Source organism: Tamandua tetradactyla, chromosome X, assembly GCF_023851605.1.
Source record: "Tamandua tetradactyla isolate mTamTet1 chromosome X, mTamTet1.pri, whole genome shotgun sequence".
NCBI classification, from domain to species: Eukaryota; Metazoa; Chordata; class Mammalia; order Pilosa; family Myrmecophagidae; genus Tamandua; species Tamandua tetradactyla.
The window spans coordinates 173,524,735-173,587,457 of NC_135353.1; the positions used below are offsets into that span (position 1 = coordinate 173,524,735).

The 62,723-nt window shown below is 48.5% G+C and overlaps 2 protein-coding genes across 6 annotated transcripts in view; both read right to left on the bottom strand.

Moving 5' to 3' along the window:
- Positions 1 to 1,040: 1,040 nt before the first annotated feature.
- Positions 1,041 to 28,920, bottom strand: LOC143671360 (granulocyte-macrophage colony-stimulating factor receptor subunit alpha-like). 4 transcript variants are annotated; one of them, XM_077146487.1, is made up of 13 exons: positions 28,589 to 28,690; positions 24,166 to 24,221; positions 21,162 to 21,262; positions 20,675 to 20,814; positions 12,222 to 12,348; positions 11,982 to 12,111; positions 11,717 to 11,901; positions 10,212 to 10,345; positions 8,036 to 8,053; positions 6,448 to 6,583; positions 3,641 to 3,740; positions 2,245 to 2,326; positions 1,041 to 1,600 (listed from the first exon to the last, which is right to left on the bottom strand). In XM_077146487.1, exons 3-13 carry the CDS (start codon positions 21,226 to 21,228, stop codon positions 1,526 to 1,528), a joined length of 1,194 nt encoding a protein of 397 aa, XP_077002602.1. In that variant the 5' UTR covers positions 21,229 to 21,262; positions 24,166 to 24,221; positions 28,589 to 28,690; the 3' UTR covers positions 1,041 to 1,525. The 4 variants fall into 4 exon arrangements, with proteins under 4 accessions (XP_077002602.1, XP_077002603.1, XP_077002604.1 ...); XM_077146488.1 differs by lacking the exon at positions 24,166 to 24,221; XM_077146489.1 differs by lacking the exon at positions 21,162 to 21,262.
- A 24,924-nt stretch (positions 28,921 to 53,844) lies between these two features.
- The window catches only part of CSF2RA (colony stimulating factor 2 receptor subunit alpha), a 28,572-nt gene continuing 19,693 nt past the window's right edge, over positions 53,845 to 62,723 (bottom strand). The window contains exons 7-12 of one of the 2 annotated variants that reach the window (XM_077146049.1): positions 61,303 to 61,436; positions 61,124 to 61,153; positions 59,218 to 59,353; positions 56,341 to 56,437; positions 55,459 to 55,540; positions 53,845 to 54,402 (exon numbers count right to left, since the gene is read on the bottom strand). In XM_077146049.1, coding sequence (XP_077002164.1) covers positions 54,325 to 54,402; positions 55,459 to 55,540; positions 56,341 to 56,437; positions 59,218 to 59,353; positions 61,124 to 61,153; positions 61,303 to 61,436 — 557 coding nt within the window. In that variant the 3' untranslated portion in view covers positions 53,845 to 54,324. Of the gene's footprint in view, positions 54,403 to 55,458; positions 55,541 to 56,340; positions 56,438 to 59,217; positions 59,363 to 61,123; positions 61,154 to 61,302; positions 61,437 to 62,723 lie in introns of both variants that reach the window. The other variant, XM_077146048.1, reaches the window with a different exon arrangement.

Here is a 62,723-nt window from a genome sequence, read left to right on the forward strand (position 1 = left end):
ATGTGTCCATACTGGAAATTAGGGTAAGTTATTTAAATTCTCTGTGCTCCACTATTACCTGCAAACTAAACATAACACTTAGCTCACACTGATATTGAAATGTAATAATAAAATACTAGCTTTAATAATGAATTGAATAAAGATGGAATATCCACATAATCTCATGAAACAGAGTGGGTGCCCAGCCAATGCAGCTCAACAATTGTCATGTTGTTGGGTTTTACAAAAGACTCACCTATGACTCAAACCTATGACTCCAGGCATGGGATCCTGTCTAAACTCCCCTCGTGGGCTGGAAGTGGGGCTGGACAACGGATGTGCCGGGCTTCCAGCCCAAGAAGGAGAGGGCAGTGGGACTTCAGTCTATGCTGGGTCCCCTTTGGTGGATCAGCTGCTGCAAGGGAGTAGCTGATAGCTGTGTGGGAGCATCAAGCACGGGGTGTGGCGTGGAGCGCCATCATGTACTGATATTTCTCATTGGGTTCTCCCACTTCCACAGGTTCTCTTTTTCCTTCTCCTTGCTTTAATATATATTTTTAAAGGCTGCTCCCTGTCATCCATTTCATTTTTCCCAAAATGTGCTGTTACAGTGGAAGCAGAGCCAACTTTTGCTCAGGTGTCGTTGCTCCCGTTTCTGACGATTTCCTGAGTCAAGGAGCAGGGCTCGACTTAGCTATGTAGTTGCAAAATGGTCTTCAAGAATCAAGGCTGCTGGAACACAGCTCACCTGTTTCAGGTACTTCCCTCCAGCCTCTCCAAAAACACCATAAACTAAAAAGGGAAATCTACAGAATGCGTAAGAGTCACCTCCAGGATAACCTCTCGACTCGGTTAGAAATTGTCGGGCGTTTTTGCTGCTCAGGGAAATGAACTGCTCCGAATCTCGCGGGCAGCCCAGGGGCATGTTGCATTGCTCTCTGCCACAGCGATCTGCAGATTCCCAATTAAATAATCAGAGACGCACATAGTTTCGCTGCACACTTCTGTGGGTATCTGCTGCGGGCGCAGGGGCGAGGCTGCATTTGAAGGGCAACGCGTAGCTTAACTTCTCCTTAATGCAATTTTATTGAGCTAGCATCGCACACGCTACAAACCGTCAGAATTATTCAAAGACATCACACGGATACTCACGATCCATTTTAGGACGTTTGCATGACTCCCAAGCAGAAACACAAAGAAAAAAAAAAACCCAATCCTCCCAGACCCCATGACTCATAACCTTGATTTGGTACATTTTTTACTGCTGATGAACGCGTATTAAGCAGTTACTGTGAATTCTAGACATACGTATGTGCAATACATACATTTTCTCCATACTCTCCTCTGCCGAGCTTAATTTTATGGTACCTGTTCCATCCCCGAGCACGCAAATAAGCCATTGGCCAGGTTTTGGGTGGCGGGTGTTACAAAGCAACTTAAAGCCGTTTCACAAATAGCCTGATGGAGAAAATCACCCCATTATATGACGGAGAGAAGTGATGTTTTCGAAAGTGGACGGGGTGCCAAACGCCGGCGTCCTACGAAATTACCCCGTATCTTGCACAACGAGCATGTCTCCTGATTCCTGGGCATCTGGAGGAGAGTTGCCGTACCAGGCCAGCTGAGAGAGAGAAGGAAATGCTCGGTGGAGAGAACGGACGGCTATTTCCTGGGTTCTGCTAGCGGGAAAACATCAGCGAATAGCAGCGTTCCTCTCTACGGACAAAAAGTTCAAAGAGCCCAAATGGGCTACGTGGATGTACAACGGAATATTGCTTAGCCGTGGAAAGGAAGGACCTTCTGATTCATGTAACAGCATGGATGAACCTCGGAGACAGGATGCTGAGTGAAAGAAGCCAGACCCAGATGGACAGATTGCATGCTTCCATTTCTACGAAATGTCCAGAAGAGGAAAATCCAAGGAGATAGAAAGCAGGTGAGCAGGTGCTCAGAAACAGAAAGAAAACGAAATGGGGGAGCAGTTGCCTCTTTGGATGATGAAAAGGTGGTAAAATCACTGGTGCTGAGGGATGCAAAACTTTGTGGCTATATGAAAAAACACTCAGTTGTACACCTGTCGCCTTTACCTGAGGGACCAGTCCTGGCAGGTTTGGGGCTGCAGTCGGGGAGGGGAGGAGACCCTGTGCCACACCCGTTTGCCCTGCAAAGCCACCCCCCCCCCCCCCGCAAGACCTCACCTCGCTAACCCTCTGAGCCCCTGCGGTTCAACATCAGGAGAAGGAGAGGGGAGAGCCGCTCACTCACCTCTGCATTTTGAATAAAGATGCCTGCTAGCTCCCCTTTCACCTGTGGGATGGGAGGGAACAGCTTCTGCCTCACAGAGTACCTGGAGACAAAGGGAAGACACAGGAAGGGAAGACGTGCTTTGCTTACCCAGGAGCCTCTGCCCAGCAAGGAGAATCCAAGGACAAGGAGCTCATCTTCGTCTAAAACTGCAGGTTTGCATTTGCACCTTTGGAGAGGTGCTGGGGGGGCCCCCTCCCAGGAACGAGTGGGAAGACAGTGGCTGCTGGCACAGAGCTCAGCCTCGGCCCCCTCTCACAGACCTACACTGGAGGAAGATCTGGGAGACGCGGAGTCCTCAGCTGCACACGCCATCCCCCCCCACCTCCCTAAGACCCCTCCCCACTGAGGCTCAGCAACCCCAGAGCAGGAAGGCAAACCAGGTTCCCTGCTGGTCCCATATCTGCCTGTGTTCAGGCACACTCGGGTACCCTAAACCTAACCCTAATCCTAACCCTAACCCTAAACCTAACCCTAACCTTAACCCTAACTCCAGGGCTCTCCAAGCACTCCAGAACCCTCTAAGACCCTCCAGCTCCCCTTCCCCAGAGATCTCCCATCACCCCCATTCCAGGTGACCCCAGGGTCTCCAAACATCCCCAGGGGCCTCCAGGCACCCCCAGGACTTTCCACGTGTCCCCAGGACCCTCCGGATGCTTTGATTTCTGGCCCTTCCTTAGCCAATGGCCCTTCTCCCAAGCCCCCACCTCCTCTATCCACAGGACACTGTGCCCAGCTCTGCCCCAGGGTCCCTTGAGGGATCCGACTCCACATGAGGACAGGAGGCTCGGGCACGGCTCTCGGACCTGGGACAGCTTGTTCACTCGTGCACCAGGCAGCCCAGTGAGAGCCTCGGGCCACCCGGACTTTGGACCCCAGGTCGACTGGATGCAGCCCCCAGCCCTGCGCTTGGGGCTGGGGACCCATATCCCGCAGTCCTCAGCGGTGGAATTAGGACCTGCTGCCAAGAGCAGAGCAGGCGACTGCCACATGCTTCAGTGCAGCTGGGGGTCTGCACGTGCCCCAGGGGCTCCCTCTCTGTGTGCTGGACTCCTGGGCACTGACTTTCAGGGGACCTCAGAGCCCCTTTGGGGACACCATAACCCCTTCGTTTAAATCCTCGATTAAAGTGCAATAGCCCTTGCAGACACACAATAATTAACGTGTGGTTGTAGAGAAAGTGTGGCCCTCACAAGCACACCCACACACAGCTAACATTCACATGACCCCACCGTTGGGGGAGAACCCTGAGAATCTCTGGGCACATTTCCTGGTAGAACAGGTAGGGCCAGGTAAAGCTCAGTGTCGCCCCCAGGTGTGGGGTGAGGAATTGGGGAGGGGTGTGGGTAAAGGTTACCTTTTAAAGAGGAACATCAGGGCCAACGTGAGCGCTGTTGCCACCCCGACAACCAGCACAATCACAGCCACGGTGCCATCGAAACCCTGCTTTTTGAAACCTGGAGGGAAAGAGGAGCAGAGGGTCAGAGTGACTTGGGGGGTCAGTTACCTGGCCGCCTGTTATCACACTGCTGGAAAGGGGGCATGGGAAGGGGAGGCAGGTTAGAGGAGAGAAGAGAACCTCAAGACTCAGGGACCAGAGAGAGATAGAAAGGGTAGAAGGAAAGACCAGTGGCCTCAGAGAATGTACGTTTCTCCTGTTGCATCCATCTCTACTCCCTCTGCCTTCTCCACACCTTGCTCTATGGAGAGAGCCCACTAAATACATATCCTCGAGGACACAGCTAATACTACATAACACATCTCTTCTCCAAGGAACATTTGCTTAAGATGCCACCCTAAGTGTTATAGCCAAAGGAATGAATAAGTAATAGTGAAAAGTCAAGAGTGGGTAAAGAAGCTTCTTTTATTGTACAGGAGGCTTTCTTTGCAGGACTCCAATTTGACTTGCATCAGTTGTTGCTTCTAAGCCAACTGCCTCAGCGGAGGGGCAGGGTGGGGAGTGGTCTTTTGCTTCAGGGGAGTGGGCCACCCTGTGTGGCTTTTAGCCATCCAATTCCATTCCCATCAACCAAGGAATGGATGTGGAGGGGTCCTTGGAGAGAGACACTGGGCTGTTCCAGAGCTTTCTTGGGAAAAAGGGACCCTCAGGGTCCCACAGAGTCACACTCACAGGTAGGTGGCTGACCCTGGGCATTTCCTGCTCCCAGCAGCCCTTTCTGGGGTAAAAGAATTGGCACATGCACAGGTCAATGCACCCCCTGTTTGGAGATAGACCCCAATAGCTTCAGACCTGGAGGGATGTGGGCTTTTCAAGTAACACCCTAACCTCCTCCCCAACCTGGCTTCAATACCCCAATTCTACCCTGACCCCATCCCTTCAGCTCTCACTGACCCCATCCCCCCAGCTGCAACCTGACCCCGTCCCCAGCTGCACCCTTACCCTTTTTCCCCAGCTCCACCCTGACCCCATCCCCCCAGCTGCACCCTGACCCCATCCCCCCAGCTGCACCCTGACCCCATCCCCAGCTCCACCCTGACCCCATCCCCCCAGCTCCACCCTGACCCCATCCCCCCAGCTGCACCCTGACCCCATCCCCCCAGCTGCACCCTGACCCCGTCCCCCGCTCCACCCTGACCCCATCCCCCCAGCTGCACCCTGACCCCATCCCCCCAGTTACACCCTGAACCCGTCCCCAGCTGCACCCTGGCCCCACCTCCCCTCTGTCTCTGCACCATGGTCATTTACAGTGCAATGCTGGGAGGTAAGACCCCTCCTGGGCATTCTGAAAAGTTCTCAGTGGATCCTGTGTCCAGCCAGCTGTGAACCCCTGAATCTGAGGGGTCTGCCCAGCATGAAGTAATCGGTCACATTGTCCTCCACTCGAAGCCTTTCCCAGGTGTGTTTCGCTCTTGAGTTAAAGTCCAGGACCTGAGTGCAGCCTCCAGGAATTGCAGTGTGGTGCGGGAACTGCTGGGCAGCTTCCTCTCTAGCCTCCTCACAGGTGAGCTTACACAGGTGACAGGTGACTCACACAGGTGACGGGTGTTCTCACACAGGTGAATGCATGCAGGTGACAGGTGCTCTCACACAGGCGAATGCACACAGGTGACCAGTGACCTCACACAGGCGAATGTACACAGGTAACCAGTGACCTCACACAGGTGAATACACACAGGTGGCAGGTGACTCACACAGGTGACAGTGCTCTCACACAGGTGAATGCACACAGGTGACCAGAGATCTCACACAGCTAAATACACACAGGTGACAGGTGACTCACACAGGTGATGGGTGTTCTCACACAGGTGAATGCACGCAGGTGACAGGTGCTCTCACACAGGTGAATGCACACAGGTGACCAGTGAGTTCACACAGGTGAATGCACACAGGTAACACGTGCTCTCACACAGGCGAATGCACACAGTGACAGGTGTTCTCACACAGGCGAATGCACACAGGTGACAGGTGTTCTCGCAAAGGTGAATGCACACAGGTGACCAGTGACCTCACATAGGTGAATACACACAAGTGACAGGTAACTTGCAAAGGTGAATTCACACAGATCACAGGTGACCTCACACAGGTGAATACACACCAGGTGACAGGTACTCACACCAGTGACAGTGACACACAGGTGAATGCACTCAGGTGACAGGTGACTCACACAGGTAACAGGTGTTCTCACATAGGTGAATGCACACAAGTGACAGGTGTTCTCACAAAGGTGAATGCACACAGGTGACCAATGACCTCGCACAGGTGAAAGCACACAGGTGACAGGTGACCTCACACAGGTGAATGCACACAGGTGACCAGTGACCTCACACAGATGATTTCACACAGGTGACAGGTGCTCTCACATTGGTGAAAGCACACAGGTGACCAGTGACCTCACACAGGTGAATGCACACAGGTGACAGGTGACCTCACACAGGAGAATGCACACACATGAGTATATACAAGTGATTTCACACAGGGGAACTACACAGGTGAATGCACACAGGTGAATGTACATAGGTCCCCCACACCGATGACATCCACAGGTGATTGTTCACAGGTGACCTGTCACAGACCTCCACCTGTGCTTGCCAAGGACAGAGTCTTCTGCCGTAAATCCCCAACCGCTCATGGTCAGGTGACAGGATCCAGGGGGAGGGGGCTGGGTGGGTCTCCACAGATCTCTCCTGGCACCGGGCACTCACCAAAGCACAGCGCCTCACTCCACTCGCTCCAGATGTGGCCACGCAGGTGCCTCACGCGCATTCTCAGGTAGTTTTCTCCCGCGGCGTCAGCACGTGGCACCAAGTACACGTTCGTGTCGGCTCCGGTTTGGAAAACCTGGAACAGAAACAAGTCTCTGCTGAAGCCCCACGGTGGGCGACAGGCTGGTTGCTGCCCAGTGGCAGCAGCAGCACACTCAGGGAAGAGGGGCAGGGGTCCGGGATGGAGAGACCCCGACCTCTGGCTGGGGGAGTCCCAACCCCTCGTCCCTTCTGCATGCACCCCCAAGTCTGCACGTCCCCAACGAAGGACAGGAAGTGCAGTGCCGTCTGCAGCGGACATCAGCTTTCTGTGCATTCGTCCTCATTTGGCATGTCCTCACTGATCTGGTCCGTCTGGTCATCACCCATGAACACGACCTTCTCCGTCCACAGTGGCACCATGCACCCCAGAGCCCTGGCCGGCATGAGTTGGGAGAGAAGGAAGCTGGGCTGGCGGCCAGCAAGAGAAAGGGGGTGCTTCCCGTTCAGGGGCACGTCTCTGTCCAAACACATCCCAGCACGGCCATGTCCAAGGAGCTGGGCTCTTTCCTGGGCATGAGCTGGAGCCACCGAGCCTCCCTCACGCATGAGGGCATGGAGGACATCTCCTCTCCTTCCCCCTCAGCCGTGTGGCCTCCTGGGGGGCAGGGGCAGGTCCGAGTCCTGGGGGACACACCAGGTCCCTGCCGTCCAGCTGTCGTGCTAGAGGCCACGGTGTCTCTTTTTAGCATGGACCGTGATTGCACACCTGGAATAACTTTGCACAGCTGAAGTGGTATGAACGCTTGCCTTTTCGATCTTCCTGACTCCCGGGGTAGGGTTTGTTTTCCCTGAGATTGCACACAGCTGCCCTGAATGTCTTTCCTTTCTCAGCCGTGCGTCTCTCCCTTACACTCAGCGGATCCCAGACTATGCTGACTGTCTGTCCCCACCAGAGGCAGCTACCTGTGGGGCAGGTGTGGACCTGGGACCAGCCCATCAAGATGGAAACTGAGGAAGATGGCAGAGAGTCCCAGCCGGCCGCCAGGGGAACGGCCTCTTCTGGGCAGCGGGATGTTCTAGGACGACATGCAAGGACATGTGAGCTGCAGGTGAGGCCGAGGTCGGAGAAATAACTCCCCAGAGCTGGTTTCCAAAGGCGCCTTCGGACGACTGCTAATCCTCTTTCCAGTCTCCTTGGCATTTGAAGGAGGGGAAAGCACACAGTGACCTCACCTGGCCCATTCACGCCCAGGAGCTCGTGCCCCCACCCCAGTGGTGGGACAGCTCGCATCTGCAAGGTGGAGGGGGTGTGGCCACATCTGGTAGCCGAGGGGAGGCCCATCTAGTAGCTGAAGAGCCATCCAAGGACGCCCCTGTCCACTGTGTGAGTTGTGACCAATGCACTGAGCTGAGTCCAGGACGAGTCAAGGAAAATATGAGTTCCCAGCAAAGTGCCTGATGACTGGGACCACAGCTGGGCAAACCTAGGTGTGGGGGTGGCCATTTGTCATGTCTTAGGGGCCAAAGGCAGGATGTCCATACTTACGGGGTCTCGAGAGCTGCCCTGGAAAGAGAGAGCAGAGGACACTGGTCAGGTAGTGTATCAGCAAGCCAAGGTCCCATCCTGCAGACTGGCCTCTGTGGGGCAGGATAATTATGACGGACGGCGAGGGGGAGAGCCTAGGACAGCGTCCAGTTCTGCGTCAAGTGACCTTGTGACCGTGTTGGAAGGAGATGCTGGCTCGGAAGCAATGCCCACCCACCCTGCAGCATGCACTTATATGAAGAGTGAGGAATCCCCCCTGGCAAAGAGGGACTGAGCCTCTTGGGGCACAGGAGACCCCCAGCACCTGGGAATGGTGGTGCCCTACAGGCTTGGTGCCCAGACATGCACACCTGGGGGGGTTGCAGTGAAGCCCGTTGGCCCACCTCAATGCTGGCCCTTGCCCTTTGGAGAAGAAAGGGGTATGTGTGTAAGCTGAGGTTCACTTAGCAGGGAGTGGGGCTGGAGTAAGACAGCACGGGCTGGATGAAGGTGGCTGAGTAGAGGAGTGGACCGATTGCCACCGGAGGAGGTCACCTGAGGGACATACCTGTATGAGGTCCTCTGTGAGAGTTCACCTGTGAGAGGTCACCTGAGAAAGGTCACCTGTGTGATGTCACCAGTGTGAGGTCACCTGAGAGACACACCTGTGTGAGATCACCTATGTGAGGCCTCCTGTGTGGCGATACCTGTGTGAGTTCACCTGTGAGAGGTCACCTGTGAAGCTACAAGGAGCTTAGGGAAGCAGGCAGGAGCTCCACGTTAGCATTCATCTCATGTGTGCTCGGGGGCAGTGGAGGTCCCATGGTCCCCTCCAATGTGGCTGTAGTGAAACGGACATGTTGGGTGGGTGGTGGGGTGTCACCCGTCCAGGTTTGGGGCTGCCCGATGCTCCCTTGCAGTGAGAAGCATGGGGGGCAGGGAGAGGGGTGCAGGAGGGGAACGCGTGGGCAGGTCAAGACCTTGGAGAAGCACCTAGTGGAGTTCTCATGAATGGACTTTCCCCAATGCACGTTCAGATTTTGCTTCAATTTTCTTAGGGATGAACAATCCAAAAAACAAAACTATGGAAACAATTCCATTTACAACAGCATCAAACAAAATTACCCAGGGACAAACGTAACAAAGAAGTGGATGACATGCACTGAAAACAACAAAACGTCGCTGAAGGAAATTGAGGCGTGAACGGAAAAGACATCTCATGTTCAGGGATTAGAACACTGAATCTTCTTGAGCTGACAACACTCTGTAATTGATCTACAGATTCAACGTGATCCCTGTCAAAATGTCAACTGCTTTTTTTTTTTTTTTTGCAGAATTGGAAAAGCTGATCCTAAAATTCACAGGGAAATACAAGGGACCCCTAAACGGCCAAAACAATGTTGAGAAAAAAGGACAAAGCTAGAAGACTTACATTTCTCAATTCCAAAACGTACTACACAGCTTCAGGCATCACGAGAGTGAGGAAAGGTAAACAACAGATAAATAGATCAACAGAATATAATGAAAAGTCCAGAAAGAAACCCTTGCATTTACGGTCAGTGGACTTTCAGCTAGGGTGCCAGGACAATCCAACGGGGAAAGAAAAGATTTTATTCAACAAATGGCGCTGGGACAACTGTCTATCCACAAGCAAAAGAATGAATTTGGACCCAACACCACATGCAAAAGTCAATTCCACATGGATCAGAAGCCTGAACGTAAGCACTATTATACTCTTAGGAGAAAAACAGGGGTCAACCATCACGACCTCAGATGAGACAGTGGTTTTTCGGTGATGACACTGAAAGCACAAACAAGAAAATGAAAAATAGGTACATGGCATTTCATCAAAAGGTGACAAATACTGAGAGACGAGACTATGCTTCAGCCGCTGTCCTTCACGGCGAGACAGAGTTCAAATCCGGTTGGGTTACTAGATCTACCAAAAACAAACACCAACATTCTTCAGAGGAATATAACAGAATCCAGTGACACAATATTCATCGCCTCTACCATGTCCAAGACACGGTAGAAAATGATGAAACCGACAAAAATAGTAGCAAATAGCACATACATGGCAAAGAGGGGGTAAAGGAACTGACACAGGATAAGAGATCACACTCTCCATTCCGAGGACTCAACGAGAAAGAGCAAGAAAGCAGCCTGGAGGGTTGTCCCGTAGGTTTGGGGTCATTACCTCTTTTTGGAGGTCCAGTTCGTAATATAACATATGACTGGAAACATCAAATCTTGTTTGAGGATTGTCCCACTGTATAATATGATTCGATCCATTGTAGTTGACCGTGATGTTTGATGGTGGGTTATATTTCTCTAAAATGAACGTACAATGAATTAATCATGCATCTATAATATGGATATGTCAGTGACAACGGAAGCCCTAGAGAAATGTATCTTAGCTGTCACTTGTGCTATTTTTTTCCTTTTTTTTATGCATGAGAGAGGGAAGGCCATTGGTTAGGGGCAGTGAGAGCTCAGGTAAGCTTAGAACACCGTAGGACAACCCCTCCGTGACTCAGGTATGCTTTCCTGGGCAGGATCCACCCACCCCTTCCATGTTGTAGAATTGCAAACACATGGCTGGGACCCCAGGCCATTCTGCCTGCAGGTGAGCGTGTCCACCTTCTTAGTTCTTCTGCTCCTGCAGGACACACTATGCCCCAGGGGTTCAGGTCAGCCACGGTCAACACGGAGCCAACAGAACTGGTTGTCCTGACAACCAAAGTCATCCAAGCTCCAGCTACGTATGGACATTGCCAACTGGTCCAAGGGATGTTTCATGAAGATCAAAAAGACTTCATCTTCTTGAGTGGACCACACTCTGGAACCTGAGGCCATGGGGGGACAGAGTGACAGCAGGGATGCAAAAGAAGGTCAAAGGAGCCATGGTCCGAGCTTGGGGTTGGAAGGCCCCCAAAGGAAGGAGTGGGCAGAGGTGTTTGCTACCTTGCTTGGGTCCCAGTGAATCCACCATGCACGGTGCATCTATCATCCCAAGAAGCCCCCGAGCCTTCCTTATGGCTGGGCAGAGGTTTGGGGGAAAAGTTGTCTTTGTTGCAAAGACCGTATCTGAGAGGCTTCCATATTTCTCAGTGGGCTTCCTGCTTCCCTCCCTGCACATTTCCCAGATTCTGACTTCCCGAGAGCTTGTCCAGGACCCTGCACCCCGTCACGGCGAGAAACTGAATATACAAATGGACAACGGTCAGACCATATATAAACAAAAATCTCACCATGACCTGCGCCAACCAGGAAGCCAAATTACAAACCCTATAACAATCACCCCCCAATAGCCAGGAGTTTATCAATAACTAACAGCTGGCCTAAACTGTGCCCCCATCCAACTCTGGACAGACCAGAGAAAACTATCTAAGCTTAGCCCTAACCCGTCACATTGGATGTCCTACTTTCATCTTCTTGGCATCAACAGTTTCTCATCGGGGAATATCAGATTTCTTCCCTTTTTCCAGTACAAAGCTCTCCCACTCTCCTGTATGCCTTGGAGACTCCACCCAAAACAAGGGATACTGGTCAACTCCTTTGTTAGGGCAAGCTCTGAAAGAGCCTTTGTCCTCCTCTGGGCTGTTTGCTCTCCCAACAGACCATCCCCGTACAGAAAGAAGGCCAACTAGGCAAGGGGCCCCCTCCCATCCAAGGAACACACAAGGTGAGAATCTGTCTTACCAATTCTAAGAGCTTCAAAGGGAGTGAAATCCAAAAACGGGATGGCGGTTTTGCAACTGGTTCCATTCAGTAAGAAGAAGTAGTTGTCCATCCGGTTTGGTTCAGAGAGTTTGTTGAAATGGCAACCCACGTGCATCCCCTTTGGGTCGCTGAGGTACTGGGAGCATTCTGCCTCCTCTCCGAACCTGCAACATCCCAAAAAGGCTCAACCAGAGGCCAGCATGTGCACCAGTCCCAGCCCCAGCTCTGGCACCATCCAGCTTACCAGGTGTCCCACTTGTAGAGGTGGTACTGGACATCCTGAGGGGCGGCCGGGCCAGCCGACCAGCTGCAGTTCATGAAGTGGATGTCATAAATGAGGCAGGAGAAGTTGACTGCCCCAGAGCCTTCCTTACCTGGGAAGGAAGGACCAAACATGCTCAGAGGCTACGCCACCCCCATCCCCAAAACCTTGCCGATGGTATTGGGGGCAGGTGAGTAGCCAGGCTCAGGTAAACCGCCTCACCTGAGTTATTAAAGGTCAGCACTTCCTGAAATGCATACCCATCAGAAATGATATCCACACTCAGGATGGCCCCTCTATGTAACACGGAGTTCGGAAATGTGCAGAAGTAGGTGTCATTCTCTCTGACCTGGAAGAGATACAAGGAAGGGCAGATGTCGCCTGAGGGTTTGGGTGCCCTTGGACCCATTTCCAGCTGCTGACAGTTCCAGGAGGGGAGCCCCAGACCTCGGACCAGAATCTACGGTCAGCTAGAGGTCAGACAATGTCTTCCCGCCCCAGGATTTGAGCTGGACACACGATCTCTTTTGGTGATTTCTGACCACACTGCAATAGCCATCAAAATACCGAAAAGAAGCAACGCTGCAAAGAGCACTACAGGGTACTGTAGTTTAAGTCCACAATTAGAGAGTCAGACAGACAGACAGACTTACAGGGCGGCTCTTCTGCCCCTCTGGGGAGCCCCACCCTCAACCCCCTCCGTGGCCTGGTTTGGACACTGGACAAACCCCTCTTCTAGAAGTTGCTCTGAAGTCCTAAAACAGAAGGAAAGAAAGGTTTTGTATCCAGAAATGAAGGCGTGATGAAAAAAGCAGAGGGAGCTGGCTGGAGAGCAGCCCATTCCGAAAGGAAAGCTCAGGAATGAACAGATAATGGAGAATTTCCTAAAGCATTCTTGGAGAACATTCAGCCACTTGCAGAGGAAGTAACAATCAGGCTGATTTCAGAGTTTATGACACCAAACACCAGCCCAACAACGGAGTGTTTTGTACTTTTTAGGGGAAACCTGTTTCCAAAGACGTTTAAATACAGCCAAAAGAGGGAGGTTCACATCAAGGTCGAAGAAAGGACATCCTTATATACGCAAGGACTCACAACCACCCTCCAGTTGGGTATTGCAAGGGCGAATCAGAAGCTGCAATGCCAAAAAGTGAAATTTAAAATTCTCTTGGGGCCAGGAAAAAAACAGAACATTCTTTTAGCAGCTGCTTTTAAAAACCTGAGATTATGAAAGAGCCCTGCTTCATTGAGATGTATGTAAATCTTTTGAGAAGTTGGATAAAAGCCTGTTGCCAAGTTTGCATCCCAGGAATGTCTTTTTTGGAGCCCTTGGGGACATTTCTTTGAAATGAAAACTTTAAAAAATGGAACATCTCCTCTCTCTGTGGGACCTTTGCCCCTGGATGTAACTTCCTACTTGGAAAAGATGCAACAAGTTTTCTTTTTCCTTTGAATACAAACAGTTAACATGTGGCATTCCATTGTATCTGCCTGGCTGTGGGAAAGGGTGAGATTTCTTTACTTATTTGCAATCTCACGAGTGGATGCCTGTGACGTGTCGCCGTCCGGTTTAACGCGCACTTAATCATAAAACTGTTTGCTTTCTTTCTTTTCTGGGAAGTGATGTCCAGCTGGCAACAGATTTTATTTTTAATGATATTTCCCCAACAGTATCTTAGTCAGAGCCCCAATTAAGAACTAATCAAAGGGGGCATGTCCAGGGTTCACAGCAATTAGACACACAGAGTTGGAAGAGAAATATCGATCGTCACCACGGCAATACTTTTGAAGACAAAGTTCAAAAGATACGAAAGAAAAAAAATATGTTGTGCAAAAAACCATCAGCTCAGGAACATCCTGTTTCCTGGGAAAAGAAATAAAACAACATAGAAGGACGGTAATTGAGAAGATAGGATTCAAAGGATGATTTTTTCTTTTTCTTTTTCTTTTTCATTTTTTCAAAGGATGCTTTTGATGACTGAATCATTATCTACAGATTCCTTTTGACTCTCTGGGATATTGGAGTAGACAGAAGGCAACCACTGGAATCTCTCTGATAATGATTGGATAGCCTCTATCTCATGCCCTTGTGATTATAAAAATCTTGTGACTGACCCTCATTTGTTCCCATTTTGTCCAATTTTTTGGCTTTGGAGTCTTGTGGTCACTGAAGACACCCCCTAAAGTTTATGAATGAAGGGTCTCCGGTCAGCCTGTTACTGGACAAAGGCCGTGGCTTCTTTTGCTGGACGCACTCAATGACCAATTCCCGAGACTCCAGCGTTTCAAAGAGAGAAAGCGTTTATTTCTAGGCACGTAGTAGGCAAACAGATGGCCGAGCAGCCCAAAATCTGTCCCCCTGAGTTTAGGGGGGTTCAAAGTTTTTGTGGATTTTAGCAAGGAGGGATGAGATCACCACAATTTAAAATTGCAAGCTCTAAGCAGAAAAGGAGACCATGTGATCGTTCTCATTTCAATACTAAAGCTGTAAGCCAAAAGGAAGGGAGACAAGTTAACTTCTCAACAGCAGGAGCTCGAACGAGTGAATGACTGAATTGAATGTTTTCATTAGCGTTAGAGCCCCCGATTTACAATTTACTCTCAGAAAGTGACACACCTCTCACAGCCACAGAGGCACAAGATAAGGGCTTTTACAATCAGTTCAGACATCAGGGCAGCTGTTTTTATGGTTTGGGGATTTCAGCTATGACCCTCTGTCCACTCCAAATCCCACAATGTCTGTACAAGCATCCAGTCACCAAAATCATCCCTGAAATTCTAATTTCTTAGTCCTAGAACTAACCCACCTCAATCCCAAAGCGATCTTGATGAAGGAACCTGAGTCCAAGCAAGATGAGCCTGTCTGGGATTCCCAGAAGCTTCGACTTTAATCTACAATTCACCTGTATTTCGTTCCACTGTTTTCTTACTCGCGTTTGGTGACTCGGCATGTCAGATGACCTCGAATTGTATCACCTGGAGCCGCTGGGCTCATTATCCTAAACCCTGCCCATCTTTTAATGCTGGAAAACTAGCAGAATGAGTGCAGTTTGGGGAGACAGATTCTGGGCCAAAAGGCTATCTCATCTCCTCCTGTGCACCCAGGAATAAATTCTTTCACTCTGGCATCTCAGGAATTGGTCATTCGAGCACCTCGGGCACAAAATCCACCACCTGCGCCAGGTAACATGACTGTGGTTAAGAGATTAAAGCGGAGTCAGGAGGTCAGTCTGGAGGGGACACTTGGGCAGGTCTCCGCCGGAGGTCACAAGCTGCCACAGCGTGTGCAGCCTCAAGCAACAGTTTCCTCAAACCCGAAGGGCACCAGGACACAAAAACAAACCACGCTAAAGAACTCAGTTAACTGTGGAGCCCGAGGGACAATTAGAGCACCCCAAATATCCACCAACCGCAAATGGCTTGCAAACTCTTACTTTTCCTTTGAAACCCCTTGCTTGGAAGTGCCAAGATGGGACACAATTCGGGTTGCCCCCTGAACCTCTGTTCCCACTCTGAGACCTCAAATCAACACCTTGTTGTCTGGCTTCGTTTGTTACTTTGTGGCACCCCCAAATCCCAGATAAGAGTGCCTGGTATGGGGGGAGTTAAGTGTGGACCCCCCAAAATCAGGGAGGTCAGGCATGACATGCTCTGGAATTCACAAATCAGAGCTAATATGAAATTTTTAATATAAAATGTAAGATACACGCCGGCAGTATTCAAAGGTAGAGGCACACAAAATCAATGGGAAAAAAAAATAAAAAGCAAATAATCCACCATGCAAGAGACAGAAGACAAAAGAGAGAGCGAGCCTGGGCTCATTTAAAAAATGAACACAGATGCTGTGTCAAACCACAGCACAGAAGAGAAAACTGAACTTGTCAGTTTTGCCAATAAGATCAAGGACTCCGCCTGTTAACAAGCCCTCCCACGCGTGGGTTAAAAGTGAAATCCGACAAGAAGTGTGAGTTACAGAAAGATAGGAGATGGGAAACCAAAGTTGGGGGAAGGATCCTAGGGGGCAGGAGGGGTAGGCATTAACTCCCAAGTGTCATAAAAATACAAATCTCCATTTAGGTTTAGGAGAGGCTTTACTCTATGGGATTATGGAAGGGCAAGTAATAGAAAGCTCAGTATTTAGGAAAAAAGGCTTTCCTTTTATAGCAGGGAGTGGACGAGGCTCGAAAGACAGAACTGAGTGCTGGGCAGCACGATGCGAGGGTGAAGTGATGGGACAGAAGTCAGCGGTTTTGCCCCCAGGCCTGCGTATTCCCCAGGAGGAGACTTCATTTTTATTTATTTTTTTTTGGGGGGGGTTTCAACTCGCTCAGCCTGGGGGCTACCAAAGTTTAGGGACATGGGGAAGGAGAGATGCTTCCCCCAAGTTTGGTCAACAAGCATTTTGTTCCCACGGATTGGTGGAGACAAACAGCTCAGATAAAGGCTGTTGAGGCCACTGATGGAAATGAGGTCTGTGCCCCGTGTCCCAGGAAAATGGGGGGCATCTGTGCACCCCCAAAATACATGGGAAGGCTGATTCCCGGGACACAAAGGATGGGGCAGGTGTTGGATGGGAGTGTGCTTTCTGGGTTGGTGACAGTTTAGGAAGTTCCACCTGCTGTGGGTTTTGGAAGCAGTGAAACAACTGAAGCACAGATGGCAGGAAATAGGGAGCAAAAGCGAGAAATGAAAGCTTGGGGATGTGCATGGCTATGCCCATTTGTACCCTAAAAGTCAGCATTAAAGAGATGATTTTTGTTCCTGGAATTCTCATATATTCCTCTGTGCTTTCTGGCATATCGGAGTAGACAGAGGGAAATTCCTAATGTCTCTGAATTGCATAGCCCTTATCTTCTGCCCCTGGGCTTGTAAAATCCTTGTGACTCACCTTCATTGGCACCCACTTCTCCAGTTTTCAACTTGAGAGTCTCGCCATCACTAAAGAGCCCCCAGTGTTTCTTCATGAAGGGTCCTAGATCAGCCCAGAGTCAACCCACCCCAAGTCCAAAGTCATCTGGATGACCGAGACTCGCTCCAACCGAAGTGGGTCCCTCCTGACATGGGCAGTAGCTTCGACTTCCACCTACAAGCCACCCAGACCTCATTAGACGACTAAAAATCACCCACCCTCCTATTAGGGCCGCCGTTTTCCTCCACATGTTCTGTGACTCAGCACGGAATCAATCTGCACGTGTGTCAGATCACCTCCAATCACATCAGCTGGGGCCGCGGGGCTCATCTCCTAAACCCACCCCGCTTTTCTCTACTTGAATGACTGCAGTTTGGGGAGACAGATTTTGGGCTTCTAGGCCATCTGCTCTCTTACTAGTAATAAACTCTTTTCCTCTTTGAAACTTGGGGTCTCAGGCATTGGTTATTGAGCATGCACACAGGTTTGTTCGGTAACTAACACCTTCACATTTTGACAGGAGGAGTGAATCAACATCCAAAGGCTGAATAAACCCAGATGTATTAGATTCACCCATACAAGCAGGCACAGACTTCTCTCCCAGTCATTAAATTTGCAAATTTTTATCTTCAACTAGGTGTTATAGAAAAGCCAAAACCCATATTCCATGCACAAATTGCATAGGCAATGTTTTCTGAGTCAAAAAAAAAAAAAAAAAAAAGCCAACAACAACATATTAAATAGAAAAAGAGGCCCAGAATTAAAAAAAAAAAACAAATGCAAGCTCATTTTCCCCTATTAATTCTTAGGAAAAGGAGGAAACCAGAAGCACAGATGATTTCAATAAAAACCGTGCAAGGTTGGTTTATCTTCTGCTTCTACAAGATTCTCATTCAATAAGTGTCTTCGTTACTCAACCAGAAAGAAGGGGCAATAAATGGAAAGAAGTTAGGATCTGTTACCAAAAAAGAAGGAGCATTTTTTTTTTCTGCAGAAAACTAACCGAAAAGCAAACCTGGGCTTATCAGGAGGAAGGAAATGAACACGAACCCAAGATTAAAAAAGCAGAAAATACAGGAAGCTTCACACGGGGCAGTTCTATTTACTGTACCATGGTGGTTATTCATAGCATGTAGCAAATATATAAATACAACTTAACCAATTTTATGTAGCTAGCAGAACTCAGATAGGAGATGAAAGCCTGTTACAAAAAAGGAGAAAGGAACAGTTTCACTTTTCAAAATGTAGGAACCCCCAAAAGGCTGCACTCACAAACTGAATTCAATGTTATTCAAGGAACGTTACTAAAATCTTTCAGAGTTTGTCTTAAGCGGGCAAGGATGGTATAATAAAATGGGTTAAAATAATAATACACCAGTGAGGTCCGTGAGAAAGGAAAATAATAATCCCAACAGACCCAAAAAAAAAAGAAAGAAAGAAAGAAAAAGACTTTCAGGAACATGCAAATTCGGTGCCTGAAAAAGAAAACACGGCATCCGGAATTTAAATGAACTTTAATGTCTTTTACATCAGCAGTGGAGAGCCTCTAAATCTATCGAACCTGGGGACAAAGCCCAATTGAATTCACAATATGAAACAAAACAGCGAGCAAAGGTACCGCTGCTGAAAAAAGAGGGAGCCAAATTAGCACGACTTCTAAATCATATAATATCCAGAAAACCGAGCTCTTTGATCAAATACATCAAATGTATAAATAGTTGAAGGAAATCACTGAACACGAGATGACTATGATGGAAGCAGTAGCTTTCCAATGTCGATGGGGAACAGCTGGAGGAAAATATTAAAAAGCAATTTCAAGCCCATTGCGAACAGCAACCTGTAAAATGTGCAGAAGTTACTGATCCGCAAAGGAAGCGACACAAAGTTTGTGGTGAGATGTAATGAGCCTAAATAAAGACAGAGAGGTACATTTTCCAGTGAGACTGAAGCCTAGAAGGGTTCAGGTGTTTCTAACTGATTTACAGATTTTACAAATTTCCAACAAAAGTGCGAGAGTCATTTATTTATGCAAAATTCCTGCAATGCACCAGGTAGATCAATAGGCTGGAAGTCGTGTCCTGTTAGCACTGATGTTTTGGCCACGGATGGCCAAGCAGGGGAGGGAAGGGGAAGCCATCTGTGAAGAAGACAATTCGCCACACTATTAAAAGATAATTATGACGCCACTACATTTGCACATCTGAACTTGGTTAAAGGGGGAAATTTAATGGTGTATATACAGTACTAAAAAATTTTTTTGAAAACATCTCTCAATTCAGAAAAAAAAGATCATTATAAGGCCAACTGATGAAGGAATACAGACTTAGATTTTCTATTAAAGCTGGATTTACTGAAATTGGTGCTGCACTTAAGGTGGTTATGCAAACGATAAATAGATCATTTGGATGGGTAGATAGAAGGACAGGCAGGTAGACATAGATGAGAGATATAATGAACGTCACAAAATGCTAAAATCTGGATGAAGGGGTATATTGGAGTTCTAAGATTGTTTTTACGTTATTTTTGCAACTTTCTTTTACATTTAAAGTTATTTTTTAAAAGAGTTAATAGAAAAGAGAGACAGTTAGTAAATCCCCCACCCTTTGTGTTCGGGCACAGGGCTCACCTTGAAGAAGGACCTCTGTTCCCCCTCTGACTTATAAAACCCAGGACAAAGCCAGATGCTTACCCTTCCACTCCCGTTCCTTGGCCCACAAATGGTTAGCTGATTAGCTCGTCTCCACTGACCAGTGGGAGAAAGTGCTGGTTACCCAAGAAGCAAGCGCTCTGTCCCCTGGTCTCCTGGTCTTGGCACCCCTTCTCCCTTTCTTTCTCTCTGCACTTTCCTCTGCCTGTTCTTTCCATGGCAGGGGTCCACTTTGACCCTCGAGGCGTCTTCCATCAGCTCCGTATCCAGGGCACCACTAACTCCTCAAACGCAGACAAAGAAGGACAGAAGGTCCCTTCCCCGGGGCATCCCTGGGTGGGGGACCCTTCATGCCCAGAGGATGGCAGGGGGCATAAACCTCCCCCATCTTAGCCTTTCTTTCTCACCAAGCTGCAGGACAGTTTTTCCATAATTTTTTGCAACATGTTATTGCTTTACTTCATTGTTTTTTTTTTACAAAGGGGGACCCTCCCTCCCCCTCCTACCCTCTGGTGCCACAAAATACCATTTCCTTCCTGTAGCTACTTACTGCCAAAGGCTTTCCAGCCATCTTAAAACTGGGAAAGCCAGACAAACCTTTTTCTAGGACACATGCCAACAGCACACGTTTTAATTCTGACCCATTGATTTTTTTTTCCCCAGGGAAGTTTAACCACACGCAAGCCTAATGGAACAACCCAAGGGGTCTCTCTGGGCTCCTGGCCCTGGGAGAGGTGAGAATCTGGTGCACTGGAAGCTTCCGGAGGGCGGAACTGTTTACCTGAGGTTTGCCTGGATGGTTCACCTGGTTCTAAGTGGGTGCTGGACAAACAGGTGAGGAATGCATGAATGAGGGTAGCCCAGAGGGGAAGGCTTAATCCCAGAGTGCAGTTTTAGGGTGGAAGAGGTGGAAACACATTATATTGCCCCCTCCTCTCCATTTTGGGGGAGAAAAAAAAAGGCAAGTGTGGGGAATACAGCAGTTCCACTCTTCCGCAGCCATGAAAACGGAGCGTGTAAATTTTACCCCAAGCAGCCAGACACAGAGAAAGGAGCGGGGAAGGAGGCAGCGAGGGGATCCCAGAGGCAAACCCAACTGCATCCGCAGGGGAGACTCACCTGAGGGCTTTGGCTGGTGGGGGAATCTGGAGTGTCGATTTTACAGGTGTGTTGAGTGAAGTTTCTCTGGTAATTCCAGGTTATCATTTTTTTCCTTGGATCTAGCTTCATGTTTATAATAGGAGACATGGCTCTCTTCTCTGTGATTTTAAAATAAACGAACATTCAGGGGAAGTCGGCACCCCCAGTGGATGTCCGAGGTCCAGGTGTGGGAGATTTTGCAGGGCATCCGATGAGGGTCCCGACCTCCATTACGGACCCTTCCCCCATGGAGGTGGGGACCCTTCCCTTTTGGAGGTCAGAACTCTTCTCCACTGGAATTAGGGACCCTTCTCCACTGCAGGTGGAGACCCTTCCCCTCTGGAGGTCAGGGCCCTTGCCCCTGGAGGTTAGGACCCTTCCCCACTTAGTTGCTGCTTCATAACCAGCAGCCATCTGCCTCTCCCGTGCCCACGTGCCCACCCTGGAGCACTGTGGCAGCACCTACCCTGCTGCCCCTCTCCTGGGCAGCCCACTGCAGCCAGAATCACCAAGAGCCAGCCGTAGTGCAGCATCGTCTCCCTGCCCAGCCCCAGCTCCTACCAGGACCTGAAATCACCAAAGAGGAGACCCCCTATCAGGGGTCAGACCCCGAGGCTGGAGAGCTGTCTGCTCCCAGCTCACTCCCTCGACGGCCAGCTGCTGGACGGCTGCCCAGCCCCTCAGAAAGCGAAAGGACTCTGCAAGGTCATATCAGAGCTGAGTGTGTGGTCTCTGCTCTGCTCCCACGCACAGCTCCCCTGACGAAACCAAATCCGCTTTGCTATCACCACCTTCCGTTGAGGTCCTCATGCCTGCCACGAGGACAAAGCTCTTTGCTGGACAGCTCTGCCCACCAAGACCAGGGGACGTTCCCTACAATGCGCCGATGCCCGCTGCTCCGTTATTCTTTTATTTTAAACTGAAAAAAAATATATCGTGGTAACGTCTGGACAGCATAAAATTTCCTGCTTTAGTCACTTTCAAGTAGAATTCGGTGACATTCATTATATTCTCATCTGCATCCGTGACCAAACTTTTTCATCACCCAAACAGAAATTCTGTACCTTGAAGCAACAACTCTCCCTTCTCTTTTCCCCCCAGTCCCAGGGGAGACTACTCTCTCTCTCTCTCTCTCTCTCTCTCTATGAACTTGTATATTCTGTGTATTTTATACAAGTGAAATTGTACAATATCTGCCCCTCTGTCTTCAGCCTCATTCACTGAACACATTTCTTTTGAGGCTCATCCACAGTTTAGCATAGTTCAGATCTTCACTCTTTTTTGTGACTGAATAATATTCCATTTTATGGGTGTGCCATATTCTGTTTACATAATTAGTCATTGATGGACAACTTGTCGCCTCCACCCTTAAGCTACCGTCAATTATGCTGCTATGAGCATCACCATACAGGTATCTGTTTTGGTCCCTGCTTTCAATTCTCTTGGGAATATTCATAGGAGCGGAATTGCTGGATCATATCATAACTCGATATTTAACTTTCTGGGTAATAGCCAAACCTTTTTTTTTCTCAGCAACCGCACAGTTTTCCCCTCTATTATTAAAGACATTTAAAGTTACGTCTGCAGAAATATGTATTTCTGGAATATGCTGAGAACATTAAAATCACCATCATGTTCTAATTTAGGTCATTTTTTTCTCTGTCGAATCACATGACCCTGAGAGTGTTTGGCCACCGGGTAATGGGGCCAGCTGTGCTTTGAGTATCTAACTCAGGGATTGAAATACCCCTTCTGCAGCTGGACGCTGAATTTTCTCACCACTGTAGTAAATTAGTTTAAAAAAAAATAAAGCATCTAACTAATAGCTGCTGATTTGTGTCTTAGAAACTCCTTTTAAAATTCCTATAAGGATGCAGGAATCACAATGAAAAGTAACTAAGAGAGAAAGAAGACACACATTGCCAACATCATAAAGGAAAACTGGGGCATTGTTACAGATTAATAGAAAATATAAAGATAGTAAGAGAATGCAATGGAAATATTATGCAAATAAATCCATCAACTTAGATGAGATGGGTGTCTTGAAACACAACACTACTAAACCTTATTCAACAGGAAAAAGATAGGTTTGCAGCTGACAGGCTCCCATATGTAGAAAGTCCAAAAAAATCTACAGCCAAACTACTAGAGCTAAAAAATGATTTCAGTAAAGTAGTGGGGTACAAGTTCAACATGAAAAAATCAGTAGTGTTTCTATACACAAAGAATGAACAATCCAAAGAGAATGTCAAGAAAAAAATTCCATCTGTGATAGCAAATAAAATATTCAAAAATGTAGGAATAAATTTAACCAAGGATGTAAAGGACTTAAATGTAAAAAACTACAAAACGTTGCTAAAAAAAATCACAGAAGACCTCAATAAATGCCATACTTATGGACTGGAAGACTAAACATTGTTAAGATGTCAATTCTACCCAAAACAATTTACAGATGCAATGCAATCTCAATCAAAATGCCAAGAGCCTTTTTTGCAGAGATGGAGAAGCCATTCACTGAATTTATTTGGAAAGGTAAGAGGTCCTGGATAGCCAAAGCCATCTTGAAAAAGAAAAGCAGAACTGGAGGACTTACACTTTCCAACTTTAAAACTTATTACAAAGCTACAGTGGTCAAAACAGCATGGCCCTGGCTCAAGGACCAAACATATAGACCGATGGAGAATCAAACTGAGAGATCACAAATAGACTTTCATATCCGTGGCAAATTGGTTTTTGACAAGGCTTCCAAATCCACTCCGTTGGGAAAGAAGAGTCTTTTCAACAAATGGTGCTAGGAGAGCTAACTGGATGTCCACATGCAAAAGAATGAAAGTGGACCCCTATCCCATACTGCACACAAAATTAACTTATTTGGATCAAAGATCCAAATATAAGAACTAGGACCATAAAAACCCTAGAAGATGTAGGGAAGCATATTCAAGATCCCGTGATAGGTGGTGGTTTCTTAGAATTTACACCCAAAGCACAAGCAACAAAAGAAAAAAAAAGATAAATGGGGCCTCACCAAAATTAAAATCTTTTGCACATTCAAGGACTTTATCAAGAAAATGAAAAGACAACCTACTCAATGACATAAAACATTTGGAAACCACATAACCGATAAAGGTTTAATATCTAGAATACATAAAGAAATCCTACTTCACAATAAAAAGACAAACAACCCACTTTAGGAAATGGACAAAAGACTTGTATAGTGCCTACAGCACTGGAGGTCTTGGTCTCTGGGGCAGTGCAGGGAATGGGGTACCCTGTTCTCAGGGAACTTGGCCACGGTGTTTGGTTCCAGGCAAAGCGAGCCCAAGAGGGCATGGCTGTATGTCATTTCTCTCTCGCTTAGAAATGTTGAATTTTCACATCTTTGCTGAACGTGTGATAAGGATGCCATTCCGTGAGTCTCTCCGGATATCAGGCGCCTCGACTATGACGACGAGTTTGGTGCCATCTCATACCTTTCTAATGTCCAAGGAACAGCTGGAGGCACTGGGGGTCCCCGATTCTGTGCCCACTGTAGAGGAAAAGGCAGGGTCAGAGCAGGGACTGGCGTGGAGGGGATGGTCACTGCAGGTCCAGATTTGGGGAACTGGAGCTTAATGAAATGCTTCTTGGGAGGATGCAGAGAAAGCAAGAAGGAGCAGACAAAGAAAGGGGCTGAGGGAAGAAACGAGGTCCCAGTGGGGTGGGCTATTGGGGCTCAGGGGGAAAGGGGAAAGCAAAGAGGAGGTGGCGGGAAGGGGGCAGCAGGTGAGTTGTGCTCTGAGGGTGCTTCATTTGGGGTGAAGCAGAGGCCGTGAGGGAGAATGGGGAGTTGCGGTGGGGAGGGGAGAGGACCCACATGGTAGGACGTGGGAATTGGGCTGGTACCAGCAGAGAGGGGCGGGCGGTGGGATTTCTCCAGTGGAAATCACAATTTCTTTGCATTTAAAACTAAAGTCTAGGGACAGGAAGCAGATAAGTGGTTACCTAAGACAGGGGGTGGGGTGGAGGCAATAGGGGGACAATTAGATGTGTGAATGCTCTAAAATTGCATGTGTGAAATGCTCTAAAAATTGATGGTGGCCGTACTTGCACAATTGTGTAAATCAACGACAATCCATTGAATTGCTATCTTCAAATGGGTGGATCGTCTGATCTGGGAAGGATCTCTTCGTGGGGTTGAGTACCGTCCCCCCAGATTCGCGTCCATCTGGGACTCGTGAACTTGACTTATTTGAAATAGGGTCTCTGCGGGTGGAATTAAGATGAGGGCACACTGTAGGGGGTGAGTCCTCATCCCCTAGGACTGGCGTTCTCATAAGAAGAGGGAAATTTGGGCAAAAGCACAGGGGAGAAGGGGGACGCAGAGCCTGGGGTGACGCCACCACAAGCCAAGGAGCCCCCAGGGTCCCCAGGAGCTGGGGGAGGTGGGAAGGCGCCTCCTCTGGGGCTGTGTAAGGACCCAACCCTGCCCATACCTTGATTTAATTTTTCTGGCCTCCAGAACCATGAGAGAAGACATTTCCGTTACTTTAAGCCATCTAGTTTGTGGCACTTTGGAAAGTAACACATATCTCAATAAAGTCTTCTCTTTTTAAGACTCGAGACAGCCTAATAAAACCCACCATGATCACTAATATTTACTATACTATTATTTTAACAATCGCAAAATGGACCCACCGTCCATGGGGACGCGTGCCATGTGATGCACGCGTTTGTTGAAAACGCACAAAATAAAGGAGGGAAGAAAACCACTTTCGGGGTTCCCAGAGGTCACCCCCTGGCACGTGCCCTTCCTGCTTCTGCCGCCATCTCTTCCTTCTAGGAATGGCTTTAAGGTGATTCAGAAGCTTTTTCTGGCTCTCGCCCTCCCCAACTTTATTTTTAGCCGGTCCTAGCAGAGACCTTTGCACCTGGGAAGAGCTCAGCTACCTTCCTGCTACCCTTTCTGACATCTCAGACCGCTGCCTCGAAGGCGTCCCTCGGTCTCTTTCTCCTGGGGAGACGTTGCAGGGGTGAGCACCTCCAACCAGCTCCCCGGGAGCATCGTCAATTTCCCTGAGTGCCAGACGTTCTTTCAGGAAGGTGAGGTCGGCGCATCAGCCCATTTTCCTGCTCCAAGGCATGTGGGGCGCTGTCCACCCAGAGAGCTCTTCTCCATCGCCTCGTCCCCCTGGCCCGTGTCCTGTCCCCCGTCAGCTTTGCCTGGTCCTAGCTGCTTAGACTCCACCTTCCAAGGGTCCGTGCCCCAAGCCTCCTTCTCTGTCCATTCTGTCCAGAATTCTGTCTGTCCTAGTAACAAGACAGTGAGCTGCAAGGACATCTCCTGGATGGACAGGAGGGGACAAGGGTTGGCTCTCCCAACTCCCAAGGGGACATGCCTCTGTGGACAGAAAAGGACAAGGGTGAGATGTCCTGAATCACAAGAGACATCCCCCAGGTGGACAGAAAGGGACAAGGTCAAATGACCTCCCCTCCAGGCAACAGGAGGACACAAGGATTGGATGCTCCCATCCTCAGATGCACAGATGGGACAATGGGCAGCTATGTCCAGCCCCAGGGGACATCCCCCACGGCGTCAGTTTTGGCGGCTCCCAGCCCTTGACACCAGGATCCCGAGAACTGCGCCGGGAAGTTGATACCGCCACGAGCTCCTGCCGTGATCAATTTAACCCTGGAGTCGCAAAGGGCACTTGGGGTGACTGGAGATTGTCTCCTAACACTGGACAGGCTGTGTCGGCCTTTTTTCTCCCTTCCAGGAAGCATCCCTGCTGAAGAACTCTCCGTGCCCTTGCGTTGATGTGTCTCTGGGAGAAGCACGTCCACGAGCAATTGCTTGGCGGCTGAGAAGGAAGAAGACGATTTGCAGATTTTCTCCTGCCTCCCGCAGGGTGGGCTTCGAAGGACAGCTCCGAGGGGGGTGGGTTCCGCCTTGTACCCAAACCTCAGACTCCCAGCCCTTCTTGGAGAACTATTCACTGGCACACACAGAATTTTGAAGGATTTGTTGCAGTGCAGAGAAGAGTCAAATTCCCGTGGAGACGAATTGCTTAATGGCATGGTGATTCCCTTCCATGGAAGCAACCACCAGCCAAATTCACCCCAAGGAGGAGAGAATGATCAGGGAATTACAGGACTCTGTGGTGTGTATGTGGGCGGGGCATTGCCAAGTAATTAAAAAAAACATGCCCCTCGGTTCAGAGCGCCCCTGAATAAAAATTGTCCACCCAAAGCAAATGCATAGGGTTGCCCTGAACAGTTAAAAGAAACCAAGTATCCTCCAAGTTCATTCCCTGGAGAAATGTCCCGAGGAGAATATTTGTTTCTTTTTGTTTTCATTGGATTGCAAAGGGGTAAAATCACTTTTTAACTCACCCCTACGGAATATTTCAAACCCTCCTTGAGGCAGACGGAATAGTATGTTATAGTGAAGCCCTGTGTTTCATCAGCCGGCTGCTGAAAGCAGCAAAACCCAAGAGCCCAGGACCAGCAGACACTGGCTGTGTGCATTTCCGTGTGACAGCAGAGCCCCAGATGCCCGGCGCCTGTCTTCAGAGCCCAGGTGCCATCCTGTGGATGCCTTGAGCTGGACATGTTCACGGTCTCAGAACTGTAAATTCTAAGCTAATAAATCTCCATTGCAAAAGCCAACCCATTTCTGGGATATTGCATTCCGGCCTTCGATACATCAGCCAAAGGATACGTGGGCACAACTGAGATACTGAAAATCATTAAGTGGGGTTACTTTTTTTCCCTTTCATTCTTACACCCGTCCTTGCTCTTTGCCCAGATACCGAAAGAAGCATCTCCAGATTTAGACGATGTCTTCCAGACGCTTACTGATCTCCGACCTTGTACTTTTCAGTGAAGGTCAAGATGTTATCCTGACTCCCCAGTGCAATTTCTCTCCTGGCATCTGCCACCCCTTTTCGGAGCAGCCTGCACCGTGGATCCCATGTGTTTCCTTCGTTAAACTGTTCAAGATCGCAGGCAGACTTAGATTCCACGTTCAAGTTTTCATGCACGATTCCCCGTTGCCAGTGACCACAATACACAGCTTAGCTCCACTCAGGCTGGAGCTACGGTCTTGGTAGCTCTGAACGGTCCAACCCAGCTGCCTCCCAGTGCATCCCCCCAAGGGTCTCCAGCCCAGCCCTGGCTGCCTGGAGGTCCTGCTGTCTTCTCATTTCCCCGTCCTTCACACTGCGACACAAACCCCAGGCAACGAACACACCTGCCACTCACCTGGGGCTGCCCCCGGGGGTGGGGAAGGAATCAGCATCTCCACCCGCTCAGGTCTGCAAAAGCAGACCTTGCATTATACAGAGAGCCCCAGGGGCATCACCTGAGCACCTCCGCCTGGTACCACCTGGAATCTCCAGGTAAGGACAGGTGGGAGCCGAGCAGCCGAGCCAAAGCTGGGCGCACCTGGAAAACTCACTCCCTTTGCGGTGGCACCTTCTGCTTTCATCCCCCTCCTGGAACTGTCCAATCTTCTTTGATTTACAAAGCATTTCCCTCAGCCACCAGGGCGGACCAACCGTCATTGACTTTAATACAAAATGAACAAAGAAAAAGAATCAATTATTTCCCACAAGGGTAAGAGGGCATTGAATGGATAGAGTCCCAGGCACATATCCGCCCACATTCAGCAAAGGTCCAGCATGCCGGTCACACTGGCTTGGGGCTTCATAAAGCAGCAAAACCACAGAGTTTGTTCTGGACCTGCCTCTCTCTTTCCCCCGACCCCCTGGCGGTTCAAATGCCCATCCGGTCACTCTCCCTCCTTCCCTCCAGGGACACACTCCGCAGGCATTGCCACCTTTTCTGCCCTGCGCAAACCCAACACGGCGGCGAGAGTGTGCCCAAGCCACTCCAAGTGGGGCTAAGTCGACTTACCTGTTGGCCGAGCTTCTGGAGCGTTCCTTGGACCGGGCCGGGTGCTTTTTCCCTTGGCTGACGGAGAGGGATGAGCAGAGCTGAGCACCCATAACCTGTGGGCACACAAAGCAGAAATAAGTAAGGTCCAGCCCCCGAGACAGTGGCGTCCTGCAGATTTCCGTGCAGATAGTGACCTCGTCTGATAAGGCTCTCCCCTCGATACTGAGGCGTCCTTCCTCTTCGTTTTAAAGAATTCTTCCCTGAAGTCAGGATTTTGAGAAAAAGATACTATCCTGTCAATGGGGTCTTCCTTTGAAAAGTGGTCAGCCAGCATTTTCTTGGCTTAACCCAGATAGCTTGTCCTTCTTAAGCAGAGAGCCTTCCACTTCTTTCAATCGACATCCTGGACTTCCTCTTTGCACAAAGACAGATCTGGCCGGTTGCCCATCTGCCATCTTGGGTGCTTTCTCTTGGTTCTTGACCCCATGTTTCTAGCACTTTCTTGCCCTCCCCTCCCCCTGCCCATCCTGTGTCCTCTATCTCAGAGTCTTTCCTTCTGCTCAGAGACAGGCAGCACACTTTCAAGTTTTGGGGCCACTCCAGAGATTGTCCAAGCTCACCTGAGCAGGTCAGCCAAGCCATGGCCAACTGTCTTTGGTGACCGCTCCCAAACTCCCCCTTTGGCTGAAAGGGTCGCTCTCAGATGGGTGCTAGCTGCTTCCTCGCTCTGCGGGAGCCCTATCCCTTGGTCCCAGGATAGAGGGGTCTAGCGGGAGACCCCTGGAATGAGTAGGCAGGTAATAACCATTCCTGAGATTCAACTGGACATTTGTGGCCAATCTCCTGGTGCGTCTCTTCCTGCAGAAATGGCACCCTTGGGCCATTCCTTGCCAGAGGTCCTTACTGACCTCTCAGACTCTATTCTCATTTAGTGTAGATGGCAGGCAGGCTTGGTGGCCATGGAGGGAATTAAACAGCTGCTCTCCTCACCATGAATCCCTGCAGTTCTTGGGAAACACGTGCCACGATTACTGCTGGGGCCAAAGTATTGGAGCATCACCAGGTCTCATCTTGAGTTGAAGGTGTTTTCCCCGACATCTACATCTACCCGGAACCTGTGAATATGACCCTAAAGAAGGGAATAAGGTCTTTGCAGATATAATCGAGTTAAGATGAGTTCGTACTTGATTAAGGTGGGACCCAAATTCAAGAGGCGGGTGTCCTTAGAAGAAGAGAGAAGTTTGGACACAGGCACGCAGAGGGAAGCTGGCCTCGTGAAGATGCAGGTAAAACTTGGAGAAAAGACCTGAGGTGCTGGAAGAACCAAGGAAGGCTCACTACAAAAGGAAACTTAATCTCAGAGTTATAGCCCCTGGAATCATGAGAGAAAAACACTCACAAGCCTGGGGACTAGGGCTCTGGTTAAGTTCATGTGTCAACCTGGCCAGGTTATGGTGTTCAGTTGCTTGGTCACTGGTCTGCTTGTAGCTGAGAAGGTATTTCGTAGATTGAAATCATTAGTTGACTGCATCTATGGCAGATTGCATCTACATTGAACAATGGAGATTGTCTTCAGCAATGAGTAAAATCTTGTCCAACCAGGTGGAGGCATTAAATGGAGAACTGATCATTTCCGTAGTCAGAAGGAATAATTCCCACCTCTGCTTCAGCCAGCCAACTTCTCTCGGAATCCATCAAAAACCTTCACCAAATTTCCCAATCTGTGGCCTGCCCTGAAGAATTTGGACTTTCCAATCTGCAATTGAATCTTTCTGTTTCTTTTGGGTGGATACAATTCAATTCACAGTCCTAGGAAATAGTGTCTGGTGTATCATTTAATTTCCCATAATACCAGGAAATGCTCTCCAGACTATCAGTCAACCTGTGCATTGTAAATTTTAACAGTATTTGCAGATCTCTTTTGCAATATAACATTGCATATATTTATTTAACAATTATTATTACAATAATACTTTATGGACAGTTTAAAACATGCACAAAAATAGAAAAAGGAAAAGGATGAGCTAAAAATAAAAATAAGTTCTAGTACTTTCCTTCTCCACCCCAATAGATTGTCTTGCACTTCCCCAGGATCACATGTCCACTTTGGAAACTTCTTATTTAGGTCATAGTGAAGATAAATAGGTCCTGGCGAGTGGTCACTGGCCAGTGTTTGACTCAGAGTCTGACAGTGAAGAGAAGGGACAGAAAATGATTGCAGCATGAGATAATTTTAAAGTGAAAAGCAGACCAGCCTTATCTGAGACTTTCAGTGGAGTTTTAAGTTCTCAGTGAGGTTTTATTTTTTTAATGGCACTAGTGGCTGTGACATTTTGGAGAATTCATGAGATTTTAACATTATTAGGAGAAAATGGTGAGAAAGAAGCTACAGACGGGTGTCGAGATCGACCATTGCTTCGGGAGCTGCAGCGTGATATCAGGAGAAAAATGCCAAGTAATCGGCAAGCGTCACATTTGTCTTGATCCACTTTAAAATGGGAAAAGTGCAAGACTTCATAATGAAGACTACTCGGAATTTGTGTCATCAAATATGCAAAGCCCATGAAAATGACGCATGTGGCAGGGTTATTTGTGATAATTTTCCAGGTGAGAAGTACTCCCTGCAAAGTTTAAAAGTATACTTGGAAACACTGCACAATATGGGTCAAAAAAAAAAAAGGAAACCTTGCAATGTTATTGGCAGAATTCTTAGTCATTTGTGGTAGTTAGGTTCAGGTGTCAACTTGGCCAGGTGAAGGCACCTAGTTCTGTGGCTGTGGACATGAGCCAGTGGTATGTGAACCTCATCTGTTGCTGATTCCATCTGCAGTCGGCTAGGAGGCGTGCCTGCTGCAATGAATGATGTTTGATTTAACTGGACAGTGTTTAAATGAGAGACTCAACATAGCACAGCCCAAGCAGCTCAGCATATCTCATCTTGGCACTCGCAGCTCAGCCCAGGCCTTTGGAGATGCAGAAAGGAATCACCCCAGGGAAAGTTGTTGGAACCCAGAGACCTGGAGAGAAGGCCAGCAGAGATCACCCTGTGCCTTCCCACATAAGAAAGAACCTCAGTGGAAAGTTAGCTGCCTTCCCTCCAAAGAAGTATATGTTAACTAAAAAAATCCCCTTTTATTGAAAGCCAATCCTTCTCTGGTGTGTTGCATTCTGGCATCTAGCAAACTAGAACACTCATTCTAGAGAGGAAATTCCTCATTCTCTTGATAATTAATTATATAACCTCTGGCCAAAAGGAGAATAACTCATGTAACTGCAAAAAGTAAATAAATAAAAATAAAAATAAATGAATAGAGGGCATGCCACAGTGGCTCAGCAGGCAGAGTTCTCACCTGTCATGCCAGAGACCCAGGTTTGATTCCTGGTGCCTGCCCATGCAAAAAAAAAACAAAAAACCCAAAAACCACACACAAATAAAAATAAATAAATGAATAGAAACAATTCTTCTGGAAAGTAAAGGTGTGGCACATATGCTTTTTGTTAAATCTGCTCAGGCATTAAAAATGTCTGGGGATGGAAAATGGGATGGGAAGGTATGGGGGAGTGCATGAGGAATCTTTTGAATAGATATACCTCTCTTATGGACTTGATGCTTTGGCAAAATTTATCCAGTTGTTCACGTTAAATATGTGCAGCCAACTGCAAGTCAACTACACCTCAAGAAAGCTACTTTTAAAAATCAAACATCCTGGTGACCGCATGAAAACTTGTCAAAGCATCCATTCATAGGAGACCTAGGGGCAATGCTCGTTATGCGGCTGCAATCTGGTATCGATGTTGATGCAATTTACGAAAATGTGGATGCTGCAGACACATCTGGAAAGACATATTGAGGATGTGATTAAACTTTAACTTCACACACAGATATGTCATGGAATTTGAACAGGTTATTGTTAGAGGACACAAATTAAATGGACAGAGTTTAGCAAATAGAACTGTTTCAACAGAGTTAAACTTTTCCTTTTAAGTTGAAGCTACTAAGAGGAATCACTATTTTATACATGGAGAAGTTTTGACAACAGGTAAACAAATCTCATAGATTAAAAACATCCAGTGGAAGGTTATCAGGTGCCAATATTTTATTTTTTTCACTGTTTCTTTAAATACTTTTGTTTAAAATCAGTGTTAGACAAGCCCAAAAGAACATACTCGAGCATGTACACAGATTCAACAAAAGAAGAGTAAGTTTTCTACATAGAATGCAACCTCATTTGGAAAATGTTCTTAATGATGATATTTGGATTCCAAATCGGCATATTTTCTAGTATTTTCAGCATTCTGAATGCACTAAATGTCAAACCATCATGAAGTGGGAAGAGCACAACTTTTCTGAACTTATTCAAGGTCACAAAAGACATTTTTACTCCAGCAAGCAGGACCTTAGAGCAATCAACTAGCTAATATGGTTTCCCAAGCCAATGCAATGTATTTAAAGAACAGTTACGGTATTATTCTTTAAATACATCCTTGTTTAAGTAAGACAGCATTACACATATTGCTAGAATCCAGTTTTCTGCCTCAGCTTTGCTCTTCAGAAAAAAATTCAAAACCTAAAAAAATTCTAAAGATCCCTTACATTTTTTTAAACTTTGTTATCATATAGTATAACATATATATATATATATATATATATATATATATATATATATATATATATATACAAAGCAAAGAAATAAAAAAGCAATAGTATTCAAAGCACTCTTCAACAAGTGGCTACAAGGCAGATTCCAGAGTCTGTCATGGGCTACCATACAATTCTCTCAGATTTTTCCTTCTAGCTGCTCCAGAATATAGGAGGCTAGAGGGAATAAATACTTTTTTTTTTTTTATCAGTACAATCGACTTTTTTTCCTTCTTTTTTTGTGCACAATAACATATATACAAAAATGCTATAAATTTCAAAGCACAGCACCACAATTAGTTGTAGAACTTATTTCAGACTTTGACATGGGTTATAACTTCACAATTTTAGGTTTTTACTTCTAGCTGCTCTAAAATACTGGAGACTAAAAAGGATATCAATTTAATGATTTAGCATTCATATTCACTTATTAAGTCAGATCTTCTCTGTATGACTCCACCATCACCTTTGATCTTTCCATCCCTCTCTTTACGGGTGTTTGGGCTATGGCCATTGTAAGTTTTTGATATTGGAAGGGTCTGTCACTAATGTAGGGTAGGGACATGGAACTATCTGATGTTCTGGAGAGGCTGGGCCCTCTAGGTTTCAGGACTCATCTGGTCCAGGGACAATTCACTTACTTTTATTTTTTTTGCATGGGCAGGCATCAGGAAATCAACTCAGGTCTCCGGCATGGCAGACGAGAACTCTGCCTGCTGAGCCACCGTGGCCCGCCCTCCACTTACTTTTAAATCCTGAATTTACCTGAGATAAACGTGGAACTTGAGAAAAGGATGCCTTATAGCAATGCAGTTCTCTGTTAACACTAAGGAACACGTAAAGACAAAGCTTAGGCTCATTTTACAATAAAATTATAGAAGTATTTCCATGCAAAGGACAAAAAGGGAACTGCTATTATTTTTAACCAAAAACCATTTTTTTTTTTGGCAACCAGAACCCAGCTATACACAAAGGAAAAAACTAAGGTCAAAATTGTACAAACCATAATATGGGTGGTTTTTTTCCTCCCTGGTTTTGGGTTGAAATGAACTAGATCAGGCAAGTGTGGTTTTCACGGTGATCTAACTTTTGTTTCCAGATCAATGTGTGTGTGTATGTTGTGTGTGGGGGGGGTGAGTTGTAATGTAAAATGAACTGGTGACTGCAACTTGCAAGAAAATGTTTTGAAAAGAAATGGCCTGGAGCTTGTCCATGTCAAAAAAAAAAAGAAAAGAAAAAAGAAACGGGTAACCCCTATAGGTTGGGAGAAGGATCAAAGGAGAAGGAAGAGGTATAACAGAGAAAATGCGATTTAATAAAGGGTATGGCTGTTAAATCACTATATCAAAATTCCTTGCAGTCTCCAATGTTCTGGAGCAGCTAGAAGGAAAAATCTAAGATGATGGCACAGTAACCCATGACAAACTCTGGGGTCTGTCCTGTAACTACTTGTTGAAAATGCACTTTGAACACTACTGCTTTTTCCTTTCTTTGCTTTGAATATACGTTAAATTTTGCAATTAAAAATGTTTAAAGAACAAAATAAGATAAATGGATACCCAATGAAGTCTAATTTGGACATCCAAGACAACCCAAAATAGTATCACTGGTATTCATTTTTATATCTCTTTCAAACATTCTTTTATTGGCATTACATTTCATGCTATAAACCACATGCGGTCTAGTAGGGAGGGAAGGAGAGAGAAGCAGAAGGCGGAAGAAAAGAAAGGAGAACTGTGGGACTATTTCAAGCCTGGGTGTTTGGGGGCTGAGCCAGGGAATTCCTCGCATTTGAGTGTGAACTCTTTGTGCATCCATCAGAAAAAGAACAAGCATCAGACTCTGAGAATCACGTGACACAGAATCACTGGTGGCCCCGTGAACTTGGGACCACGTAGCCGAACCCCCCCAAATATATATCTGTCCACTGGAAACTCCTGTAACACCAGCCTCTTTCCCCTGGGGGATGCAGTGCCCTTCCTGGGCTAAATATTGAGGGATCAGGAGCTCCTCCATTGACAGATTTTGGGGGGGAGGGGCGTCTAGAATTCACAGAGATCAAAAAGAGGTTTTTGGAATTCCATTTCTACCCGTGAAGAACTTAACACTCACAGGACCTTCCCTTCTACCATGAAAAACTAGAAAAGGCGGTAAAATACACGAAAGTGCATTTTCAGACGTTGGACGGCAGGTGGCGCAGCTCTCTGATTCCTAAGGGGGTGGGAAGCAATCGCCACCAGCCCCGCCCCCATTGCTGCTGGCTGGGGGAGGGGGGAGACCCACACAGAGCAGGGCTGGGGGGTTGTGAGGGTTGTGCTGGGGAGGATTTGTGGGGCAGAGTCCTGGGGGAAGGGGGCATTTAGAAAAGACCCCAAAAGGATCAACTTGGTGCAAAAATTTTTAAAAAGGACAGTAAGAAAAAATAAATTAAGGGAATTGACAAATCACTGTCTGCCAGAACCAAGGGAACATAATTTTAAATTTAAATTTAAAGCACTGGAATTCTTTGGTTCCATTCATATTGAAGTGGAAGAAAATACGACAATTTCTTATCCAGCTCTGAAAGAGTTCGCGGGCAACCCCAACTCCCTTTTTCTTATCTCGCTCCGAAGGAACTAATACAGAGCTGTAAATTTCAGCTGCAAAATTTCCCGGGAAAACAAATTTTCCTAAAGCCCCCAAATCTCCCCAAACCATTGCAACCTTCCCAAACCATAAAAGCTGGTACAATTCTGGGCTCAAAGCAAACTCTTAATAATAGGAAGCATAGGGTCGTAAAGACTGTTAATTATTTGCCCCAAAATGAATTTTAGGTACGTGACAACAAACATGAATTCTGCTAGCTGTCTCCTAGAACAAAGATGACAGACACCTCGTATTCAAAGGTTACCATAGAAACCTGCCGCTGGTAAAACTTTCCTATAAAACAAACTAACCCACTCCTCTCACTGCTTGCCCCTCACTTGGGCATGGCCGCATTAACCTAATGTGTATTCTTTCTTTCTAATAAATCTCTCTTTTTAATCAACTTTGCTACTTATGCCCACCGGCCCTCTCATCTCTAAATTCTTCTAGTTTCGCGACTGTTGAACCCAGATCAGTGCTCAGCTGGCACCATTATTAGCAGGGCACCGGCTTAAATATGAAAGTCCAGAAATCATGAATGTAACCTAAAAGGACACCAAGCAGTTCGGGCGTGGTCTGGGTGGAGCCGTGACATGGAAGTGGCACGATGGCACTTTTTCAGGTGACCAAAGTGCTCTGTAGCTGATGGCGATAGCGGTGACGCAGGTTTAGACGTTTGCCACGTCTCATTGGAGTGAACGTGAAAACAAGTGCATCTCACTGAATGTAAACCACGCCTCAATTCAGATGACTTGAAAGAAGAGCTTGAGAGTTACTCATTGGGCTGGATATGAATTCTAGAGCCCGCGGAGCCTTTGGAAGACTCTGTGATCTTGTTGATGAAGATCTCGTGGTCCTAGTGAACCCCTTATCTGGCTATTTGCAATGGGGAAGCAGGCTTACCCACCCACTGATTTTTGGACTCTTTGGGGGTGGGGCCCAGGGGAGCTGCCACGCTGAGTTGGGAGACTCCGTGCTGAGTTACTGGGCTGGCACACAGCCGCAGGAGGCTTGCTGATGGTACCTGCCCAGGTACCTCAGCTCAGGTGTGGGCTGAGCCAAGGGTTCTTCCACCCAGGGGCTGGGCAGCTGGCATGCAGGGCCTTCCTCTACAAGATTTGTGTGGGGAGGAGGGTGAGGAGTTAGAGGAGGAAGAGGGGGTGGCTGAGACACAGGGGGTGAGTCAACATTTCCACGGAGCTGCTGGTCAAATCGACATCCTACATCCTTCCCCGAACCCCAACCTTCCCGGCCACCCACAGAAAGACTCAGGGAAGGGCGTGACCCCCGGTAATGGAGGTGAGGGGACACGAAGGCGCTTTATGCCTAGAGGACATGGGAGAAGGTCACAGGTCACACCATATCCATCAGCTGGGGGTTCTAAGTGGACTGTGAGCAGCTGGCAGATTCTGGAATCTTCAGACTGGCTTCTCAGGTGTGTGTGTGTGTGTATGTGTGTGAGAGAGAGAGAGAGAGAAAGAGAGAGAGAGAGAGAGAGAGAGAGAGAGAGAGAGAGAGAGAGAGAGAGAGAGAGAGAGAGAGAGAGAGAGAAAGGAGGAGACAGATGGGTGGAGAGAGGGAGAAAGGGGAGGGAGAGTCAGGGAAGAGAGAGGAAGCATGCTGGGGTGTGGCACCTGTAAGCTGGGGTGGACCCCTCCCCCATTCACAAAACCCGGTTCAGGAACTGTCACTATTCCTGCTTTCCTTTCTGCATCCCATAGCCTAAAGGACAGAGCCTGCAGAGAAGTCTTTTCCCCTCTAACCCCCTCCCCCCCACACAAACTTTGGGGACATTCTTCCTTTATTGCCCGACCTTCCCCAAGCCTCTAATTCCCACCCCAGGATTTTCAAAATGACACAACTCACATCTCAAATGAAAACTTTGGTGGAGCCCTGGGTGTGTCTGGTGAACCCAGACCTGCCTACCCGCCCCCGCATCTGTGGAAACTGAACATCTCTGAAAAACGGTTTCCCCTCCACTTAGAGACCACCCGCCCGGCTTTGGGGAGGGCCTCGCGTCCCCGCCTCTGGCTCCCTCCCCAGTTCTCGGGGCCCTGGAAAGAGGCCCAGGGCGCTCTGTAGGATCAGCCTGGGGGTTGGGGACATGCAAACCCAGCGGCATCTCAGCGCTCCGCTTTCCCACGCCATCCCCACGCTCGCGCAGCTCCCGGAGCCTCATCTGCCCACGCGTGTCCATTTGTCTCCAGCGCACCAATCGCTTTTATCAACTAACCACCGCAGGCTCCAAACTGGCAAACTCTTTGTCCCCAAATACACTCCGGCAAAGTGAGACATTTTTATCCACGCCAGCTTTCCAACCTTGGGGACCTGTAACTTCCTTTGGAGAAGGCGCGAGGCGCGGTCAGCGCGGTGGATAAAATGCGCCCGGGGCCGCACATGCCCACTTCCCCATCGCAGGAGCTTCTTAACGTCCACGTGATTCAAGACGCGAGTGGGAAACGCCGGGGCGGCTGCCGCGTTGTCGGTGGCGCATTTCTTCCTTCCTCTTCTCGCTGGGCCACATTTGTATCTGGGGTCTCCTGATGTCTTCCGGCACCGGCAGGGGCAGGGTTAGGTCTGGGAGTGGTCTGTGGTTTGGAGAGCCAACACTTCTTCACCAGCAGTGGAATTGACACGCACCCGCCTTCAAGCAAGTCCGCGTAATTGCGCGAAGATCAAGTCCAAAGCAAACTTGGTGGCTGCAGGACGTTTTTGGAGCGGCCAAGAGAAACCTGCTCATGTCTAATATCCACGCGCACTTCTAAAATAACGCTGTGGTCAAAGGAGGAGGTTCAGCCTGAGTGGGGAGGGGTCCTCAGGCAGCCACAGCTGCCCGTTCCTCATTCCCTCTTCCCAAAACCGTCTGGTGGGGTCTGTGGCAGGTGGCAGGTCCCTGTTACGCAGAAGCAACAGTGAGTTTGTTCCAGAAGCAATCACGACGGTCAAGGGCTGTGAATTCTTCAGCGCTTGAGAAACAAACTCGGCTCCACCCCAAGTGACTCCCAAAGCCCACGGACGCGGTGTGCTTCCCAACCCCATTGGATAGATGAGAAAAAGTGAGGCCCAGAGAGGATGAGTCGCTTGCCCGAGGGCACACAGCAAGCATTGATGGTAAGTGGGCTGTGGGGGAAACAAACATCCAGAAAAGGAGCCCCTGCACAGAGGCTGTGGCTGCCCGCGGTGATATGGGAGGGGGCTATGGGAATGGGGAGGGGGTGATCTGGCAAAGTATGTGCGGAGTGTGGCTGCCATGCAGATCTGCAGAACCCCACCCCCCCTCATTTAGGGCCTGGGTGGAGCTTGGCGTAGAAGACAACCTTGTGCAGATTTGTATAAATGAACCCGGTCTCTTGATGAAAACAATGCGTTCAGCCTTTCCTTCCTATAGGCCTAAATTCCTTTGACAGGGAAAAAGCATCTCCCACATTTATACCTAAGAATAAAGTCCAACTACTCTGGGAGAATGATTTCTAATTTATACTAAAGTGATAATGACTGATACGACATCACTCATCAGTACAGAAATTGAATAGATGTGAAGGGTCCCAGGAACAGAGAAATGCGAGGTGCATAAGAAAGGGGAGTAGAAAGTGGGACCCCCCCAAATAAATTGTCTCTATTTCACAACTTTATTTATTTATTTGGGTGCAGCCAAATCCAATGACGAAAGGATCCCAGTCAGGCTAGAAGGACACCAGCTGCCCCAGTGCAGGGTCCTCAGCCACAGACAAGGCTGGGTGAAGCCCCCCCACCCCCAAAGGGCCACGATGCCAGCTGGTCACAAGCCTTTGGGGAGGGGACAGCCCCTCTATGCATCAGCCACCAAAGTTGGGCAGTGCGGTTCCACCCCATCCCTCTGCCCCACATTCCCTGGAAGCACCAGACCCAAAAAAGAGGGAGGTGGGAGAGCGTGGAGGAGGGGAGACCAGCCCCCTCCCCTCCCAGATGACCGCCCCCCACCACCGCAGGTGGAGCTGGAGACATCTGATCTAAACTGGACTAGACATTCCAGAACCTGCTCAGGGTCTGGGTAGGTCGAGGAGAGGCACTCACGGGAGCAGAGACCAGCAAGACTGTTCACATTTGTGCTGCATCGAGTGGAGAGTCCGCTAGAAGACATTTCAGGTGCCCAGGGCGAGGGTGGCAGTGGGGAGGGGTCTCGGCAGGTAGTCTCTATGACCTTGAGGAAGGCTATATGTCTCAGGGGTCTGGGCTTCCCCAGTGGAAGGGAAAGCAACTCTGGGCCGGGGGGTTTCGAGAGAGACTGAAGCCTGGATACAAACCTCCCTAAAACCTGGAGAGGGGAGGTGGTGGGGGAGAAGGACCCTCTGTGCAAACTGACCCCAAAGTCTCCAACTGGTCCTCGCATCCCCACACCCCAAGGGTGGTGAGACAGCAGGTCCTCTGTCTGAATTCACCTAGGAGCCAGGACACCTACCCCCCCCCATATGACCCACTGCCCCAGAGCAACGGGGAGCCCGTGGGGGTGGGGGAGGCCCTGGGCCCAGTGGAGCAGTCACCTCCAGGACCCTGCCCTAAGTGGACTCTTGGTTCTCACCTGCCTCCAGCCACTGTCACCTCCTCCTCGCACCTGCAAACACCTGGAGACACTTCCTGTCTGCTGGCATCGAGGACCATTCCCCACCGTCTCGCCATGCCTTCCCGTTTTCTCCACGCCTCCCTCCCGCCAGCTTCCCCAGACGGGGCCACTGTGTATCCGTTCATTTCCACAGAGGTCTGAGGGGGACAGCGGAGTGAAGCAGACAGATGGCAAGTATGCACGGACAGGGGTTCCCTGTGGAAAGTTGGAAGCTGGATGAAAAAAACACACGGTGCTCTTCTTACTAAAGATGGTCACCTCGAATAAGTGTGTATGGTTTCGGGTTAAAATGATTTCTGGCTTACAGCTGCTCGCAGGAAGGTGGAGCTGGGTTCCAGGAGACTCTCCACATTTGGGGGGTCTGTTTTAGTTAGTAAGCTGCAGGATGCAACATACCAGAAATGGAATGGCTTTTAAAAGGGAGAATTTATTAAGTTGCAAGTTTAGAGTCCTAAGGCTGTGAAAATGTTCAAATTAAGGCATCCAGGGAAAGATACTTTGGTTCCAGAAGGCCAGTGAGGTTCAGGGTTTCTCTCTCAGTTGGAAAGGCACACGGTGAACATGGTGATGTCTGCTAGCTTTCTCTCCTGACTTCCTGTTTCATGAACCTCCCCTGGGGACATTTTCCTTCTTTTTCTCCAAGATTTTCTTCTTCATCTCTGGCTGTGTGAACTCTGTTGGGTCTAGGTGCTCTCAAGCTTTTTCCAAAATTTCCAAATGAGCAGGCCCACCTTGAATGGGTGGAGACACAGCTCCATGGAAACCACCTAATCAAAAGTTACCACCCACAGTTGGGTGGGTCATGTCTCCAGGGAAACAATAAAAAACATCCCACCCAGAAATACTGATTGAGGACTAAAGACCTTGGCTTTTCTGGGGGTTGATTTAAACTGGCACAGGGACATTAATAATTAATAGCATCAATCAACAGCAATTAATAATAATATCAGCAATCAATAGTAATTAATTAACAATAATTGATAGCAATATAAATAATTAGCAACAGTCATTAACTAATTAATAATATCAATAATAAACAATAATACAATGATCAATTAGCAGTACTTAATAACAATATCAAAATTAACAATAATTAACATCAATAACCAACAGTAATTAACAATAATTAATAATATTATTAATAATTAATAATTCTGCAGAGATTAAACAAATAAACAGCAAGAATAGGATATGTAGGTTTCTGATCTTTTAGATAAGGTCTTCATTAGTAGGTTTTTCTCATGTGTTTGTTTCATGGCCATTGAGAATGTCTCTTGAACAAAAAATTGCTTCCAACATCTCCTCCTTATGTGCCTAAATTCCTTTTACAGGGGAAAAATCTTCCACACGGATACCTAAGAATAAAGTCCAACTCTTCTGGGAGAATGATTTTCAATTCACACTAAAGTGATAATGACTGATATGGACTCCTCATTATTACAGGAAGTCAAAATTTAATAGATGTTAAGGGTCTGAGTTGAGGGAGACATGCAAAATGCATAAGAAAAGGGGACTAGAAAATGGGAACCCCCCAAATAAAATGTCTCTATTTCACCCTTTAATTTATTTGCTATTGGATGACTGTTGCCAGAAATGTTCGTCTATATTTGTAGAATTTCTCTCCCTATCTGGGGCATTCCGAGGCATAATTTCAGTGTGTGCGAAGCCTACCTCCAGTGCTTTCCAGATCCCTTTTCCCCTCCCAACCCTACATGTGCCCCTAAAGTTGCCAGATCCTGCCTTGGTTTGGTCTCTTGTCAGGGGGAGTCATCGCCACTGAGACCACTGAAAGCATGACATGAGCTCTGGCAGGAGAAATGAGCAAAGACCATAAAGCAAGGCTTTCATCTTTTGGGAAGGTTGTTTTAGGGACACACCACAGCTCTGAAACCAGATCAAGTGGTTGCAAACCACCTTGCCTGCCTGAACTGCTTGTTTGCTAAAGTGTTGTCACAAACAATCCGTAGAACAAACAACGTGTGCTTGGAGCCCCAGGCAGCCCTGCTTGAGCAGAGAGGAGCACTGGGGGGGAAAGGGAGGGTCCCAGGTGCAATTTCTGGAGGTGGCAACTGTTGCCCTGACTGCCAGCTCCAGGTGAGACCAGCACATGGGAACCTATGTGGCTGCAGGCTGCATGACAAGGCAGAATGCACTCCCACTCTAAGTACTCCCAAAGGAACCTAAAGCACATTCCTTTAACAGGGGAAAAAATCTTCCACATGGATACCTAAGAATAAAGTCCAACTTTTCTGGGAGAATGATTTTCAATTCACACTAAAGTGATAATGACTGATATGGACTCCTCTCATTCATACAGGAAGTCAAAATTTAATAGATGTTAAGGGTCCGAGTTGAGGGAGACATGCAAAATGCATAAGAAAAGGGGATTAGAAAATGGGAACCCCGATTATAAAATGTCTCTATTTCACCCTTTAATTTAAAGCACAGCTCACCAGGTGAGGCTGTCATCCAGCCACACACCTGTAGGGAGGAGAGAATCAGAATGTGCAAAAGGTGGCAGAGAAGCGGAGCTTCGTAAGGTGGCTGTGAGACGGTCAGCCACGACCTGAGCACAGGCTGTAAGGAATGCAGAGAAACTGCCAACAATCAGCATGATGTCAAATTATAGTTCTTTGCTGCAAGGGAATGATAACAGCTTTAAAAAGAATATATGCACAAAAGTCCAAGGGATGTGGCATAAACTGCTATGGCAAGAATATGTGGGAAAAGCAGATTTCAGCCCTGTCACCTCCAAACCAGACGGTACGAAAGGATGTTTGCTGTAGTTTGTCTGGCAATGGATTTATGAGTAAGTTTTGTCTTCTTTATAGTTTTTGGTTCTCTTTCAGACCTTTAAACAACAAATATTTACTTTTTATGGTAAGAAAAAACTCTAAAGAAAGACAGAAATAAATAAAAAATTAACAAAAAACACCCACCCCCCAAATTAAAAAAAAAAAAATACAGAGAAAGAGATGAGATGATGGAGGAAGCGAGGAATTGGAAGATTCTGTGCTGCTGGCTTTGAAGATGGAAAAGGGGTCAAAGAACGTGATGGCCTCTGAAATCTGAAAAAGGCAAACACAAACAACAACAAAAAACAGATTCTCTCCACAGCCTCCTAAACAAACCAGCTGGGCCAACCCCTTAATTTTAACTCAATGAGACCCGCTTCAGAGTGACACTGCAGAACTGTAAGCGAATAAATACGTTATGTTTTAAACGGCTAAGTTTGTGGAACCCCAGGAACAATAGCCGAGAACAAGCACAATTTTCTGTAAACCACGGCTGATTTACAGACTCTAGTGGGAGGGGACTTTTTTTGGAGACGACGCCTCAACACCCATCGTTTTCAGCCTTAGAGAAAGACTTGAATTCCTGTTGTAATTCTTTTAATGATTGGATGTGAACTTGCTACGTTGTCGCTGGCTTCCAGGGAGAGCCTCCATTGAAACTTGTTACATTACTGGATATAAATTTGTTACATTGTTATTTTTATCAGGGGAGGATACATATTTGAATCTGCTACCTTTTGATTAGATTTGTGTTTGTCATATGCTTCCTGCTCAGGAAGGGAAAACATAGGGGTCTATTGTGTTTTGGTTAGCTATGTCTTTGTTGCGGGTTACTATTGTCCAAAGAGAGAAACATCAGAATTCATGGTGTTGCTTGCATGTGAATTTCAATTTATCCCTTAACCAGGGAGAGCACCTGGCTCACTGCCCAAGGTTCCTGCCCTGGGACTAATGGATTGTTCTCCTCTCAGGAGGCACATGCAACAGCTGTGAATATGCTCCGGGGTGGCCTAAAAGATTTGAGGCATCTCTGAAGTCTTGGCACTCATCTTCCAGGAAGACCAGGAGACTTGGTGGGAAAGCTGTCAGGACATGTGCTGGGTCTGGGGTCGCACCATGGAATGCTCATAGGGCAGCTTTGAGGGTCAGGAGAAGGTGGACCCAGCAAGAACGGAACTGTCTCCCAAGTACGCTCTTTTCATCTTTGTTTCTATCCTCCTATCTCACCCTCGAGTCTGGCTTCACCGCCATGAGCTGTCCAGCCTCAGGCCAGGGGGCTCTGTGTGGTGGCTCCATGCAGCTGGCTCTTTGCATTTCTTGCACAGTGCCCCATCCCAGCTGCTGGGCAGAGGGCATGTGGCTGGACCCATGGGCATCTCCTGGATGGAAGCAGTGCCTCTGTCCTCTAGCCATCACCAATGGATGCCATCTGTTCTGAGTTGAGTTGTGTCCTCGCAAAACACATGCTCAAGGCTTAACCCTCTGGTGCCGTGAACGAGAACTTATTTGGAAACAAAATCTCTGAAGATGTGATTGCTAAGATGGGATCAAATCAGATTAGAGTGGGCCCCAAATACAACATGGCCTTTGTCCTTGCAGGAAGGGAAGAATTGGAGACAGACAGACAGAGGCAGAAGGGAGAATTTTCAGCAACTCTCCTGAAGCTGGAAGAGGCATGGAACAAACCTTCCCTTACAGCTTTCAAAGGGAGCATGGCCCAGCCCATGATTTTGATCTTGATTTTGGACTCCTGGCCTCTAGAATTGTGAGATGATACATTTCAGTTGCTTTAACTCCCCACTTTGAGATGCTTTGCTATGGCCATCACGGAGAACTGAGACACCATCTATTTTACTTTCCTGGCTACTGAAACAAGTACTGTGGAATGGGTTGGCTTAAAAAATGGGAATTTATTGGCACTCAGTTTTGAGGCTGGGAGAAGTCCAAAATTGAGGCATTGCCAAGGGGATGCTTTCTCTGAGAAGACAGTGGCATTTGGGGGCTGACTGCCAGGGACCCTTGGTAATTGGCTTTTTGTCATGTGGCATTGCAAATGGCGGCCTCTATTGGCTTCTCTGGCTTCCATTGATTTCCGACTTTTCCGCATGGCTTTCACTCTCTCTCTGTGAATTTCATCCAGCTTCCAAAGGACTCCAGTCATAAGATTAAGACCTATCCTGATTGAGGGGCACCACCCCTTAACTGAAGTAGCCTCATCGATGGGTCCACACTCTCAGAAATGGATCAGGCTTAAGAACATGTTTTTCTGGGTACATGGCTCCAAGCTACCCCATTGTCCTCATTTCTGAACCAGTCCTGGGGACAGAGATGAGTGAATCCCTCAGCCTCCAGACTTTCCTTGTTTGCTGGACACAGATGTGTTCAGGTGTCTTAATGCGGAGTCAGTGGATCTCCTGCTCAGAGCTCAGGCACAGAACCCACCCCATGCCCCATGGCTGGGTATTCCAGGGTGGACCTTCCCCTGTTGGAGGTTGCAATTCCTCCTGTGTTGAATAAGGAAGTTCTCCAGGAATGAAACACGATCAGCCTTGGAACAGTGTCAGGAGGGAGCCTGGAAGCCCAGTCATGCGTGCGCACTCCTCACCGTCCCCACAGCCACCATGCTGGACCAGGCTACATCCACTGTGGACAGCAGGTCCATAACCTCCAAAGAGGTCTGTATCCTAATCCCCCAAACCTGTTACTATGTGACCTGGGATAGCACTTTGCAGATAGATGGGTTGAAGTTAAGGATCCTGAGATGTGAGAATATTGTGGATTGCTGGGTGGGACTGATGTGACCCCAGAGGCCCAGCAAAGGACAAGGCAGGGGAAGACTTGACTCCCGAAGGGAAGGAGGTGATGTGATGAGGCTGATAACTTTCAAGTTGGAAGAAGGGGGTCTGAGCCAAAGAACGCTGTGTCGCATAGAAGCTGGGGAAGGCCTGGGTGCAAATTCTGCCCAGGAGCCTCTGGAAGGAAATTGCTCTGCCCACAACTTCCCTTCAGCCCAAGGGAGACCCTTTTCAGACGTCCGTCCTGCAGAGCTGTGAGAGAGACAATGTGTGCTTCTTGAAGCCGCCTGGTTTGCAATATTTTGTTTCAGCAGCCACAAGAAACGGATACACACCTGCTCATCTTAACTCGGTGGCCTCCCTGCTTCTCCTTTGCCCCCAGGTGCCCTGCTCATTCGGTGGTGCCCGTGGCAGCGCATACCATGAGGGCCAGGTGGTGGCTCTAAATTCAATTTTCCACTAAAGGGAATCAGGCTTTGTTGGCGAAATGGCTCATTTGAGGCGTGGGCAAGGGACAGTTCAAGACAAAGCTGGGTATCTTGCTTTGCTGAAATCAAGGAACTTATCACAGAGAAACAGGGCACGTCAAAAGGTCAGTGGGACCAACCTGAAGAGAGTCCCACTGTGCAAAGATGGGGTAAGTTGAGCGTCCAAAATCACAATCACTCCTGTGCTTAAAACACACACACAACCTGACTCAGATACTAAATAGCAACACACAGTCAACATCAAAACCCATTGGCCACCAGCTCCCCCACGGGAAATATATAAAAATGGGAAATAACGAGCACCCCTTCTGCCATTGGTCTTTGGGCTGCATTTCAGAATAAATAAAGGGAAGGGAAGTTCATAGCTGCAGCTGGTGTTGTGGAGAAGGCTGGAAGGAAACTGGGTCTGGACCACGATTTTCGTTGCCAGCCCAGGGGGGCTCCTCAGTGACCTTCACGGAGGATGGTTCGCTGGACATCCCCTTCCCAGATGTGCAGTTCATCCTGACGCCATGGAAGGTGGGGCTTCCACAGACCTTGGGGGTCTCCAAATGGGGTGGACCCAGAAAGATGGCAGCTTCCCTTTTGAAATGCCCCTGCAAAACAGAAATGGAGCTGAGTCCATCCCTGCCTCCAGACCTAGCATCCAGGGTGTAGGAAATAAGGAGAGAAGGATGGCTGAACATCCCTGCCAGAAATCAGGATGCCAGCGGACAGATGTCACATATCTCTACCAAAAAAAATGGCCTAAGGATAAAAAAAATGGGGCAGAGGTGGGGAAAGCTGTATATGAAAGAGATTCAAGAGAGAGATGGACTCTGGGTGCAATGAGTTGGACCTGTGTGGACCTAATGCAAACACACCAATTATAGAAAGGGGGATGTGGAGGACAAAAGGATAAAGAGAAGACACACCAAGCAAGAAGGGATCTGCATTTTGGCATGAAGGAATTATTCAGGGATGACGGCTAACTCCCCATGTGTTTCATGGTTACGTGAAAGACCCTCTTCATTCGGAGACCCATGATGCCATGTCTAGGGCTTGCTTTAAATTCTCCAGCACTGACTCACTCACACGCTGTGTTTTCCGTGCATCTCTCCCTCATGCTTCTGTCTGAAATTGCAGCCTTCCATCCCTCCCCTCTTCCCCTAGGAGCATGTCACCTGTGTGAACTCTGCTTTCTTTCCTTATGACCTTTCTCTCAGCTTACTTGGGAGTCCTGTTGCATAAAGGTGCTTCTCTGTGCCCTGTGCCCACAACCAGCCCCACTGTGCCACCCCAGCACCCAGAGCAGAGGCTGGCATTTAAAGGGGGCACTGCTAAGTATCTGCAAAGGAGCAAAGGAAGGAGCCCTGGAAGGGCCATGTGGGAGCAGGTGTGGGGGGCCCAAGGGCACAAGGGAGAGAGGATGTCTTCGGTGCATGACAGTCTCGGCGAGCTCGGCTTCTGTGCTCAGCTCCTGTCCAGCCACGGAGGACAGAGGTCGGGGTGGGGGGCTGGGTGTCCTCGACAGCCTCTCCCTGCACCTCACCCATCTGAGCCCAAGCACAGAACCCTCTTCCAGCTCTATGAGGCCCTCCCCGAAAGGGTCATCTTGTCTAGCGATGCTCATAAATCGATGTCTAGTGATGTTGGTAAATCCTCCACGCAGTTCTCCACCTGTTGGGAAGCCACCATAGGCTTCAGCTCCTGTCCTGGTGACAGCTCGTCCACACTGAGCCTCTCGGCTGTCCACGGGATGTGCATGTGGGGCCTGAGTGCCGAGCAACGTGTCCTGGCCCCGTCCAGCTGGTACCATCCACAGAGCAGGCTGGAGGGGCATTTCAGGTGGACAGATGGACAGGCTGGGGCCCGAAACTCTCAGAGTAAGGCTGCTTCCCCCTGCTCCATCCTTGGAAGGTGACCAGGGGCCACCCAATTGCAGTGGACAGTGCTGGGAGCCCTCACCTGCCGTTCAATGTCTCCTCTTCAAAGTAAATGCACGTCCCTAAATGTCCTGCTGCATGCATTTTTTGCACCGTATGTATCTGTGAAGCCACATCAAGGTCAGTCACCTGCCACAGAGGGGGCTTGCTCCGCCCTGCAGCCGGCCAGCCCCAAAGGCACCCACCTCTCTGACCACCTGCATCACATGGCCGCCAGCCTGCTTTGGGCCTTGTAGGATCGGAATCCTGCTGCCTAAAGGACGATGCTGGAGCCGAGCTGAGAAAGCATCCCTACTCGTGCCTCTGTTTCCATGTCCATGACTCTGTGTGGGGGCAGAAGGCCTGGGGACTTTAAATATTCAGTTCTGTTCAAGTCCAAGCTCCTGGACTGAGCAAAGCACCACCGTGTCAAATCCCTCCCATCCTTTTTTTTAATGTAATTTCATTGAGATATAGTCATATACCCTATAATTGAACTGAAATCTATAATCCATGGTTCACAGCACGATCACAGGGCTGTGCATTCACCAGCAAACTCTCCCTTAGAACACTCTCTTTACTCCAGAAAAATAAATAAAAAGAAAGAAGGAAAACCGCAACATCTCATACCTCTTGCCTCTCCCCTTATTGACCCCAAATATTGCAGGCTACCCTGTTTAAAGGCTTCAAATAAAGGTCACTAAGAACATGCAGTATTGTCAGAGACAGAAGCAAACATCCAGCAGCACCACTGACATTTTTTTTTGCTCTATAGTTATACAAACATTATCAAAGAGAAGGGCTTACTGAGTGAAAGTTCGACAAGGTTAAGTATTGGCTTCTGGCTATTCTAATCCACTGGAAACCAAGAAGAAACATCTATGTCATGAATCATTTGCCACCATCCTCTGTTAAACCCTAATTTCTCCATCACACCTCCTCCTTCTCATTTCATCATTCTGTTCAATCTTCAGTGAAATCTGGGCAAACACCATTTTCATTTCTTCCTGCTGGAAAGGGGTGTCGGCCTTACGGAGTAGTGAAACAAAACAAGCTGATGTTTTTGGAGAAACCGGTACCTCTTGGGTTCATGGCTTCTCTAGCATAGGAGCCATTTGGAGGCTTTACATTTCTGAAAAAAATCAGCTTACTAAGTGAGGGAGTTAGATTCAGGTGTCAACTTGGCCAGGTGAAGGCGCCTAGTTCTGTGGCTGTGGACATGACCCAATGGTACGTGAACCTCATCTGCTGCTCATTACATCTGGAGTCGGCTAGGAGGCATGCCTGCTGCAATGAATGATGTTTGATTTAACTGGCTGGTGCTTAAATGAGAGAGTTCAATGTAGCACAGCCCAAGCAGCTCAGCATACCTCATCTCAGCACTCACAGCTCAGCCCAGGTCTTTGGAGATGCAGAAAGAAGTCACCCCGGGGAAAGTTGTTGGAACCCAGGGGCCTGGAAAGAAGGCCAGCAGAGACCATCCTGTGCCTTCCCACGTAAGAAAGAACCTCAGATGAAAGTTAGCTGCCTTTCCTCTGAAGAACTAACAAAATAAATCCCCTTTTATTAAAAGCCAATCCGTCTCTGGTGTGTTGCATTCTGGCAGCTAGCAAACTAGAACACTAAGGGAAACGGTTATAGCATCTTAGACAGAGCCCAGGGTATTGTTTAGCTTTGCAGAAGTGCAGTTGGTTGGGGCTTGACAATTTGCAATGTCTGGCTGAAGCTTGCTGTAGGCATTAGGTGCAGGAGTCTACTTCACCAGGTGGTGGTCAGTCCAGCTGTGCCGTTGCTGTGGCCTTAAATCCTCCACATGTGAAGTTCATCTATAGATGACTCCAACTGCGGTTGGCTAAGGGGAGTGTCTTCTGCAATGAGGGAGGCTTAAAGGAGGAGCTCAGAGAAGCTCAGTCCAGAGGTTTGGAGGTGCAGAGAAGACATGCCCTGGGGAAAGCTGTTGGAGCCCAGAAGCCAGGAGAGAGTCTTCCACACGACAGAGAAACTCAGATGAAAGCTAGCTGCCTTTCTGCAGGGAACTGTAAAATTTGTAAGTAAACAAATCCTCCTTTAAAAGCCAATCCATCTCTGGCGGGTTGCACTCCAGCAGCGTTAGCAAACTTGAACACATCCACCAGAGTAACCTCCAAAATGACGTCTTGCATTTAGGTGAAATCTCTTAGCCACTGAAACTTGATTTTATTTCTTTTTCCCCCTTCTGGTCAGGAAGGCATTGTCAATCCCGTATGGTCAGGGCCAGGGAGTCATGTCCCACGTAAGGGGGAGGGCAGTGAGTTCACCTACCAAGTTGGCTTTGAGAGAGAGGCCACATCTGAGCAAAAAAAGATCTCTGGGGGTGACTCTTAGGCACAGTTATAAGTAGGCTTAGCTTCGCCATTGCTGAGATAAGTGTCCTAGGGCTTGGCTTAATAAATTGGGAGTCCCTAATGCTTGAGAGAATGTCAGGAATTCCCAAGGTGGGAAGACGTCCTCATTCCCAATTTTTCCTGAGTCTCTCAACTGACATTGCAAATACCTTTTCATACTCTGCCCGAGATACTCTTGAATTTATCGGCAATCCCTTCTTGTAACCACAGACAAACAAAAACAAAGACCACCGAGAGGGTGTAAGGAGGAGGCTGGTTCCAGGTGAAAAGAGACTGGAAGCCTGACATGCACTAGGTCCCTTTGTGGAGTCCCCAGGTAGATTCACCTGTGGATGGAGAAACCCAGGGCGGGGGGGGGCTCTCTATGGACCCCGAGAACACACACACCTGAGTTTCCCCCATCATAGGGGTCTCTGACCTGGTGGTTGGTCACTGGGTCAGAGGTCAGCAGGTAGAACCCACCTCCACCTGATCACCTGTGGACAGGGAAGCCGTGGGGTTGGGATCTCTCTGGGCCCTGAGAACACAGCTGGGTCAGCAGGTGGAGCATCTCCACCTGGTCCACCTATGGACAGGGAAGCTCTGGGATTGGGATCTTGCTGGACTCAGAGCACACCTGGGTCAGCAGGTAGAGCATCTCCACCTGGTAACCTGTGGACAGGGAAGCCATGGGGTTGGGAACTTGATGGGCTGAGAGCACACCTGGGTCAGCAGGTAGAGCATCTCCACCTGGTCCACCTATGGACAGGGAAACTCTGGGATTAGGATCTTGCTGGACTGAGAGCACACCTGGGTCAGCAGGTAGAGCTCACCTCCACCTGATCCACCTGTGGTCAGGGAAGCCGTGGGGTTGGGAACTTGATGGGCTGAGAGCACACCTGGGTCAGCAGGTAGAGCTCACCTCCACCTGATCCACCTGTGGTCAGGGAAGCCGTGGGGTTGGGAACTTGCTGGACTGAGAGCACACCTGGGTCAGCAGGTAGAGCTCACCTCCACCTGGTAACCTGTGGACAGGGAAGCCATGGGGTTGGGAACTTGATAGGCTGAGAGCACACCTGCGTCAGCAGGTAGAGCATCTCCATCTGGTCCACCTGTGGACAGGGAAGCCATGGGGTTGGGAACTTGATGGGCTGAGAGCACACCTGGGTCAGCAGGTAGAGCATCTCCATCTGGTCCACCTATGGACAGGGAAACTCTGGGATTGGGAACTTGATGGGCTGAGAGCACACCTGGGTCAGCAGGTAGAGCATCTCCATCTGGTCCACCTATGGACAGGGAAACTCTGGGATTGGGATCTTGCTGGGCTGAGAGCACACCTGGGTCAGCAGGTAGAGCATCTCCATCTGGTCCACCTGTGGACAGGAAGCTCTGGGATTGGGGTTTCTCTGGGCCCTGAGACCACACCTGGGTCAGCAGGTAGAGCTCACTTCCACCCGGTCCATCTGTGGATGGGAGAAGCCCTGGAACTGGGGTCTCGCTGGGCCCTGTGAGCACACCTGCATCCCCTCCACATCCAGGGTTCCCTGCCCCAGCAGGTCTCACCGGTGCAAACATATCCTTCCACCTGCTCTCCTGCCTCCACCTGTCCCTCACCTGTCCCTCACCTGCCCCGTCCTAGTGAGGTGAGACATCCACCGGCCTGAATCCCAGCTAGATGACTTTAGGAAGAGTGACTCCGTCTAGTTGTGCAAGGGATACCTGCGTCTCCATTTCCTTTATTTGGGTCCAGTATTGTGGAACCCCTTCTCCACCATCCAGAGTGGAGACCCCTCCAGGTGTCAGGGCTGATGGGGGAAGGGGCCGCCCTCGGACATCCCTCACGGGGGGGCCTCCCACATGTCCTCATGCCCAGCCCCCAGAGTTCTCTTCCAGCCCCACCCCCTCTGCTTCTGAGCTACACATGGGGGTGGAGGGAGTCTCTGCGAGGCCGGGGGGCTCTGTCTTGCAGTCCCAGCTGCCTGGGCATACTGAGTCCCACCCTGAATGTGGCATAATTTTATTCTTGGCCTGGTGGCTTAGTCTCTTTCTCTCCCTCCCTCGCCATTTTGGTACCTCCGGTTCTTCTAAGCCTCTGAATTACAAGCCTCACCAGCGACTAGTGATGATGCAGCCTTGTCTCGGCCTTCTCCTTAGTCCTCCACCTACCCAACATCCTCTGCTACGGGTACACTCAGGAACAGCATCTCTATGGTCACAGTCACTCATCCGTCCTCCCTGTGTGATTGGCTACCCTCCCCTGGAGGCCACGCCCTAACTCCGCCTCTCCTCAAACTGTATATAATCCAGGGCTCGTCAAGCCTTGTGGTCTTTAGCTACTGGCGGCCCTGGCATAAGCGTCTACCAACAATAAAGCTACCTCGCTTCATGCCTTAATTGACTCGGCCTCCAGTCCTTTAGACCCGCAGCGAGGTCTCCTGCACGCGCCCCTTGGACCCAGACCCCCGGCTCGAGCCCCTTTTCTGCGTGCGGCAGTGTCGTCTAGCAAGCAGTGAGAAGCTGAGGAGTAGAGGGTCCCCGATAGTTCAGCGGTTGGGCCAAACCGCACCTGAAGATGCCTGTGTCCCGAGACCCTGTGTGCGGAGACTCCACTCCTGCCCCTGGCCAGCCTGGGGACCCCACCCCTTCTCTTTGAAATGCTCCTGGCTCCATCTCCAGGGCTCTGGCTGCTGGGCCCGAAGGGGAGGCTGAGAAGGTTCTGGAAGGCTGCCTCTCTTCTCTGGGCCTGCCCTGGTCCCTCCCCTACCCCAAAGCCTGGAGCCGGCTGGTGTTTTCAGGGCAGAAAGCAGGACTTACAACTCCAATGCAGATTGCAAGCCTACGGCAAGCTGCAAACCGCACAACCGCTCCCCAAATTCCCCAGCGCCCTTTCCTTCTTGACCCTTAAACCCCTGGGGCACTGGGGACTGTGGCCACTTTGGGTGTCAGGCATCCACATCCCGGGAACCTGTGATTTTGTCACGTCACGCGGCAAAGGGACCCCGGCCAGCGGGATGAGTCACGGATGCCGAGATGGGAGACTGTACTGGATGGTGCGGGGAACCCAGTGTCATTGTAGCATCTTTATAGGAGGGGCAGGAGGCTCGGATGGAGGGAGAGGGAAGCAGAGGTCGGAGAGATGAGTCTTGGAGATGGACATCAGTCCAGGGATGATGATGACCGGGAAAGGGATAAGCCACCCTGTGTGCAGTTATTTGGTACCACACCCTGGGGAGCTCAGTCACAGCTCAACCGGAGCAGAGAGAGCCAGGCGCAGGACGATGCTCGGACGGGGCCAGGTCCCTGCTGGCCGCTGGCAGGGAGGATGCAGCTCCAGGCTCCCCGGGGAGGGGTCATTTCATTATGGGGTGGCCTTGCATTATCGGCCTCAACTGGCCTCGAAGCACCCTTCTGAGTCCAAGCGGCTTCACAGGAGATCACATTTTTTTTTTTTTTTACCATTTAGGAAAGAGAAAGTGTGCCCATGTTCGCCACGCTGAGAAAGCAACCCTTGCGGGACTCCCGCCTTGGGGTGCAGGCAGTGCAATTCAGGCGACCTCTTGGACAGTGAGGATCTCTTCGTTTCCGCCTTTCCCTGTGCACGACGCGAGCTCCTCCCAGGTGGCCTGCGGGGGAACCCGGGAGGGACGCTGTTAGCAGCCCATGGGCTCGGTGGGCAGCCACCAGGCTCGGCGGACAGACTGGGGCCCAGGTCTGTGCTGGACGCTTAAGCCAGGACCTGAAGAACCAGCAGGAAGCACCCCTGCAAGGAGCCTGGAAAAGGGACACCAGAGTACAGGGGTGGAAATAGCAGGTGCAAAGGCCCTGAGGCTGGAAAGATGAGGGAGGTGGTGGGGGGAGGTGAAAAGCTGGTTCTGATGCATTTAGGGGAGGAGAGAGTAGAGGATGGAGGGGAGAGGTGGAGCAGGGAGAGGATGTGGGCAGAGCATGTAATTGGAGGCAGGTCACTGGAGCACAGCAGCGGTGGGGTGGTGGGGGAAGGCAGGAAGGGACAAATGAGTCCCAGGGAGGGTCAATGCTTGAGGGGCCTCTGGGGAGACGAGGTCGTTTGTCCCTCAGCCACTCTGGGACTGTCCACAACCCCAGATTTCTCTCTCTCATTCACCTCCTCTCTCTCTTCCTCTTTCCTCTTCCCTCTCTTCTCTCCCCTGCCTCTCCCCTCCCTCTTTCTCTTCCTCCCTGTGTCTCCTGTCCACCTCTCACCCCCCTCTTCTCCCTTCCTTTATCCTCTTTTCTGTCCTTTCCTTTCTTTGCTCTCCCTCCCTCTTCCCCCAGCCCCTTTCTCTGTCTTCCCCCATCTCTCTCTCTCCCTCTCTCTGTTCTTCTGTCTCTTTCTCTCCCCCTCCCTCTCTTTGCATCTTCGTCCTCCTCTCCCTCCTTGTCTTTCCACCTAGCCCTCTTCCTTTTCTTCTCCCCCCCACCTCTATCTCACACGCACACTTGCACACACACACACACACACACACACACACACACACGATTTCCCTTGACACCACTCCCAGATTCGATCCAACCTCCAGTCCCAGGAAAGGCTTTAAAGCAGGAACCTCCATGCACACAGAGAGATGATGCCTCCGAGCTCGGCAGGGGAAACTCAGGTGACCTCCAGGGATCCCAGTATCTTTCCACGGAGACTCGTCCCCCTGCCTGCCCGGACTCACCTGCTGGCTTGTTTGATAGTTGTCGTTCAGTTTATTTTTGATCTGCGGAATCGGAGGGAATAAACTCTGCATCACAAGGAACCTGGAGAGACAAAGATGAAGGTTTCTTCATGGGCCAGAATGGCTGCAGTGTTTCATACCAGAGAAAGTCCAGCCTCAATCCTTCTGAGCATGTCCACTGAAGAAACACAGGATGGTTAACATCTTAGACACAGGAGAAAATAGGAGATGCTGCAAGGAATTGCCCAGAGAATTCTAGAAAGATCTGTCGTGGGCATCTCTATGGATGTCTGTCTATTCTTGCCTCCAAACGTGTTTCACACCAGAAAACCCACATACTGGCGGGAACTTTTGGAAGTTGTCTTTTTCTTGGTCAGGAAAAAGACTGATTTTCTATTAAGCACCCTTGTCTTCCTCACGTATTTGCAAAGTACCATTTGCAAAGAAATTCCCTTTCTTTTCTTAAAAAAATGTACAGAAACTTACCCTTTGACCATTTTGAAGCAAGTGATTCCATGACATTAATTATATCTGCAATATTGGGCTACCATCCCCTTCAGAACGTTTCCATCACCCCCAAACAAAACTCTGTGCCCATGAAGCACTAACTACCCATTCTCCTTCCCCCAGTCCCTGCTAACCTCACATCCATTTTCTGTTTGCTTATTCTAGATACTTCGTAAAAGTGGAACCACACAATTTGCATCATTTTCTACCCAGCTTCTTTCATGAGGCCTCATGGTCTTGTTCGTCAGAACGCCATTCCTTTTCGGGGCTGTATAATATTCCACCATGTGATATATCACGTGGGCTCATCCCTTCATCCATCCATAGCCTAGTGAATGAGGCTATTGTGACTCCACTGCGGTGTTAAAGGATTACCTCTTAAGAAGACATCCGATGGCCAGGCTAAAGACGAGTGTCCCCAGGACTACGAGGATGTAGATATAAGTAGAGCTGGACTCTCTTTCTTCAGTACCTGGTGAGAGAGAGAGAGAGAGAGACCCCCAAGGAGGCATCTTCCATCCCTTATCAACATGGTATTCATTTCCTACCTGCCTCAACGCTAAACAGAAACATCCAGAGCAGAGGGGAAACACTTAAAGAAAAACATTGCATCCCAAATTCTTTGCAAAAAGAAGCTCACGAGGCAAAAGTAACCCTGAGAGCATGAAAAAAGAACCCAACCCAATTGTATCAGGATTGTCCTAACCAAATTCAATTTCCATCACTTTATAATTTTAAATGTTACCCGATAAAATGTGCCACATTGCAAAAAGTATTAAATTTGTTGTTAAAAGGGCTTATCCCAGTGTGGTAGTTAGATTCAGGTGTCAGCTTGGCCAGGTGAAGGCATCTAGTTCTGTTGCTGTGGACATGAGCCAATGGTACGTGAACCTCATCTGTCGCTGATTCCATCTGCAGTTGGCTAGGAGGCATGCCTGCTGTAATGAATGATGTTTGACTTAATTGGCTGGTGTTTAAATGAGAGACTCAATGTAGCACAGCCCAAGCAGCTCAGCATACCTCATCTCAGCACTCACAGCTCAGCCCAGACCTTTGGAGCTGCAGAAAGGAATCACCCCGGGGAAAGTTGTTGGAACCCAGAGACCTGGAGAGAAGGCCAGCAGAGACCATCCTGTGCCTTCCATGTAAGAAAGAATCTCAGTGGAAAGTTAGCTGCCTTTCCTCTGAAGAACTAACAAAATAAATCCCCTTTTATTAAAAGCCAATCCATCTCTGGCATATTGCATTCCAGCAGCTAGCAAACTAGAACACCCAGATAACAAGGAAAATGAAAAGTGCCAACTAGAAGAGAGTTACATTTGTTTAAAACTGTATGCATTAAAATATCAAGCCAATTCCTTGGCCTGCTTTTTAATTGGGTTGTTTGTCTCTTCATTACTGAGCTTTAAAAGCTCTTTATATTCATGAAACTAGACCTTTATCTAATATATGGTTTGCAAATATTTTCTCCCATTCTGTAGATTGTCTTTTTACTTTTTGGGGTGTCTTTTGGTACAACAAAGATTTTAAATTTGATAAGGGCCATTTTATTCATTTTTTGTTTTGTTGCTTGTGGTTTGGATACAGAGTCCAAGAATCCACTGCCAAATCCAAAGTCGTCAACTAATGATTTATTTAGTAGTTCCTTTCAGTTTATGATTTATTGCAAAATAACTATTTCATATAAAATCTAAGGTTTAAGAATAAGTCATTGATTCTGCATCAGTAAGATTTATATATGCATAAAAACGCTTCCTAAAATGTTTTGCAAACTTTTGGAAATGTTTAGAGGGGAAAAAGTTTAGGCTTTTCAAGATCAGATTGGCTTTAGGTCCCAAACTTCAAAGGGTTGCCCACAAACGTGTGGCTCTGACGGTTGCAAAATTACAGGAAGGAAACCAGTTGAATGTGATTGCAATTTAGTTGCCTGGAAATAGCTTTCTCTCGATTAAGAAGAAATAGAGCTCAGTTTTCAATTTCGCTTTCCCCCGAGCGGTGGCTTCATCTTTTCCAGGAGGGTTAGAGGGGCAGGTCCCTTTCTGGTAAGTCATTAATTTGTCCCCTCCTGGGGTTTAGAAACTTCTAAATTCTCCTCTTCCTGGGAGAGTTGGGTTCTTTGGTTACTGCCAAGTCACAGAGGTCAAGCTGTGTGAACCCTTCTCCAGGACTATTCTAGGTTGAATTGTGCAACACCCCTCCCCCCCCCAAAAAAAACCACAGTCAAGCCCTGACCCCTTTTCTTGTGAAAATGTCAAGATTTGGAAATAGGGTCTCTGCAGATGGGATTAGTTCAGATGAGGTCCTAATCTAATACGACTGGGGCCATTATATGAAGAGGGAAATGTGGATATAGACAGACAGATGCAGGGGAGAAGGCAGAGACTGGAGGGAATCGGCCACAAGCCAAGGAGATCCAAGGATGGCTGGCAGCCTCAGAAGCCAGAAGGGAGGCACGGTGTGGAATCACTGTCAAACCCTCCAGGTTGTGGTCTTCAGAATTGTGGGAGAATAACCTGGGGTTTTGAACTGCTCCATGCTTGATAGTTTGGTTACAATATTGAGCTACCCAGTACTTGAAACTTTGTTATATTGTCCAGCTACTTGTTGCTTCAAACTTTGTTATAATGTCCAGCCACACAGTGCTTGATACTTTGTTATAATGTCCAGCCACACAGTGCTTGATACTTTGTTATAATGTCCAGCCACACAGTGCTTGATACTTTGTTATAATGTCCAGCCACCCAGTGCTTCATACTTTGTTATAATGTTCAGCCACCCAGTGCTTGCTACTTTGTTGTAATGTCCAGCCACCCAGTGCTTGATACTTTGTCATAATGTCCAGCTACCCAGTGCTTGATACTTTATTATGATGTTCAAACACCCAGTGCTTGATACTTTGTTGTAATGTTCAGCCACCCAGTGCTTGATACTTTGTTGTAATGTTCAGCCACCCAGTGCTCGATACTTTGTTATGATGGTCAGCAACCCAGTGCTTGATACTTTGTTACACCAGCTCTGGCAGACTAAGACAGGGACACTTTTGGTCTCCTGAGCCTCCCGGTTCAGCTCAGAAATAAATCTAGAGCATGCCACCTGGTGCCATCAAATGCCAAGCACAGTGCTCAGGAGACGCCAATTGTGAGCAGGCTGTCATCACTGTCCCCTGGGGGGCACCGCCCCACTGCAGCCCCCACATCCATCCTGCCTGCTCCTGCCCATGCATGAACACCCCCCCACTCTCAGTGCACTTACCAAACTCTATGGGGTCACTCCAATCACCCCAGTTGGGCATCCGGGAATCTTTGCTTCTCATTTTCAAAGTATATTTTGCTCTGGGGTCATAGCTTGGGAAGTTGTATTTATTTTCAAAATTGCCATGAATGGAAATCTTCGGATACTCAGAGAGAAAGTTAAAGACAGTTGTCACTTGGGTTTGAAAGGGAGGGGTGGGGTGTCTTTTAAATTGCACAACTGCCCTTACTAAAAGATTTAAAAACCACATGCTCTTAATCTAATCGTGAAAACTGTAGACTGAAAAGTGCAATGCTGATACCGAAACAGAACCTTTTAATCATATTACTCAACATGAGTGTTATTTGAAAATATGCAGTCTATGGCATGAATGCATGTCTTCATATTCTGAAAACATTGAATGAATGAGCCGTGCATTCACCAAATGACTGCCCTAAGCACCTTAGATTGTAAATATAATTGCAAAGATTATTTAGCCGCTGTAGTTGAATACCAGTAGACCTGGACAAGGGATTTTAAAGTTACCAGGTTCAATATCTTCCCTTTTTTCATGCAGTTTTATTGAGCTAGATTCATTAATCACACAATCCACCCAAAGTATAATCCATCCATGACAACACAGATGAATCTTGAGGGCATAATGCTGAGTGAAATAAGTCAGACACAAAGGGACAGATGTCATACGATTTCACTACTAACTAACCAGAAAATGTAAACTCATGGTCGTAAAACATAGGTTATGGAGAGAGAGATCAAAGCTGGAGAATGGAAAGTGCTTGCATATTATATACAGAATTGTTAACGAGATTGAACTTAAATGTTTGGAAAGGGGCAGAGGTGAGGGCACCTCATTATTGGGATTATAAGTAATAGGACTTAATTGTAGGTGGACTTGGCTTAAAGTAGTTTACAGGCATGTATGTCAGCAGAAGAAAAGCTTGCTGTTAAAATATGGGATTATATGACACGGTAAACCTTAATGTAGAAGTTATTTAAGATTAACACTCCAAATATAAATAACTTCTTTCATGAACTACTACAAATAAATGATACTTGTACAAGGAGTTAATAATTGGTATATGAGGAAAAAGTATTTCAGGCTACGGACTATAGCTAATGGGAATATATTAATATTCCTTCATCAACAGTAACAAGTGTACCCCACTCAGTAATGGGGGGGATAAGGGATATCCCCCCCATTATGCCTATCTGTTATTTCTCTTTTTGGAGCAATAAAATGCCTTAATTTTGGAATATGATGATGATTTTCCAACCTTGTGAAGACACCGAGAGCCACTGGTTGCCTGCTTTGGATGGATCGCATAGTATGTGAATGTATCCCAACAGAATTGGCCCCAAAATGCAGTTTTACTGAGATACATTCCCACACCATCCAATCCATCCAAAGTATCCAATCGATGGCTCATGATATCATCACATAGTTGTGCATTCATCACCACATTGACATCTTCTTGTGATAAAGGAAGATACTGAGGGTCAGAGAGGTTCCGAGACGGGGGAAATAGCACACAAAGCTACTTGAATGATGAAGATGAATTCTTCACGTTAAGAAGAACAAATCATCTTCTTAAATACTGAATATTCATTTTCCTTTACAATGTGGTGAATGGCCTAGCAATAGAGTATGGATATCAGTCGGGTATAATTCACGTAACTCCTTTCAGCAATGGAGGGAGTCGAGCTTGAAAAGTCGAGCCTGAAGGGACCCCACTCAGCCAAGACTAGGGCACCCCTCTAAACTGAGGATACCCTTGAGGCTGCCTCCATCTTCTGGGATACTCCCCCCCCCCCACTGCAGCCAGGTTTGCCTCTCCACTGTACCCTTTTGCATGCCGTCTTCAGGCTAAGCTAAGGAATCATCTTCCAGAACAAATGCTCAACTTACCGGTTCACTCTCGCCGCAACAAGGACTGCCCTACAAAATACCAGAACAGAAGATCCATTTTCCTCCATTCCTGCATCTTCCACAAGCTCCCCCCCAATCTCTGCCCAGGCGCAGGTCCACTCCCAGCCCTCCGTGCTGCCCGGGGCGATGGTGGGGGGGCCACGTGTGTCTTCCCAAACCTGCTGCTGGATGACCAGTTGGAACTGCAGGTCCTCGCGGGACAGGCGGCGGTAGGTTTTGGGCCTTTCCCACGTGATGAGGCAGTGAGACCTGTTACACGTCACGGAGATGTTGGCAGGCGGGCTGATCCTTTCTGTGAATGAAGCATGACACACCTGGAACCAGAAGACCCCACGTGCTGCCTCTGCTGAACCACAGTGGCAGGGGGCACTGTATCCTACTGGCCTGAAATTGATGGTCAGCGGCCAGCCCCGAGGCGCCTGGTTGTTGTCACTCCTGGCTGCTATGAGCGGAGAGGGGCAACTCGGGGTCAGGAGACTGTAGCAGGAAGGGGGAGGGGCTTGAAAGGAAAGAGGAGGATACAGAGGGCCAGAGAGGACACCAAGCTAGGGAAACACCACACGCAAGTCGTTGGGTGTTGTAGTTCAGACGTGAAGGAAGAAATAACCTCCAGAAGACCTCGAGCATGCCCTGGAAGTGGGCAGCCCACAGGTGGAAGGGTGGGTTTGGCAGAGAGGAGGGGTCAGCGCTAGGAAGGAGTCCCCACCCTCCCCTTGTGTACGGCGCTCTAAGAGGAGAAAAAGCTGGCAAAAAGGAGACAAGTCCAGTGGTCCAGGATGCGAGGAAGGGGTCGGATTTCTTAGAAGGTTCTGGATGCTGAGAAGAGTGGAGAAGTCAGTGAACAGCGTAGGTTCAATTACCTGGACACGGGACCCCCCCCCCCCCCAGTGGGCTGTGAGCAGTCCCAGGTTACCTGAAGTTAGAGAAACAGGGGACAATGTGAGGTGTGGAGATGGCCGGAACAGGGGCACATGAAGGAAGAGTCAACTAAAGGCAATGCTTGATCAAGGGAGAAAAATGCACATTTTCAAAGATCAGAAAAAACCCTTGTGGAAGGCTGAGGGTGGGGAGAACCCCCCAGAGAGGAGGGAAGCCTGGCTGAGATCCAGCAAGAGCCCTCGAAAGAGGAGTGACCTGGTCCCCTGACCAGGCAGAAGTTGTAGAGATGGGTCGTAGTTCAGAGGTCTCCAGGGGCTGGGCAGAGGGCAAAGGGGGACTTGCGCCTTGCTGGGCAGAGAGCTTGCAAATTTTGGAACATGTAAAAGAAACTTTTTTTAAAAAAGCAAAGCAAACACCACCCAGAAAACCCTAAGACTCCCGACCCCAGCCTGGAGTTGCTGGTTTAGAGCCTTTACCCTGACTTTTCTGGTGCCGGGATCTCTCTAAGTAAGTCGGGGAGATGTGGAAATGTGTACAGACCCCAAATGGGGTGAGGGAAGGCTGTGCCTGGCTACCACATGGAAATGGCAGTCCCTAAGGGGCCGGCATCTCTCCCACCCCTGGTCGGAACATCTCCCCATTCACCCCGGAAACCCCCGCATGTGCGGCTGAGCTGACATCAGGACTTGGGGATTTGGAG

Coding starts and splice junctions, on each gene's coding strand:
- LOC143671360 (XM_077146486.1), bottom strand. CDS start 28,904: ATGCTGGCTGACCACTTTTCAAAGGAAGACCCCATTGACAGGATAGTA. Junction 12,112..12,221: donor GCTGACCTTTAATAACTCAG/GTGAGGCGGTTT, acceptor CTTCCTTCCCAG/GTAAGGAAGGCTCTGGGGCA. Junction 1,601..2,244: donor TCTTTATTCAAAATGCAGAG/GTGAGTGAGCGG, acceptor TCTCTCTCTCAG/CTGGCCTGGTACGGCAACTC.